Below are 72,089 nucleotides of genomic sequence, written 5' to 3' on the forward strand. Positions count from 1 at the left end.
ATCGAGGTTAAAAAGCACAAAGAAATCAGATTTAGATCATCAGCTTTAACTGAACAAAGGGCAATATTCCTACCTATATCCTTGTTGTTTTGAAGGGTGGGAATCAAACATTACCTGTCATCATGGAAATCGTGAAAAAGGCTGTTTTCTCCATTTCCCTGACATTATAAGCAGTACAGTGTCGTAGTAGTTTCACTGCCTGAGGTATTATCTGGAATATCTATTTTGCATTCAAATTAGTGCCATATTTAGAAGCTATTTTTATTCTGCCTAAAGTAAACAGTACACTAGACCTTAATGTACCCTCTAACTCCAGACATGGGCACAGAAGATGTAGGCTAAAAATAGTTATTACTCTAGAAGCAGTAATTTGTTTGAAAGCTGTCACCTGAATTCCCAAGCAGCAGTGAATGATTAGGACTTGTCTTCTCTGCTGGAGAGAAACCTCCTCAGCAGATCCTCTTTTGCGGTCGGCAAATTTTAAATTTGTACAAAAATAGTAGTAGAGAAATTTATAAGAATTTCAGCATGCCATTAACTCCTGCAGGAGGACAAAGTGATCTTTGCGAATTCCTCCCAGCAATAGTCACTTATCAATGCTTTATATTCTCCATCAGAAATAAGGTAATTATCAGTAGGAGTAGGAGTGAGGAAGAAAAATAAAATTGTTTATTATTGGACCAATTGGGCCCAGAGAAATGAAGGCCAAATTGTTTTTTGCTTGTCTGAGTTTGATTTTTAGTCAGTCTGGATGTGTTTTTTGTTTAGCAGAGAACTTCAGAGAAGAGTATGTTGTTTTAAGACTGAGGCCAATAGAAAGTCATTGGCATAATAAAACTGCAGATTTTACAATTTCAACGCAGCTGCTCTGTGACTTTTAAGCAACTGTGAAATCACATTGTTTAAACTGTGTAGGGACTGGTGCCTGGATCCATCTTTTTTCCTCCTTTTTTTTCTGGAGAAGTCAACAGAATCAACAACTGGTGTTGCAGTCTAACCATTTTAGTGAGTGTTCACAAACTTCCATTCAGAAACAACCACCTGGTCACCCCCTGCTCCACTCATGTATGAAAACGAGCCTGATGTTACCAGTGCCATCAATTAATACACTAATACTATTTCACTGGTGAAAATATATTAATTTAATGACAAACACTCTTGTGTGGATTCACATCAATTACATGCAGACCAGCATTTCAATTTTTTTTACAAGTGTTTTCTGACTTCTTAGGCTCCAGCAGTTGGTAACATTAGGACATCCTTTTACACTGCATTGTATCAAGAGTGTATATACCCCATTTATAAGAAGCAATTTTTGCTTCTCAGGGGCCAAGTTCTTTGCAGTGAGAGGTGAACTCTGGACCTATGCCTTCTCACCCTGAGCCTGTGATCCCATAAGCATCCACAGATGTGAGTGTTTATGCAAGTGGTATCAAAGTGGTACTGTGTGCTTGCCAGAAGGGTGACAAGGAATAGCTTATCTACAGTCAGGGTCACTCTTGAGTTACAGGCTAGGAGCTAATTATTGTGGTGATTGACCCTTAAGATTGAGGTGGCCAATAGGTCAAGAGTCCTGAAGAAAAAGTGATAATCTAGTTCAGAGATTTCTGTGTGTTTTGTTTGGCTTGTGAGCTTTGCTGAGAGCCTCAAAAAAGGAGTCCAGTAGCTGCTGCCCTGAAAGAAAAAAGGGACATAGAGGAGGCACTGGAGAGACAGGGAAAATGAGACAGAGTATTTGAATTGGACAGGCAGTTTTTGATATATTAGAAAGATATATTGTGATATATTTTACTTCAGATGAATGCAGTAAAAAAGACCACATATACCTTTACTGGCATTTTCTGGGATAAAAACCTCATAGGAATAACTGTGCATCAAAGGACTAGTAATCCAGATTACACCCACCCTAAAGTTAACACAGGCAGAAGGTGTTGCACAACTCATCAGCCTCTTGTGCAGAGATTGTACCTGGTAGTCTGATTTCTAATCCACAGAAAGGAGGTGTACTCCCAAGGCATTATTCCTTTGCCACACAGGGTGTTCCAGAGTGGGCATGGGGAAATTGATAAAGTAATGCACAGTTTTGGTTTGAGTCTTGTATACACACACATTCCTGTGGATGTAGGATAGCTTTCGGAGCTGTGGAACCATCCTTGGATTTTATTAATAGCGCCATCTCTCATTGGCATTAATATGGCCATCAGTAGTGGGCCGTTATTCCTGTATTTGGATTTGAATGACGACTCCTGCACAGGGAAGAGGGAAGTTGGGGGGTTGGAACTAACAATCAAATTCCCTTCTAACCCAAGTAATTCTCTGATTCCGTGAAGTTGTAATCATTTTCCCTGCATACAGTGCTCCTGCATGACTGAAGAGAGACATCATTTACCCTGCACTGCATAAAAGGAGTGGGCTAATGCATGAAATGTACTGGTTAGATAAAACCTTCACTCAAGTCTGGTATCTTTTCTTCATATGCATACAAAAATAACAACTCAGGGATTCGGTTTCTATATTGTTTATCTGCTGCACAAAGAAAACAAAAGTACATCTGTTTCTTGTCTTTCTCACTCATTTCTTTGCCATCTTGATCAAATTGAGACGAATGGGTTATGCTTGTCCCTTGAAGAATAACTCTGCTCAGATACATAAACTAGGATCTCCTTCTGACAAGTTTTAATTATGGGATGAGTCAAGCTGGCATTTACCTAGAGAGCTCACACATACAAAGACTCTAGTGTCAGACTCTGTCTATGCTGTGTTCTAAAACCAGTAAGCTGAATTTCACAGATGTACTGAGGAAAAGGTGTGGCATTTGCTGTGAGCCTGGAAATTCAAGCACCATAAAAACTTCCCAGCAAGGCATGTAACAAGAGCTTATCAGGTTCCCTTGAAAGGAAGGGAAGAGAAGGCTTCATCCAACTGGCATGTCAGGAGTGATCCCTTGGGTTCGTGCATGACAGTTAGAGAGGAGAGAGGAGGTGGATGGGAATGAAGAACACAGTAAATTCACAGACTGGAAGGAGAAGAGAGGCCTGCTGCTTCCCAAAAAGAGAGTCTTATTGAAGCTGGTGTTTCCCCAGAGATTTCAGCAGAATTCAGGTACCAGGTTATGAGTATGGTTCTAAAACCAGGATGACGGCTACAGTTTAGCACGTTTTAATATGTGGGTGTTCATTCTTTTATAGCCATAGGATGAACGAAGGAGTGAATGAATGAATGAATGTGCGATTGAATGTCTACTCCTGAGAGCAGAATTCGTCTCTCTTATTGGAAGCTTTCGCATGCTACAAAAATAGGAAAACACAATTATTCATAAAGTCCTGCATGTCCATTTGTGTCTTTTGAGGCTGACAACATAGACATTAAACAGCAAAACCTGTGGGCAGCCCCAGAGCTGGGGCCAAGATGAACCTACAGAAGGGGATGCCTATAGTACACCTGAAACTTGAAGAGGAGACGGAGTAACATGTTGGCTTTGTGGTCTTGATGAAAAGAACCATATCTCTGCAGCCTCAAATGTCTTACATCCACAATGAGGTGTTTGATCTATAAATTATTTGTAAGCCTAAAATTTTTGTTGTAGTGGCATAAATAACTATTGGCAGAGAGAATTCCTCCACTGTAGAATTCACCCACTTACTGCTGATCTAGGGCACAAGCAATTGAGTTTATGCCTTCTGCTCACATCTAACCTACTGGCTGCAAATGTACCCCAAATTAACCACACTTAAATTGTACTGGGTTTCTACAAAGGCAACAAGTTTTATTCTGGGCTTGACTTGATGGCAGGAAATATAATAGATTTTTGCAGTGCCTTGGTTTTATGTAACTGACACACAGTAAAGCACACACAAGAAAGCAAATATCAAGCTCACAGTGCTCTACAATATGATGTTCAAGACACCCAGCGAGACATCAGCATGGTGTGTTAGGATGGGGCTGCAGAACAGGAATTACTCCTGAGTGGGTAAGAAGCACCTTTAAAACTGCTCACTAAAACAAGAATGGATTTGTATTTTTTTCCTCTTGTTCAGCAGAAACAGAAAGAAATCAGTAAGTAAGTACTGAGACTTCAAGGTTATAAAAAAGGAAGACCCTCAACTTTCCAGTAGAAGTGAGGATCTGGTAGCATTTATATACTTTGAGTTTGCAGAACATGGCATGATACACGTGTTGCTTACCTCAAAACAGAGAAGGTTGTGCTTTATTATTGGGAATTGGGCTGCTTTTGTTTCCTCCTGCCTTCTCCATTTGCTTTATTCTTTTTTCAGAAACTTGGTGCAAGAATTTGGAGATCAGGAGAACAGTGCTGATGTAATCATAAAATATACATTTCAGAAAACAATAAAAGAAAATATATTTTAAAAATCAGGGGAATACTTGATAGCCTACATATTTATAATTGAAAGCTGTTCAGGAAGAAATTACATTTTGTTCACTCAAAATTGGTCTAATCCAAAGACAAAAATCTTCCTGGATTTCAGGAACTAATAAATCCATCAATAAGAAACCAAGGGATAAAAACACCTGGGACTGCCAATAGGATATAAAAGATAATAACAAGAAACCTCTGCTGAAAAAAAATGTTTGTCAAATGGAGAAAGTTAAAACGGGTATTGCAGTCCAAAATCTCTGGGTTTTTTTGTTTGTTTCTTATTTTTAACTAAAACCTCTTTAAGAGGCCCAGTGGCCTCTTTAACCATGGATATCTGAGCTTTAATTGTTTTGTGTAATGTCTTAACAATCCTTTAATGAAATTTTGATGGATCCATTTAAAAAAAATATCCCCACAGTCTGGCTGAACTTTAATCCATGAACTAAAACCAATGTGATTTTGCAGCAGGAGTATCTGAAAGTGGATACAGCACAGTTCTTTCATTGACATCACATTTGCTGCTGGAGCTACTCCAGACTCGCTGGAGGTTTACATGCAAACCTGACTCACTGTGGGTCTCCCATTCACATCTGATCTGCTTCCAGATCTGATGTCAATGGAAGCACTGTATACTCTATGCTGATGCTATTCAGCTTGGCCTCCCTCCAGAAACTTAATGTCTTTCTTCAGTTGCATCAGTGCCTCTGAGCAAAAAGAGAATGACATCCGTATGTTTTAAGATTAAAGCCGAGTCAACATTTCCAGGGAAAAAAATGTAGGCGCTTGTAGACCTACAGTGATACAGCAAAGGGGTAAATTTCTTGAAATAAGTTTCATTCTCAAAGCTGCTGAGGCCATTGTGTGTGTTACATTTTCTTGAAAGAGATCAGCAGAAAGATACATGAAGATTGACATGGTTTTCTTTTGGCAGCTAAATTTTGAACCATATAATTTACTGTATATTTTTAAATCAAAGAAGAAGATTTGGCAACAAATATGCCGATAAATTCTCATTTAAAGAAAGTGAAAGAGGAGCTAACTCAGAAAGCTGAGGAAGAGAACTCGTAGCCTATTCCTGCATGCTAGCAGGGCTCAAAGACGCTTTCTGAGGAGAAATTTGTACTATTGCATTGCATTATGTGAGAATGAAAACAGATCCTGAACAATTCGAGTCACTTGCATGCACAGTGAGACCAGCCTGGCATTTCAAAGTAATTTATTGAAGGATTCTTCAAACTAGCATTATTCTTCCAAAAGCATAATGTCCTCCAAATACATTTTGTAATATGTCATGAAGGAGATGAAAGGCTAAAAAGGACTCAGTAGCATCACTCCAAGGATGGGGTTTTTTTTTAATTTAGTATCTTTTAAGTAACAGTGAGCTAGGAAATAATTGGTCCTGGTCAGACACCTTTATTTGTTGAAAAGCAATTTCTGAATCTGTTTTCACTGTATTGGCATGTAAAGGGAGCTAAATTCTTAGATCTCTATGAGGTTAAGATGACACCAGCTCTTGTTTGTGATGGAAACTCAGCAGGCAGGTCTAAGCACCACCAAGTTAGATAAGCATGACCCTGACTTTAGCTCATCCATGGCTTCTGACCAAAAACCTGATCACAGTTGTTTGAACTGCTTATTAGTTTCCTTGAGTCTTTATTCACAAAACCACCACCAAACACCATATTCAGGGCACTTGTAATATACCAAACTGCTTTGGAATGCATAAAATGGAGCAAAATGTGCAGCAGCATTCTGTGAGGGTGATCACTTTAGACATAGCTGGAACAATTCAGGGTAGGTGCCCATATGTTTCTTCACCTCAGTTCCTGGTGGAAAATGGGGTTGAAGGACTGAAGGAAATGAACAGTGTGCTGGTATTTTCCTCTTCTTCTTCATGGAGGACAGGGGAAGAGTCACGGTGTGCTGAGCTGGGAAAACAGCAATGCCATGATGTGCCCCTGCCTTCTGGTCTGTCTGCAGGCATGTTCAAGAGCACTTAGCAGATACTCTTCATAGCTTTCTAAAGCATTTTCTTTCACTGCTGTGCAGAAAAGCCACACATGAGAGATCTTTTTTTTATTAAATCTAAACATAAAAAGAAAATTTCACAAATCTGTTGGTCTGGCTGTTTCCCAGTCATGTGTCATCTGAATTACATTACCACAATATTCCAGACGTTAAATTAAAGACAGTAGGAACAAGTATAGTTGACATCTTTGCAAAATTTAAAACTAAGGAACTTCCAGTGGTTTCTTTAATCCCAGCCAAATTATGGCTTTTACCACACTCTTCCCTCTATAATGCCAATTTTTTTTCTTCTCTCTCTCTCAAATAGGCTCACAAGATCACAGCCATGCAGCTGCAAGGCGTCCTATGCTGTTTCTGTGTGGGCTGGCCCTGCCAGCAGTCGCACCAGGGAGAGGATGCTGGCTCATCCCTCAGGGGTTGCTATCCCTGGCTCCCTTGCTTTTTGGTACCACCAGGAACATGCAGTGCCTGGAAGAGCTAATCTCTGTTGTGCCAGGAATAGCTTTCATACCTTGTTTTGCCTAATACAGGAAAGAAATTAGTAAGAGTTAAATTTCCTTTCTGGGAGGAGTGTCTAGCACTGGAGCATGGCATCCAGGGAGACTGTGAAGTCCTTGGGGATTTTCAAGTCTTGCCTTGGCACAGGTGTGGCTGACCTGAGCTAGTGCCACAGGGGCTTCAGGTCACAGGTCACAGGTCACCTTCAAGATTCCCCTGCAGTAAATGTTTTTAATAATCACTGCTCCATCCCTAGGGAAATGGGCAAAGACCACTGATAGCAACACAGAACTGATTGCTTAATTGTAGCTACGACTTCTGATAAACCCTCCATGGTGAGGTGAAGGTGGGTTATGTTTCCTCCCTTTCTTAGGCTTGAGGGTGGTAATGGCTTATAGTAAACATGCCTAGGAGCAGTCAAAGATATGGTTAAAGTGAAAGAGCACTTCAGGTGAATGAGTTCAGGGAAACTAAACTCCCCGATGAGTGGTGGTAGTGGAGAAAGCCACAACTCAAGGCACCGCCTGCTGTGGTCAGATCAGCTAGAAGCTAAATCACATGCACCAACATGGGGGAGAGAGAGAGACAGGGAAAACACAACATGTTTTTTTTGTCTGAGACTGGCAACTCCTGCCCTAAATCAGTGGTACAGGCAGAGGCTGCCTGCTCTAGTGCTGCAGGTTCCCCTCTACTCCTGCCCTTCAGTGCACCGCTGTCCCTGGGGCTCCTCTCCGCAATGTGTCCATGACATAGGCTGGCACATGTGGGAGCCAACCAGGATGTCTGGCTATTCCCTGCATCCCCTTGTTTTCCTGCGTGTTTGTTCAGCTGTGAGTATATTTGGAAACTCATTGGTGGCAAATGGGCTGCTTTGACTTTGCAGAAGGAAGAGTGTGGTGAAGACACTGTGTTTTCCACATTATCTGATTGATACCAGTCTTTTTTCCTCTTAATTGAAACAATCCACTATGGCTTTGAGATTGCCCTAACCACACAGGCCAGGAAAAAAAAAGAATAATTTTCCATTTTGGCTTTGTATGTCTAAACGTGAACAGTATTTTCTATGGAGCTGATCAGGCAAAAGTAAATAAAATGTTGTATGTTACCTCAGAAGAAGCAATTCCTCTACCTTTGATATTTCCATCAAGAATTATTTTTGGTGTGGAAAAGCTGTAATTTTTCATGGTCTTTTCCCAAGAGGGAGAGGAATAAAATAACTCGAGCAAACATTGATGTTTTCTACCACAACAAAATTAATACTTTGCATAGAAATACAGGATCTTCTCATGCTTCTGGGGAGTTCTGTTTCCATTGCGTTTGCTATCCCTCAGAGGTGAAAATTGCAATTGGAACTCTGCTTCTCAGGTTGCAAGGTAGGGTGGTTGGACATGGTTCCTGGACAGGGAGGGGACAGTCAGCCATGGAGACCAAGCATACCACGAGGACACTGGCACATGGCTGAAGTGCCAGCCTTGACTGCGCCAGTCAACCACCTTCCCAGCCCACACAATTGTAAGTGAAACTGGGATGAAATACTGGTGCTCTGGCAAGTATTGCATGTGTGTTGCACCTTGTTTGTCAGCCAGAATGTACCCACTGACCTTGCTCTTAGCTTGGGAAGGAAGGCATGAGAGCTCCCTTCTCCTGGACTGCCAGCAAAAGGTGGAAATTAAAGATAAAATAAAGGCTCCACCATGTCTATTATTTGCTTGTTAGGTGCTGGCAATCTGCCCTTGGGGCCGCAAGGCAGAAATGTGAATTACGACCATCCCCTGCAACACCTTCATGTTGTGATCCAAACCTTGACTTGTGTATCCACACAGGCCAAGTGAGTTTTAAAAGTGTGTGGGAAATGTCCTGTGAGTAAATCAGTGCATATAGTTCTGTCCAAGGGAACAGAGAGGATGGAATGATATATGATGGTTTATTTCTATTTCCTTGTTCTTTTTCATTTACTTGCTATTCAGTTATGATTTTTAAACAGCTACAAGAAATGAGATTCAAATAAATAGTCCAACTGTTTTTTAACATCAACCAGAAATCTGATATCTTCTTGGCAATCTGGGATCCAGAAATCAATGAATAAATTGCCGTCATCCCGTGACTAAAATAGTCCTCTGAATAAGTACGGCACAGATGTGCCCTTTCACTTCAGTAACATGTACTGTAGGCAGAATACCTTAAACATGATGCAATTTTTACATCTCAAAATACATGCTTTTTTGTGAAACAACATGTGTTTCCAGTTGTGATTGTTTGAAGGTACTGCTATAAATGATGGCTATTATTGCATCTGTTGATGTTGGCTAGTCATCCTAGAAACCTTTTTTCTCCCTGCTAGTAGAAGAGATCACTTTAACACAGATTAGCTCAATAAAAATATTTATTAAAACAACAGTCAACAATCTGCTCCTCCTAGCATGCATCCTGTACGGTATTAGAGTGAAAGCACATATTATCATGTTCCTAAAAAGAAAACTACTGAAATAAAAAGATTTATAAAAGAATAACAGTAAACAATCTGCTCAATCAGGCAGCCTAACCACTTAGGTGTGTAATTATAGAAATGACACAATGTTTATGCAAGTGTCTTCAGAATAACAATAAAGTGCAATGTGTTTTCTACCAAGGAAGGTTTACTTGAATAAATATGTGATTAGCCCAGCAGGGCTACTCACATGACAACAGAAGGGTAAACAGGGAGAGGCATTCCCTCATGCACAGTCAAAAGGGCTTAAAGGCAAGGCTCTGGAATATGAAGTTTTATCCATGTCTGAAAGGTTAGGGCTCAGTCTCATTAGTCTTTAGCTGCGTTCCAGGCGTTTGTGCAAAAGGGGTGGGTAGCGTAAACAGAGCTTAAAGCTGTGACACTCAAGGCTCTCCACTGTGTCAGATGAATGAGAAGTTGAAAAGGTGGAAGGATGCCTGTTTGCATCTAGTGATCATGTGTGTCTTGCTTTGTCACTGTCTCTGTTTCACTTTTTATATCTCGTTTGCTCCTGGTCCAAGAAAGAAACCTAACCTCTATGTCTTACTTCTGGATATCCATCCTCATCACAGTTACAGAGCAAACTCATCCTCTTTGCATCAAATTCTTACTCTTTACAGCCCTCTTTCATCTCTAATCTTCCCACTGTGACAGGAAAATGTGCCTTACAGCAGTGCCTTATGATGACAGAATGAGAGGCTTCTGTCTGGATGAGCAAAAGAGTATTTAAAAGGAAATTTTAAATGTACAACTTCTGATCACATAGTCATCATTGACCTCAAAAATGAAGGGAAGGGCCTCTCTGTAGCTTGACCTGCAGTTTGCCTTCTGCAGCCTACTACAGAGTAGAAAATACTGTTGATTTGAGGGGCAGCCTTCTGCATCCCTTCTCTGCAAGGGTTTGTGGTGGCAGGGTGTCAGTCCCTGGAGGGTTGGGTCCTCACCGTTTGAGACCAGTCTGTTTTCGAAGCTGGCAAACTGCTTTAATCTGATAGTCAGAATAGCTTGTCACGGTATTTGGGTCACACTAGCCATGACTCTACTCACTGGTAGACATTACCTCACACCCTTATCTAAGGGTGGCCCAAGGTGCTGGCACTGCTGGTAAAAATGAATCGGGTCACCTCAAGGATGCTAAAAGATACTGGCCACTTTTCCCACAGGTGGAATTGGAGGATGGGATCTAGTGTCAGCAATCTGGGGCCAAGTCTCTGAAGACTTGGCTTCAATGTTTCTTCTGTAATGTCATGGTAAGACAAAAAAGCAGCAACAACTGCTGCTGTGGGGAAGTGTTTCTCTTCTTATGTGGCCTGTGAGTCTCTTCCAGGTACTCTTCAGGGCTGACCCACACTGTTCTACACATTGCAACTCTTTAGAGGTTTTCCAGACAGGATTTTGGTTTTCCTTTTTCAATACATTATTTGTATTATGTTATGGTAGCAGATATGTGGGAAAACTTGTAGCTCTGGCTTAAAGAATTTCCTGGCTGTGGTAAAGACTCTAACTCTTAAGTAGCCTGGAAAGCCACTGCTTTAAAGGAAAACTGTGGGAAGCCTAGTGGTGTTATAACATTGATTTTCAAAAATTATGGTTATCATCATTTTTACCTGGGATAGTCACCCTAAAATTGTTGCCTTTTCTCCTTAAATAAGCCTGAATTACTCCCACTTTTTGCAACATTCCTTGTGTTCCCTTAAACTTTCCAAAGGGGATCCTGGAAACATCAGCACTGTATTTCCTTTAAGCTATGCAAGGAATTTAACACACTTACAAGTAATTCGAACTTGAATACAGATACCAAGAATGACTAGAAATATTTTGGAAATCCATGTGGATTTGGGTCACTAGGGCCCTTGGTGTGAACAGCCAAATGCTCTGTGCCCTCTGCTCACTAATCCCAGGAGGGAAAGCCAACCAGAAACAGCTACAGACCAAAGAAGACCTAAATTGCAACACCTGTAAGAGCAAATCCATGTTCTGAAGGACACCCTCAGAGCTAAGGCTGAGCACTGTTTCAATAGCTAGTAATGAGTCAAGGCACTCCTGTGCAAAGACAGGGCTGGATGTGCATCAAAAATTAGCAAGATCCAGCAGATGAGCAGATCATTTGGCACTCAAAGACACTCCCTCTACCAGCAAAGGCACCCCAGAACACCACAGAGTATATACCACACTTTTGAATCCTTGGCATCAGGGTGGTGCATGTCACATCTTGATTGTACAGTCACTGGGACACTTGCAGTGGAGCTGTGATTTTTTGCAAAGCAGGTTTGACATAGGGTATCAATCCCCAAGCTTTGACCAAGGTCTGAAGTTTTTCAAATCTAGCTGTGCTTGCATTCAGGAGAAGAGCATTACAGCAGTCTGCATGAGAGAGTTAATCGAACTGGGGTGAGCCTCGCAGTGTTGGTACATCCAGCCACTGCCAGTGCTGTGTCATCTGTGAGCCTCTGAGTTCTTGACCTGGATCAAACCACACCATGAGTCCTCCCACAGTGGGCAAAGTTAAATCGCTTTTGGGGCACTTAAGGAGACTGTGTAAAAATATTAGAGGTCTGTCAGCATTTGCATGACTTAGCCTAAATCCTCTCAGCAGAGCGAATGTTTACAGTCTGAGGGGAAATCTTGCCTGTAGCTGTGTGCAGACCAACTAACTTAGTCTGAAAGGACCAAATTAACCTTGGATAAGAGCTTTTTGTGCATGGATGGTTAGTGGATTAAAGGAGATGTCTAAGTGAAAGCCAGAGATAAGTGAGGGGAAGGAGCAGCCCTGGCCATGCACTTGTTCAGCCCAGCCCTGCTTCTCTCACAGGGAATTTCTTGTTGGCAAGAAAGACATCAAGGTGCTGGAGCGTGTCCAGAAAAGGGCAATGGAGCTGTGGAAGGGTCTGGAGCACAAGTCTGATGAGGGGTGGCTGAGGGAGCTGGGGGTGTTCAGTTTGGAGAAAAGGAGGGTCAGGGGAGACCTTATCACTCTCTACAACTGCCTGAAAGGAAGCTGTAGCCAGGTGAAAGTTGGTGTCTTCTCCCAGATACCAAATGATAGAATGATAGGAAATGACCTCAAGTTGCACTGAGGGAGGTTTAGATTGGGTATCAGGACAGATGTCTTCACAGAAAGGGTTGTCAAGCATTGGAACAGACTGCTCAGGAACATGCTGGAGTCACCAGCCCCGGATGTATTTAAAAGACATGTAGATGTGGCACTTGGAAACATGGTTTAGTTGTGGACTTGGCAGTGCTGGGTTAATGTTTGACTTGATGATCTTTGGATCTCCAAACCAAATGATTCTATGATTCTCCCATCCCACACCTTCAACCTCAGTGCTGTGGGGCTGCAACTGGCCTGTGCTTCTCAGCCTGCACTTCCTGGACTCCTTCCAGGGTTACTGGCAAGGCTCAACAGGAAAATTGGGCCCACAGTTTAAAATTTATTTACTGAGAGCTGGTAACTCCTTCTAGGGTTTTTTTCAGACCCACTCACTCATACTTGACAGGAAAAGGAGGGACCTCCTGCTGCTCGCCAGCATGTGGCCACCTTGGCTGCAGCCCACCAGGCAATCACCTGTGTTTGGAGCACAGGGATCAATTTAAGAACCCATTTTGGACATCATCATCTTCTTTCAGTGAGCAGTGATATGTTCCAGCTATAGCCCATTCACTACGGAGAGAATAAAGATGACTTATGGCAGCTGATGGCATTTGCAGGACATAGAGGGACTGCTGCATATTGGCTCCATGCTGACATAGGATCAGTGATTGTCTGACAGATTGAGATAAGACCATTCCTTGTCAAGATGCTTCCAGGCTACTGAGAATATAAAATCAAAGGATGTCTGGAAATACTGCTCAGCACTGCTGGTGTCTTGGAAAAAGCCAGGCACAGAAAAAAGGACAACAGCCAGCATGAATATTCAGAGCAGGAGTTACAGTCAGGACAACTAAATCAGTAGGTCTTCAAGGCTCAAAATAAGCTTGAAGCTGCCTTAAACCATTTCTTTCAGGACTCCTTTTGTGTACCTATAGAAAAGAGGGAGTAGCCGACTTGCTGTTGTACTGTGCACTCTCCTGTGGTGCCAGAATGGTCTTCTGGCAGTCAAAGTCATACAGGAACAGTCTCAGATGTCTTTCACGTTGAAATTTGGGTCCAGCCTGCTGTGTAATGAGCAAAGATCAGGGAATCACAAAGATGCTTATGACCATTTTTTGATTCTCTGAATTTGACTGGAGACTAAATGGATTAGACCAAACTCTCCAGTCTGCCCTCATTATTACACTAAAAATATTTCACTGTAACTTTGCAGATGGCAAGATTGACATAATATCCACTCCTTTATATTTAAGTTTTTAGTTAGCCTTATAAGCAAATATGTTATTTGCCCTACTATGGAAGTAAAGCAATGCAAAGACATTTACAGAAATTACATTTTTTTATATATATCAAGCAGCAAAATGAAATTAATATAAAATTACATGTATTTATGTTCTTTAACCAGCAGCTGGAGTTAAAAATAACTGAAGTTTGGAATTAATTATAACTGAAGCTTGGGCTATTAATTTTTATGTTTAGGACAAACCCCCTGAGGTTTCTGTGATCAGGATTTTATAGCCAGAGACAAGAAATTTCACCACCACTGGAAACATACATATTCCTGTCAAGTCAGTTAGAGACACAAAATAGTCATCTTGTAGGAACATGCCCAGATAAACCTAAAAGGCAGGATTAGTTTAGTTATGGAAGATCTCTTTCCTAACTCCTGTATATTGCAGACAGTAACAATCACTGGGAAAACTTAAAATATTCAGGGAGAGACACAAAATATAAAATAAATGGTTACAATGCTTCCATTTTCAAACCTGTCTAGATGCACAACTACCACCAAGCAGAACCAGCAAGTGGGAGAACTAATTCCTGAGAGATGGAATTTCATTAGCCTGTGCTTGAGCTGATTAGGAAAGAGTTTTCTCACACAGCAGAATTTAAGATTTGTCTTCTCCTTCCCATTCCTTTCACCAGAACGGAATCAAAAATTTACAAAGACTTTTTGTGGAGCATGAAGGTCATTCCTGGCAAGTAGGTCTGCGGAAGATCTCAGTCTTTAGGGAGTCTGGGGCGAAGTGGCTGGTCTGCTTCTCAGGTGGGAGAGCCTTCTGTGTTTACACTCCTCCACTCTCCCTTTGGCAAAAAGTAAACACTGGACAAGAGGGATTATCCAGGTTAAAGTTCAGTGGAAAATAACTCTTGCAAAGCATTTTGATTCTGATGGAAAAGCATTTTCTTTTGCTACATAAAAGGAAAACACGACCCCCACACTGTAATGGCTCTGTTTTGTATGCAAGCAAACACAATTCCCCCCAACAATAGCTCTATTTTGCATGCAAGCGTAGACACATTTCCCTTTGTTATTTTTTTTGTGGAGTGCTTTCAATAGAAAATGGTATTTGGTGCTAAGTATTAGTGCAGATCCCTCACAAATGTTTGTCATTGGAAAGAGTACCCAGGAAGGAGGGACATAGGTGGTTAGGCAAGTAGGTGGATAGACAAAACAGCTGCCTAGAGGCAAGGACAGAAGAGGCAAATGTGGAAAACTTCTGTTTGGACTGCACTGACCATTATTTCCTGGGCATTTTCTCGATGGAGTCAGAAGACCTGGTGTCCAGGTAGCTGTAGTCTGACAAGGTTTGATGACAGAGAAGCAAACAAAACATCATTCATAAAACATGTCCACCGTACCTGCACTATGACCAAATGGGTCAGCTGGCAGTGTAGGAAGAGCCAGCTGACAAGACCTGGTGAGTCAGAGCAGCTGCGCTCTAAGCCCCGTTGCTATTTATTATTTATTCAATTTGTTCTTCTTAAGATGGGACATGAAGAGCAACACAAATTTGCCTTTTAGAGTCTGCTTGGGCAGACCAAATGGATGCCTGTCAGTGGGTTTACCTCGCTGAAGAGCACTTACCACCATCAACAAGGGGGGTGTCAATGCAGCATTTTCTAAACTGAGAGCTGTCTGAAGCGTGGGCTCACATGAGAGGACACATAGCTCTGGGTTCTACAAAGCAGGCAGCCTGTTGGAACAGTGCTGATCCTGCTCGCCTACAGCCATCCCTAAGGGTACATACCCTGAAGCCAACCTTGCTAACTGGAAGGCTGCCAGGAGGCAAACTTAAACACCCACCAGGATAACCTACATCTGCAGCAAGGCTTTCTTTGCTTATCAATTGGCTTTGGTAAGATTGCTCACTGAATAAAGACAGTTTCTTTTCGTGCTGGAGAGAAATAACTAGAAAAGAAAAGAAAGCCAACACTGCTTTTTGTAGGAAATCATGATTTTATTAATTTTGTTTCTCTCTTTGTCCTGCAAGTGACATGATGTGAGCCTTCTCTGAAGAAGAAAGGACATAGCTGCAGTTAGCTTGGGAATAAATATCCTCCAGAGATACAAAAGCCTGGGCTCTGCTCTAATCACAGCAACATGACTTCTGTTTTGGAGCTGTTTCACATCTGTCCAAAGAGAAGCACAGGCAGCTGGAGTTCACATCTGAGTGGAAAATAGCATGTGCACATACCCATATGTATGCTGGAGAGCCTTTGAAGCACAGACAAAGCCAATGAGAAATAAAAGGGAACATATCTCACGTTAACATCAGCTAGAGGAGTTTGATGCAATCTTTACCTAGCAATGAGGCTGAGGATCTAGGTCTGTCATCTTTCTCAGGAATGGGAGATTGATGCTGAAAGATGGATATAAGTGGTGCATGCAGAGTAATTTTTTCTTTTTTTTTTTAGTGTGTTGGTCAAACTGTTTGTGTAAAGGAGGGAATAAGTGCTCTTTTGCTGAACTGGCCATCATTGTGCATGGCTATTTCTCAAGAGAGTCTTGGGCTGGATTCACAGGTCTTAGATGGAGCCAATTTTAATCTGTTCAACACTTTTTCCCAAATTAGCTTAGAGATCAATGCCAGACTAGTCCCTGCATGGCTGAGGGTGAGCTGGTGTGTGGCCCCTGAGAAAGCTTCCTGAGGGTCTGTATCTTAACCAGCCATGCACTTTATGTCTTCACAACTGCAACTTGTGACAAAACCCAGCGCTTCTGGGGATCAATGACATAGTGACAGCTTCATTACAAGCTGAGTGACCCAACAATCTGACTTTAGCCTCAGCCAGAAGTTCTCTGAAGTTCCTTGCCTGAGCCTTAGTTTTAGCCTTGCCTCAGCCTTTATTGTGCTTAAGTCTCCATGTCTCTGTTTTTGTAGGTGAACTATGAAGCAGAAGCCATAGACTTTGAAGGAGATCCTGCAAGTATTTCAGCCATGGATTACTGCTACTTTATTGCTGGGCTTCATTTTTTTGTGTAGCTTCAACTCTGTTGTTGCCCCTGATGAAGTAAGTAGTGTTACAGAGCAATGTCTTTTCAATTTTGCCTGCTCCTAAATGAATTCTGGTTTTATTTCTCAGCATAATGCAGACCCTACATCTAGTTTACTTATGATTTATATTCTGTTGAAAGTTATGAGCCTTCATGAAGCCTACTGGCTAATAATTAATTAAGCTCATTTTAAGTCATTAATCTATTGTTCTGCATGATCTTTCCAGAAGACATTTAAGATGTCTGATGCAATGTTTATTCTCAGCCCTTTTAATGCAAGTCTTCTCTATAAATGCCTGCCTTTATTTTCCATTTGCATCGCTTGCAAATGATTATCTATACAAGCCTAATGGTTTACAGTAACCCTTCAAAAAATAGGTACTTGAAGTGAACCAATTTAAGATGATTTTTTACAAAAGTCTAGTATTTCAACCAAGCACCTTATGAGCAGAAAGCCAAGTGCACTAAATGCATCAGCATTATGATAGCCTAAACCCATTTGCTGTGGTATTGAGGACTGACACACAGATGACCCTGGGCCTCAGCACATGGAAATTACTTATAATTACTCTATATTTTCCAACCCTCAACATGTTCATCTCATAACTCTTTGGTAGATGCTCCTTTGAGCTGGCTCTAACATTATCAGGGGAAATTCTGAGATCTCTGCTGGAGCTCTCCAATTTGCAGCTGCGTAGCTGACCCATTTTTGTTTAGGGCAATGTGTCTTTGGTTATAAAACCATCATTCTTTATAAGCCTCTTGCAGGGGAATAAATGGAGGTATTTTTTACTCTGTGTGACATTTTTAAACTGATAGACAGATACTCTTTGCCCAGTGTTTTTCTTAATCTCCATTTCAAGAAAAATGAAGGTATTTGGCCTGGAATTTCAATTTGATTTATATTCAGAATTTCTCTCAACATGTTTAGGTCTAGCTGATTTAAAAACATGAACAGTTTTAATTGTTACCAAGGGTTTCCATGTGATTTAATAGTGAGAGGGGATGTTGGCTTTCTTCATTATTTCATAATTTTTCATAAACTGCATACCAAATTCGCTAACTTTCATCCAAAGTCAATTCCATTGAAAACCTGTAGGAAAGAAGACCTTGAAACAATATCCTACCACAATTTCTTTCACTCCATCCAGTCTTGGTGCTGTGTCTCATTGCTATACCTTAAAAGTCACAATGTTGTGAAGTAAAAACAGCATCAAACTGCTCAGTCTATCTGTTAGGCAGGAGTCCTCTGAATTTATGCTGCCTATTCCACTCAAGTTCATTTTTTTGGTGTGTATTTATTAACACTAGTGAGTCAATAGAGCTGTGAAAATGGGAATATTTCTCTATTTCAAGTCATCAGGCAAAAACCACTTTTTCTCTTTGGAGGCCAAGATCTTAAAGAATAGAGAGAATGTAAATCAGAAGTAAAAAGGATTTGATTCTTACTTGCCAAGGGGAGGTTCCCATCTTTTCTCACTGAAGGGCATTGGGATTTTTGCTATTGACTTGCCTGAGAAAAGGGCCAGACCTTAATTTGAGGGAGGGGAGAACATTCAGCTCTTTTGTATTGTTAGCTAAAATAAAAATGCTTCAGCTAACTAAGCTTGTGACCATTTGAAGAAGCAGTTTAGCAAGAAATATTCTCAGTTTTGCAAATGTGTAAGCCCCTAGAATTAGAGGGTCTTGCCCACCACAGCAGCAAATCTACATAGGTTAAGGAGGTGCCTCAATACCTCTTATATCCCATGGAAGCCAAATCTAAACTCATCAAGGCAACTCGACAATATACATCTTGCTAAGAAAAGAATATTCAAATCTTAGAGGTTATCAAGGTTGTGCCTGTCCCCACCTGGGGAATCTCCTGGTGAAGAACCAACCAAACAACCCCACCTTCATCTTTTGCCACCAATCTATGTGAACAACCTGCTCTTGGGTACAGAGATTACATTCTGATCTGGCCACTTGGACAATGTCTTTTCCAGTAGTTTCTCTAATCAATCAGTCTGCCCAGTCACACATTTATGCTGAAGCATTTCTTTTGTACCCTTAAAACAGAACTGGGAACTATAATGCCAGCCCAGGATGACATAGGCTACATGATAGAACAATATCCCAGATTTTTACAGCTGCTGGGTTTAAATTTGATAATGGCTACCTTCCACCTTGGGCAAGGTAATTGCAATACTTATTTTCAATGTGCAGTTTGTCACTTTCCCCTTTAAGTCAATCTAGCCCCTCGTAGTCACTTTTCTTTTTGCCTTTTCAGTGGGTAGCACATGAAATGTGAAGGCTGTGTTTAACACCAGAATTTCACTGTACAGGAGCACTGGGCTCAGTGTATAAAAACCCCCATAAAATAGTTATAATGAATTAGGTTGTAAACAATGGAAATTAAGACATATTTCAAGAGGAGATAAAAAAAAGAAGAAACCTTTTAAGGCAAATATGAAGGATAGACCATATTTATACCATCCAAGTCAGTATAATATAAGGGCTCACAAAGGAAGTTGCTAGACAAAATGCATGCACAGAGTTCCCTATTCTGACTAGCCCCAACAAACATTCTCAGAGGTATCTGTAGCTGTCTTACTGAAGTTAAGAGTCCTGCCTAGTAATGTTCTGGTGTGGGAATCCATGAACTGGTGTTAGAGCAGTTATGGTCTTCACTGATAACCAGACCTCCAGTAGACATCTCTTGTGATTCTCATACCTACACTTCAGAGCATCTGCTGATCAGGAGGCACTGAAATGTTCACTTGCATACAAGTATAGCCCAAGTGTACATTTATATCAGCCTGTCTGTTTTAAAAGACTGTGTCCCTTCAAATTGCTCAGCAGTTTTTAAAGAACTTGAAGCCCTAGTTGTCAGTAAACACACCAGGTGGGTCATGAAATGTAACCTGCAACTCAGCTGCTGGCAGGGGATAAAAAGCTGCATGAAATCTGTCTTTATCACTGCAGGAAGATGTGTAGAGTCACTGCCTTCATATCATGTTAGTTATTGCATTGACTTTTTAAAGAGCGGATAGTTTTCTCTGGCTTTGGTCACTAGTTCCTGAGAAAAACTATTAAAATTCAATGTAGTTTTGCTAATTAGACCAGCTAAGGATGCTTCCTTCTATTTGCTCCTACAGCTCCTGAAGGATGTGTGAATCAAATTCCATTGGGATTTCTCTTTTATCTTTGCAGCCAAAAATATCCCAGTATTTTCTTTCACTTTTCCCAGAGCAACATAAGAGCTGTGTGCTAACGCGTGCTGCAAAAATGTGTTTCAAAAAAGTAGATTGCAGCTATCCATTTGAATAATTTGGATTTATTTCAGCTACAGCTCCAACATCTTTAATTGTATTTTCCAGTAAAGTTCTTAGGGTCTTGTTTGCAAAGAAGTAAGCTGGTATGGCAAACTGCCCTATAAAATCTGAAGTTTCTTGAGTATTCTTGCCAAAACAAGCCCAAGAGCTAATAAGGTTTGAAGTGACAGCTGTGGGGGAAGAGCTATATTATGTTAAATCGCACAGCAAGAGCAGAGAACTGTCACAGTGATCTACTAAACATGGAAGGAATCATATCTGTAAAGGCCTCGTGCTATAAACCATGGGCAGCTGGAACAGAGACACTGAGTGGAATAGAGGTGTGTGAAACACCTTGTCTCCAAGTGGTTGCTGAGCACCACATGGGACCAAGAACAAAAATAGCCTAAGTAGAATGGAGATCTTCAGGATCTCTCTCAGAGCCAGAACTCCCCAGAAACATGGAAGGTAACAGAAGGAAATTTGGGAGGCACTTTTCCCTCTGTTTGTAAGCAGGCAGTGCCAGTAGGAATGAAGACATTCTGAAGGTAGCCTTGTTCCTGACAGGAGCTGGTTCTCCAAAGATTGTTGCAGTCGATAATTTCCTGTTAAGCAGAACAGAGGCTGACTGGGAAGCTGTAGTGCAGAAATGTGAGGAACCCTGGATTCCATGTAAAAATGAAAACATATGTGTAGGATTGGCTCAGAGCAAGCAGATTCTCACAATTTTGAGGACTGTATTACAGCAGAATGGGCCCTAATGCAAGCTGGGAAGAAAATTCAGAGAAGCTGCCGAAAAACTCAGAGTGAATCTGAACAAAACTCTTATGAAGTGCCAGTTAATGCATGTTAATGAGGAAGGAGGTCACTTTGCACAGTCTCCAGAGTGAACTCCACAGTTCTTTGACAAAGGATTGGTTTGGTATGAAAAAAGTCACCAAAACCCCTATTCCTTCAGGTGAAAAGGTATGCAGAGCTCTGTCTTGGATCAAAATGAGAACACAGCACCTGGCATACATTGTATAACCAGTACTTAAAAAGATGTTGTCCAAAAAAAATTAAAAATTAAAAAAAGGCAATGGGTTGCACCATGTCTTTAGGTTATTACAGACATTCCCAGAGTGTGGCCAGCTCAGGAAAAGGATGACAATCATGTCTGTAGCTAAGATGAACTCCACAGAGCAGCAATGAATATGAAGACTGTCAACCTGAAAGTAAATATGACAGCTATTATTTCAATTTCAATACTGACACACAAACCACTGTCCCCAGAAACTATATTAAAAGAGCTTCAAGAAAAGCCACAAAAGAGAAGACAAATTGATGAAGAGTGCTGTTTACACATCAGGCAGAGAAGTATTTTTCTGTAGCAGTGCTGTGTGCACTATCCTGCTGCACTTGGAGACCGCCACACCAAAGGGATGCCTGTGGTACGATATGGCGCTGTCACAACAAATGACTGCTGCTTCTTGATGTTAGTTTTCTTATACCAGAGGAGACAAACAAGTTCAGGTGTCAGCAGCATCACAGACGAACTGGACATTGTTGTTAAGGTAGGGTAGCAGATGGGTTTGGACACTCCTGGAATCCCATGCTATGTGAACACTGCTCACTTGTCATTCACAGGGAGCTCTGGGGAATACCTCCGTGGCATCAGGCTGTTCAGAGACCTGTGCTCTGCACTGCCTGGGCAGTGTCTAGTGCACAGGGAAGAGTGGAAATGAAGCAAGGTCCTTGCTGCAGAGTGAACAGCACAAGGAGCTTGAGCTCATAAGATTAACAGTTTCTATTCTTCTACAGTTCTCCAATCAGTATTTTCCTGTAGTCAGAGTTAGGGTTTTAGAAACCAGGTCTCTCATGCAACTGAAGCAGAGCAGTGATGAAGGTTCCTCTCCCTGAGTAGGGCAGTATAGTTAACTGGAAGAAGTCTGCTTTCTGTATGTTTTTTTTTTCCAAAATTAAATACTCCAGTGAAAATACACTGGAAATTTGTCTTTATCAACAGCTGAAAAGCAGAAGACCAGTTTTCTTTTTTCGGTTATAAGTTTTGGTTTTCTGCACTTTCGAGAAAGATAAAAGTTCTTTTTGGCTATGAAAGAAATTGCAAGAGAAATCATTAGCAGAGGTTTTCACCCAGCTCAAATGCCATTCTTCAAGAAGCTCTACATTTTTTCAGTTTTCTTCCGATGACAGTGTTAAACTAAGCAATTTGTAAAATTTGGTAGCTGTTGTCATTTGTGATACGAATTGTCCAGAGACATTGTAGCTCTTCAACAAATCCATTTCTTCTTTTAATTAGGATTGACATACAAGCTGCATCCAGGTGTTGAATTAGTCTCTGGCAGGCTCTAAACTTTTTGAAGCTGTTTATAATGTTTGCAAATCTTTGGCTTGTTCCTCCAACATTACTTCCTTGCTGGCAGTGGTGGGTTTGAATGAAGTAGGCAGCTGAGTGAATGTTTAGTAAAAATTATGTCAAATGTAACAGACCTGATAAATTCCATTTCCTTTTAAAGAAGTGTTATATGGAAGGTGCTCTTCAGCAAAGCACAGCTGATATAATGCTCTGGATGGCATAAAGGGTTTTAAGAAGTGGCTGGAAAGAACATGCATGTGCACAGCATAAGCTTTCAGTTGCATCCAGAATAGCCTTGCTATTCTTAGCCACAAAATAAATAAATAAATAAATAAATAAATAAATAAGAAATACCATCCATAACTTCCAGGCCTTAATTTAACATCACTACCACATGCATAAGGCATGTTGAGGTCATTGGGCTATATGTTACCTGGAAGATTATTGAATGCGTATTCTGTCAGCCACTGGCTCCTGCTCAGTTTGCAGATCAGTGTGAAGATATTTTGATGAGCAAACGACAAATGACCTGTGGTGCACCTGTCTGACACAGCCACTCTCAGGTAACAATAAATTGATTGCAACTACACCATGAAGGAGCTGAAGTTCCATCATTATAACAGAAAAGAGGTAGCTGTGAAGTTGCTCACACTTAAGAAATCAGATTTTTTTTCAAGTCTTTTCTTCCCTTGCTTGGTAATAGCCTCATTGCTTTAGTTTTCCCCGTGAAGTCCCACCTAGTTTTTCTACTGAGACAAAAAAAGTAGAAGAAGTGTGAATAAAATCAATTATTGTATATTGCTACTAATTTTCTTGGCATAAAACATAGGTCATACGTGACTCTAAAAGGCAAAGATTTGGGCATAATAATTAAGTAACATGACTGAATGCTAGGATCAGGTATTTAATCACATAGGAGTAGTTGCATACCTCATTGACTACGAAAATGCTCCCTGTGTGCTTTTTGGGGTGTACCACATGTTGCAAAGCATATATTATCCTGTAAATATTAATGGTAAGTAATTTAAGATCAGTAGTTGCCTGCTTTTCAGAATACCACGGACATGATGGTTACATTTCTGCCTTGTTGGACTTGCACTTTTGGGGCCATTTACTCAATCTTTGCCTGCTAGATCGGGAACTTCTGGAACAAATATAGTTCACTTTGTTCATCTTTGATATACCCTCACAGAAGCCATTAATTGCCCAATGAGCCCAATGGACGATTAATGGTTTCTGTGGGTATTACATCAAACTGGTTACATATGAAGCTTCTAAATGGAGCATAGCACCAAGTTTAAAGAATACACAGAGGAGTGGTGTTCTGACTTATACATCCAGCTTCTTCATTGATTGGAGTCAAGGCCTGGGCCTGAAGTGTGATACCCCAACAGAGTGTGATCCCTCAACACTGACAGCCTGAGGACCTGTCTACAGTGCACCAATAAGATGGATGAGAGAGGGAAACCTTTGGTCTTTGCTGGGGCTTGGACTGGAGTGAAGTACTTTGGCAAGAGCAGGATGCTCAGAGGAGCTGCCTGAAGTACCTCAAGCATATTTCAGTGAAAACTCCAGTGTGGGGATTCACAGCGTTGGGGAACAGCTGAATAAGAGTGTTTATGACTCTGCTTTTCAATCATTCTTGAAATGAATGAAATCAGATCTTTCTGGAATCTGTTGGAGTGGAATAATAACTCCTTTATATACAGAATAAAATACGAATACATATATATATATATGAATTGACCTATGGAGCTTAATGTATAATCTTTCAACTTGTTTTAATTAATTCAGAAGGAAAAATATATACAATATATATGTTATTTCTCATGTAAAATTAATAGTGGTTGCTTCATTACAAATGATCTAGTTACAAATATGCTGCCCTTCTTTTTATCAGCCAACATTTCAATTGACATTTGTCTAATTCTTCTTTCTCCTTTATCAACAACCTCTTGGTTGTCAAAAATGAAAGGTTTAACTATTCTTTTCCTCTGTCAGGTTCCACTAAACATATACCATTATGTTTCTACATAAATTTGTGTATATAAGTTGTGTATGTAAAGGTACATCATGCTAAGAGCAAGGAAGAAGTGAAGAACAAAGCACAGTGTTAAAGAAAAAAAAAGAAAACAACCAAAACCCAAACTCCATTCATTCAAAGATGAATAAGTAATTTATTGCTTTTGAGTACTGAGTATCACAAAATTCTGGAATTATAGAACATCTCCATTGCTTATGGTTGAGTAACTGACACTGAACCGTGCCATAAATCAAATCTCTCCTGATGGGAGAGCGTTTTAAATTCCTTGCCAGGAGTTAGTTTTAGAGACAAACGGAGACTTTCCTGGAGTTTCACTGTTGCCAGATAGTTGTTTATTAAGTCTTATCAGAGAAACAGAGTGACTAGCGTGACCCAGGCATAACACAGAGCAGAGAATGCAGAAAAAAAGCCTAATGATCAAGATTTACAAAGCCTTTTAAAGATAATTTAACCAATGGTTACTAAAAATGTACATTATTTTCACTTTCCTACCAATTATTCAGTAACAGTCAGGAACTGTGGAATTTTTTGTCCAATCATCCCAAATTACTTTTACTGCAGAACATGAAGTAGTAGAAGAAGAAGAAGAAGGTTTGGAGAACAACAACAATCCTCCATTTTGATGTTTTTTGCTCTTCTCTATTTACTACAAAGAGAAGCCTAAAACCTCTAAATTTTTCACCCTGTGACAATCTTACATAGTAGTCTATCACCTAATTCACACCACTGTATTTTCTAGTTGTTGTCTGATCGTTGGTAATTTTTTCCAAGGTTGGAGGTTAAAACAGTGTTGTTCAGGGGTGTAAGAACCCTTCAAAACAGGCAGAGAAATATTCTCGGCACTCTGGGTTGCTACAAGTAACTTTTCTTTTTTAGTTTATTAGCTGGAATAACAGAGTGATGTTACAGAAATTTACATATGGAAATAACTTTACACAAAAGTTAGCATTTAGTTCAAACAGCACTAGTGAATTCATAACATTACCCTGGTGCATATTTAGATGGAGTATATTTTCAGTTGTACATGGAACTTGTTAAAAGTAGAAAATATGTGCACATACATATATGAAAAGAGATAAGAAAAGGAATAAATATTCAAGCTGAAAGCAAAATCCCTGGTTGGCCTTTAGTCTACTAAAATAATATTGTTTTAATACATGTCAAACAAAAAAAGCCAAACCACATTATCTTATACTTTCCTATTTCCTTAATGAGGCTCGTCTTGTCCTCATCTGCTTTTAGTTCTGAGTTTGAAAACCTGAAAAACTTATCTTCAAAATCAGAATTATTTATCTCTATGAGATTAATACGTTCTTTTTGTCTTGATGGAAAAATGGGCCACCAATACACAAGGTGCGATATGTGGGACTACTGCTAAATTCTTTTCTTGGCTGCCATCCCATCAAGGGAGTCACATTTAGTCAAGATTTTGCCTTTATTACACACTTGGGGTCAGTATCCTGGAGATTCAATGGTTACTAATGGTTACTCAGACAGAGAAGTGAAGGAAAGGGTAAGGCAGAAAAAAGCATTCACATAAGGTATATTTTTACAAGTCCTGCTGCAAGACTGCAAGCATGAAAGCATGTCCCCCAATATCTGTCTTTTGGGGGCTGAAAAATGCACTTTTAATGGTCTCAAAAAAGAAGAGTGATGGTAACCCCCTTTTTGAGTAATCCTAAAAAGTCCTGTGACAGCAATCCAGGAAAAAAAGCAAAGATCTAATTTAGGTCCAGCGTCTCTGAAATAACAGGTTGAGGACAATATACTCTTGGTGCTCCCCAGCTCAGTCCCCCAACAGCCAGCTGTATAAGCCATGCTGCAAACAAAAGCAATGAAGGATGCAGCCAAGAAAAGATAGATTCTAGATATAGCAAAATTCAATAATTAGTCTGATCATATAATATTAATTTTTCTGTATATCATGTAATTGTCTCTTCCAAATGTCTGCTCATGTATCTGTCTGGCATTCAGATCATATTGTCGTTTCAAATCACTACTATTTGATCTAATAGCCCAAAAGTTTTATTAATGGTTAAAGGACTAAGTGAATTGGCCACTTAACCACATGCCTGCATTTCAGCAGCTTCACCAGATGACCATTTTGCCCGAATGACTGTGACAGGAATTAGAGCTACTGCAGCTCCCTCATTCATCATTGCTCATTGACCTTTAACTGCAGCCAAACTGTATTGGACTGTGGTTAAGGTGTCCAGGGGGATTGTGAGTTGCAAGAGGAGAGGATGCAGTAGAGAGCAAGAAGGGAGAAGACAATGTTATTCTCTTTTGGGGTGATATTTACCCCCTTTGAAATCAATAACAAAAATACCATGACACCAAAGGTGTGGACCAGAATGTTGTCGTGCAATTAAATGCTGGGTTTTCTCATTCAAAGAGAATACATATTTCTCTGTTTAGAACACTGAAATGAATGATCTCTGTTACTGAAAGAAAGTTATGTGGGAGTAAAATAGTCCTTGAGACTAGAATCCTCTTGCCAGCTTAGCTCTCTGCTACACAGTTTTGCGGCTAATCTGGGCACACAGAAAGGGTTTCCAGCTGCTCTGTGCTTTCCCTGTGGAGGGATTTTATTGAGTGCTTGTGTATATATGTGTGGCAGCACCTCTTTCAAGCACTGTATGCAACAGCCAGGGAGGCTTATTGGTGGGTCTGGTTTGTTGATGGGTTTTTGTTTGGTTTATTTGAGGGTTTTGTTTGTGTATTTGGTTTTTTCTTTGTATCCCAGAGGAAACAGCTGGGGAAAAGATTTTGGTGTAGACCTGCAGGCTTCTTATGCCAGTTTTTTTGAGCTGTTTGTTATGTTTGAGTTAACTTGTCCCACATTTAGAAAATATGGACTCCTAAAGAATGTAGATGTGCCTGAGAAACATTAAAAATAAACAAATATTTCAGTAATACCACCCAAATTGTCTTCATGTTGTTGGACAAAATAAATCAATGTGGGTATTTGCAGTGTGATGAACCAACACTTGAGAACATATTCCCAAAAGGAATCCCTTCAGCCTAGGCTAAAACCCATTTTGCTACGTGAAGTCAATGAAAATACATTTGCAAGTAAGAATTGCTCACACACACAGGGTCTTTAGTGAGGGAATTTGTACCAGCAGCCCACAGATCAGATACAATTTCAGATAATTTTATTAAAGGTTGGGTTTGTATCTACTAGGAAAAAGATGGAAACTTATTTCTGTCTAACAGTGTTAGCCTAAAAGTTCAGTGTTTTAATAAGTAAAAGTTCCTGAAAGCAATCATGTAAAATCTCCATCTTTAGTATGGTTTTCATTTACTAAATAGCTTCTTCCCCAGTTGCTCTGAGCTCAAGGCTTCAAAATTTAGCAAGAAGCAGTCATTTTTCACATGATTAACACACAAAAGGAGCAGACAGGCAAAATGGCATCCTCTGTTCCTTCAGTATTTTTAAATAATTAGTCCATTTGATTTTAATGTAAAATACATTTTTCAGTTTCATTGCAAGAACATGATACATTTATGGAAAAAGCCCTTTAAGTACAGCTTTTTCTCAAAATCAAGACACCTATTTCTTCCCTTTTTCCCCTTTCCTTATTAGAGTGTTTCTGTACCTTACACCAAAGGACAAGAATCAATCACCTGTTTCATGCTGAAAGCTACCTTTCACTCTATTAACCCTTCTTTTTTGCATCACTTACAGGGGCAAACCCTCAGCTGGTGTGGGATGATCTCCGGTGAGGTTAATAAGCTGGTCTCTATGTAGAGAGCTGCAGATCCAGTCTTGCTTTTTCAAGACCATATAACTGAAGTTGTTTATGATATAAATATAATTCACAGATTGCCTTTCAATTTGCTGATAATTCTGACACTGTAACTGTTGCTGTCTTAGTTACTGCTTTGTATATACTGATTTTCTAAATTGCTGTTTTACTTTTTGTTTTCCCTTTTTTTATTCCCCCCGATTAGATTGCACTTCTTGCTATATGCCAAAGGCTTCGGTTAATCAGGGATAAATTTTAAACTTACTTCTCAAATAGTTCCTGCGAATTTTGTGGCCAAAAATATGTATTTCTTAGCGGCAGTCTTTGTTTTCTTTCTATGCACAGGGGTTTTTTTGCACACACATTGGTTCATTTGCAAACATTGGTACCATCTAACTAAAGACATTCCTAAGAGGCCAAAGCTGGGTATTTTAGTAAATCGTTATCATGGTTTCACTTACAGGGAGGAGTAGGATTTCATCACCCCAGATCCAGTGTCACTGTAAAATCCGTTCCTACAGTTTCAGTGAAGAAACAGAAATACGCTGCCTGCTATGATTTTGCTTGTGTGTTTATACTGAGCATAACTGTGATTTTTCATGTTGACATGAGATTCAGTGTTCAGTCTGTGGAAGAGGCTGGGAGACCAAGGCAGGAACCCAAAATCCAAGCCAGCACAGGGTGCCAAGAGAGAATGAACTGCAAGGCTGCAGTGCAAGACGTAGCTATGCAAGAGGATGTATTTCCTTAGCAAATGGGTTAGGTAAACATCTGTAGCTTGTCAGCTGGAAAGGAGGGAGTAAAGAGCAGTCTTTTAAGTTTATTCTTAGTGCAAACAGATTAAGTGTATCTTGCTTTTATTTCTGTCATCTACATCTATGTAATCCGTGACATTGCAATTGGCTTTCTGCTTTGGATTTTGTAGTCTAAGTAATCTGCTTTTAACTTTCACCTAACTTCAATTAAGAATTATTTCAAGGTCCCTATCTAGCACCAAAGCATTCTGTGGCTGTCCTTACACCCAGAGGTCTGAACCACCCCTACACACACCTGGCAGTTGCCTCCTTTTCTCTACAATACTCGAAGGCAAGAGGATACACGTCTGTGTAGGACGCATTAGTCTGTGTTGAGAGTTAACAATGTGAATCTAAGTACAAAAAAAGTCTTTCTGCAACCAGAAAAACTCTGGCATGTGACAGGTAATGTGGCAGTTAATCTGCCTGATTCCGCAGAGTCCTGGCAGAGTCGGGAAGCACCATTCAGGGAACATCAATAACACCTCAGCACTTACTATTGATCAGAGAGCAAATCACCAGCTGAAGAAGGAAAGTTTGCATACCTGCTGTTATCAGCTCAGACTGGAAATGAGTAAATGTGGAGAAAAAGTGAAATTAATTTTCCTTGTCTTGATTGCATTTTATAAACAAAAAGTGTTTGAAACAAAAACCAGCCTATAAAATCCTTTGTCATTATTTCCTTCCTGTTTCCCTTCCAGCCCAGCTAGTGCATTTGCAGGCAGGTGAGCTCTTTGGAATTATTCTCCCATGCAGGAAATTATGGGTGCTATGGAATACTACTGCAGTCCAGTTATCTCTGAAATGCTGATCTGCCTGGCTTACATGGAGCTGAAATTCAGTTATTCCCTTTGACATGGAGTCCGTTGTGAATTTACCAGATGAATGTCCTTGACAAATAGCTACCAGCCACTCAATCCATCACTTCAGAGAAGCTGGGCTGCCTCACACTTTTTCTTTCCTATGCTTTTATCTTTTTTTCTGCCTCTCAAAAAGACCAAGGGGTAAAACCCAAACCAGTATTCAAAGTTATGTGATTTAGAGCACCAAACATGTAACAGAGATCTTTTAATATTGCATATTATACAGTAATAATGTACTCCAGAATTTCCTCCTTTTTAATATAGAAAAATCAGATAGAACTCTTCATTAATATTTGAATTGGCATAAATGTTGAGTTCCCAACTATCCACATGGTAATTTACACTTCTACTGTAGCTGGTGGGAGGTGGTTTGTTTTTCTTTGTGCTAATACAAGGATCTCACTTCCTGTGACTGGAAAGCTGCAGACAACAGTTGCACTGCATGGGTGAAAGGCACAAAAGGAAAGAGAAAATATATACAGAATAGTTTTTCTAAAATCTAGAAGAAAAATATATGTTAGTCTGTTATATCTCATGTCATGCAGATTAAAGTATCTAACAAGCATTTTTACTGAACCACAGAATGGCTGACTTTGGAAGGCATCTTTGGGGAACAACTGGTCTCAACCCCCTGCACAAGTGGATGCACAACTCTCAGCCTTGTCCTAGCTAAGCAGCCATTGGTGGAAATTTTTGAAGAATTAATATGTAAAAAGAAATATTTCTGTTCAGAACCTAGCCTGAGAAGAGGGAGGTGATACTCAGCAGATATGCAACATCTTGGAAAATTAGGTAACTTACAGATTTCCTAAACTATACATGTGGTACTTTCCCACAAGCTCTGGGGATATCCATGAGACCCACCATCCCAGTGTCTTCTCCTGCAGGGCACTGGAACTGCTGTGGATGAAGCATGACTGGAAGAGGGTTGATGAGGGAAAGCCTGGTCCAGCACAAGACTTTTCCCTTTGGCCCTTGGCAAATGGGGAGAGCAGGTTGCCCTCAGTAAAGTTCAATAAGCGGCAGGGCCCAGGTCTTGGAGATAGGGAAAGCCCAGACCTACAGCTGGTGTCAGCCTGGAAAGGGGCAGCCAGAGGAGACAGAAGGCTGCCGAAATTGCTCACTTTCCAAAGTCCAGGGCAGACCAGGTGTCCTCCCCTGCACTTCCCAGACCAGGTGCCCTGGTCCCTTGTGCCTGGGGTTTCAGCACCAGCAGTCTTTCCCTGTGCTTTCCTTGAGAATCATGAGGATTGCTTTTCAAAGCGTGTGAGCTTTGTCACTGCATGGTTTTGCTGTTGTTGGTGGCATTGCTGTTGTTTTTCAGTTGTTGGTTTTTTTTTTTTTTTTTAAGGGAATAAAGGTTATAGGAACATGGGGTTTGCCTGGATGTCTGTCTCTTGTCTCTTTTTTTGGTTTTTTTAATGAGCCCAGTGGCAGATTTCAACCAAATGTGTCAGAGGGTTAAAGCTCTCCCAGATAATTAATAAATGCCATGAAAATAGTCAAATGGATAGAGGATACAGATGCTGTGAATGCCCTTACTGTGGGAAAAGTTGCCGAGTGGTATCCCACACCATCAGGCACTAGAACAGCTACATGGGAAAAGGGCCCCTGTAAATGCCCCAAACACAGGGTTTGCTTCAGCTGGGTTTGTGTTTCATGCATGCCAGAGCCAACCACTTGTAAGACAAAGTTCCAAAGAAAGCAGGATTAATTCCTTCTGTGCACAGCTAGCTATTGGTTTTCGGATTGGAACCCCCTCAAAATGTTGCTTGGACTCAAATGTTAGCATTTTTAAGAATACTATTATCTACCTGTAAGCAGGTATGATGAGGTGATCTAAACAGGAAAAATGCCAGTCCCCTTATTCTCCTCACAACCACTTTACCTGCAGCAAGATCTGCACTTCAAACACTTAGAAAAATGGGCACAGCTACAACACTACCAACCAAACTGTACCTTTAAGAATAATTGGATGCAAAGCTGCATATGTTTAGTGGGCAGGATTCAAGAACAGAGAGTGGAGTCCAGCTGAGGAATTAGGAGAATCGGCTCATACCACGGCACAGTGATTCCCTTTCCATTATAGAGATGCAACAGTTCCCCCAGCAGAAGGCAGAAAAAATGGCTGAAGGCAGCAAGATCAACAGCTCTGAATATTTTACACTAACCACTTTGGTAAATATTCAGCTATCATGGCATCCTGGAATAACACTGAATGAAAAGTACACAGGGAAAAGTAAGGCAGGAGAGTCTTTCTGTGACCAAACATTCCAGCTGTGCACAGATGCATCTGAGGCACAGCTGGGGCTCAGTGCCAGATGTTCCTGGTCAGTTTTAGGAATACAGTAAATTCCAACATTGGACAGATCATCTGAAAATTTAGAAGATGCCAGGAGGGTCATTTGCAAACCCCTTCCTGGGGTTCAGAAGCTTATCAGCCTTGCTCCTAGGTTTCTGCTATGCTGAAAAATTAGGATGGGTTTTGTGGGATTTTAGCTGCAGGCCAGAGGAGTGGAGGTTAGAAAATAGACACCTCTTGGCTCTGTAGCCCATAATTTGGGGAGTGGTTTAGATCTGTGGCTCAGCCCAAAGTTCAAGGGAGGGAGTAGAGTCAAACATCCTTCTCTAGTCCTACTCTCTTTGAAGAAATATTTTGAAATAAAAGCCTTTTCTGGATGGCCTGGGCAGAATTCATTACAAAGCAGAGTCTCAATTGTTTTCATAGTATCAACCATGTCTTCAATATTCTGGGCTATTTCCAATATTTCTGCTAACAGAAGAAAGACAAAGCCTTCTCCTTTAAATCTCTGTTTTAGGTCAGCTGGTTGTGCACTCTGGGTGGGTGATTTCAGGTTACCTGCTCTCTGTGCCATGACACGACTACATGTAAAGCACTGTAGTATTTTAGCACATGTTCAGTACCAACAAGCCAGCATAAGCAAGTGGAGAAAACAGAAGCTTAATCATTACTCCATGTTCCTGGTGTATAAAGAGAAATACTGTCCACCCACACAGTCTGTGATCAATGCCAAATCTTCTGCAACTTAGGGCTTTCGTTCAGTTTCTCTGATTTACACTTGTGCATCCTTCCTGGCTCCCGCTGTTTCGGTGATGTAATGAACTCACTGACCAGGAGCTATTCTGACACAACGCACAAAAAAGAAGGGTTGGAGATGTAAGGCTGAGTTACAACTGATGAGGAGGAAGGTCCTCTCACCGGGAGAGCCTGAGAACAAAACTCTTTGTACCTTTCTGGGCTTCCTGAGGAACTGTGGTGGCTTAGGCTTGGCAGGATGTTGCACAGAGGTGTCCACCTAGGACCTATTTACCCCTCTTCCCCTGATGTGCCCATTATTGCCAATGTTTTAAGAGCTCCTGCATCTCATTCCTCTCCATGTGGGTGCTTCATAATGCCCTGAGCAGAAAATGGGTCTTTTTTGAATGACACCTGAAATACGGCCATGATGACATCACTTCGCTAAAACAGTGCCAAGATGAGATGCTCAGCAGATTCAAGAACACTTCTCTACTGTCCTTGTTAAAAATAGATCACTTAAAATATTGTGTTGGGTTCTAATCACGAATGTCTCAGCCACGTGCAGACAGTGGAGAAGTTTCAAGTGAAAATAATTCACCAACTGTAGACACATTGATTACGAAAATGCTTTTCACTTTACAAAAAAAATAGAAAAAAAAGAAACACAAAACACTGGGACAGGGTGGTGGACATCTTAACACCCAAATCAGGAATCTTACGTCAAAATTACCTCATGACATACCACATGGGTAGGCACTATTCAAGGGATAAATCCTCTAGTAATATGAATAAAGAAGTATTGGAAAGGAATTCTGTGGGAATGGATGAGTGCATCCAAAGTAACTGGAATGCTATGCTTTCCCTCCTTCTTAGGCAATTCTTATAGTCCTGGTTACATTGTACGTTGGAGCATCATCCATTCCCCCAAAAAACTCAAAACAAGTTGAGAACTTGTGTTTCCACAAGAATTTTTATAGGAGACCTAGGCTCATTCACTCATTTTTAGGTGCTACAGCCATAGAATCTGTACTATTTACAATGCAGATAGTCTTGGGAAAAAGCAGTTCTTAGTAAGACTTTGACTGTCTCATTTTGGCTATGGAAAAAAGTGAAGACAGGCTTTTTGCACTGGGAGTTATGATCATGAGAGAAAATGATGAATTAAACCAGCCTTACCGAAGGTTGATATCTGATGTGTTAGAGGTCTAAGGAACCTAATCTACTTGCTTGTGAGTATACAGTGGATATAAAGATTATCAGCAAGGGCAAAGGAGGGGGATTCTTAATCTGAAATAGATATTATTTGCAGCTTGTCTGCCTTCTGTAGGGTTGAGTGTGCATGCAGACATCTACATGTTTGCTTGAACTTAGAAATCTCACTGAGCCTTTATATGTGAGAGTAAATAGCTGACTCATAAGTAAATGGGGTCAGCCATGCAGGACTTTTTATTTCATTTTATTTCTCTTTTCTTGCTCCCTATTTTCTTATCAGTGAGAATATTTTGCTCCTCTGTGGCTCCTGCTAATCAGGGTCATTTTTCTCCTTGCACACTGTGGTACCTTATCAATATCAGAGTAAATTCTGCCACTGATGTCACTGAAGACAGGTTTAGACCTTTATATGTAAGTATATTACTGATCTAGAAAGATAAAAAAAGCAAAGAAACATAAAATCTCACAATACTAATATATATAGATACAGTAATAATGAACACAGTTTTTAAAAAATCCTAAATTGAGGAAAAAATCTGCTAAAACCCTGGTTAGGCAATACGCATCATTAATTCATATATGCTGAGAAAGATTATGAGGTCACATACAAATCAAGAGGCTTTGAGATTATGAGTCTGGGCTGATGATAGAGCAACAATCCGATTTACTATTAATTGGTTTTAATGAGTACCCCGAGAGCCTGCTTTTCTGCAGGACCCAATCCTCCTCTGCAGTGTAACATCTTTTATATGGAAACTTAGGGAGATGTACATTGCAACAGGATCAGGAAAATTATAACTCTAGCTATTTCTTAGCATCTTATGGAAGAAGGTACTAAGCACTGTACAATACACATTATTGTAAAGAATTGTTTTGATGATATAAATATTAAAATGTAAATTTCTTGTAAATATTGTACAAAGCATCCTTTTAAATGTTTCTACATTGTTATAGTAAATCGACTCCAGTTTGCAAGATCCTTGACACAGATTTTCTTTAATATATATTAATATTATGTACCTTGCCTTTTAAGGTCTGATATGAATAGACTACTTTTGACTCTCCCCCCAGCTAGATACACAAGTCCCATCCTTGAGTATTTTAAGACAACACTAAACAATGCCAGAGCCTCTTCTGGCCCATGGTCAGGCAAGAGCTGGAGTAATAAAAGTAGGAAAATGCCTCAGAGTGGCATTTCCCTCAGCTGCATTGAGCAAGACCATGCAGAGAGAGGGCTGGGGAGGTGGTGGCCACTGCAAAAAAAAAGCTGGGCTACTTTGGGACTGTGGCTTCAGGATTAAAAAAAAAAAAGGATAGCAAATATTTCCACTCAGGAATGTTCAGCTGGGATTGGTCATGAAGGTCTGGTTGTTCCTTTTACCCACTGGTTTACTTCCATGAGTGGAAAATTGTTTTTAACCTTGTGTGGTTGTTTTTGTGCTGATGATTGGGTGCAAAACATAAGCACTTCCAGCAGCCTGATCTGAGAGGGCTTTGTGCCAGCTGTGCTCAGGGTGGGCAGCCCTGCAGGGGGCAAAAAGAAGAAAATCAAGCCCTGATTACTCTCTTTTTTTAAAAAATGAAAAAACTCAACAGATTCTATCAATTGAGCAGTGCCCCAACCAGAGGAAGTGCTTTTCCCTGACAGCAGAAGTCAACAGGGCAATCCAAAGGTTATTTAGATCCTGTGCTCTGGAGCCTGAGACGCAATTGCCTTTTATAACTAAAAAAGTATTGCCATTTATGACTAGAAAACACTTTTCTACTGTACTGTCAGGTCTTCCAGACTGGGTTTGGTTGAGTGTTGGGGTTTTTGTTTAAAAGAAAGATTGATGATGTCTGGGCAACAATTTGGATGGTGGGTGCCTCACACAGGGCATAGCATCACTGGCCACGATGTTTAGGATAGACTTTGAGGCCAGAAACAGGCCAAGTTTTAGCCCCATTATGTAATATAGAAGAGCTACTAAGGGAAGTTTGTCTTGCACTGCCCAGGCTACTAAACCTTGGGGATTTAGCAGGCAAGTGCTCTCCAGGGGTGACTTAGAAGCACTAGAGAAAAGAGAGTACTTCAACATTACTGCCTGCTTCACTTTTTGTTGTCTGTGAAGGCGTCCATCAGTGCTCATAAGACAGACTATAAATAGGGGGAGGAAAAACCAGGAAAAGCTCAAAACAGGCTACAAGGAAAAAGAGGAAGAAAGTATTATGAAAATAACATTTACTTCAGCTTTCCTGCATCAAGGAAAGGGATCTAACAGAGGCTGCAAATGTGTGCTGCAGGCTGAACCCAAGCAATCATTATGGGCTGATATATGAATTGGTTGCTCACGAAAGATGAACTTGTTAAGTATCTAACATGCTCCCAGAAATAGACTCTGAAATACATCTTTTGCTGATATTTTTTTCCCCCAGCTTGAAAAGACAGAGCAGACTTAAATGTAGAAGACTGGTTAATAAAATATACTTGAAATATTGAAATGAAACACAAGGATCTTGGGCTGAACTGCTTAACTTTTGATGTACAAGAAATAAGTTCATTCGTTATGATGATTTATTTCTCTTCCTTTCCAAGGAGAGGGAGTCCAGTTGTTCTTGGTCTTGTTTTTTTACCAGCATGAGACCAATGGTGAATTTATGCTAATCTTTAAGTACCATTAAGGTGAAATTTGCAATATTTAAGAGCAGAGAGGTCAGTTCAGAGCCTACTTGAACCTCTAAGTTGTGTGACAAACAAGCCAATGAAGCAACTGTTGGTGACAGTCCTGATGCATGAAATTTTTGGAAAGGGAGGCAGGCAAACAGGACACTGATCTGTTGAGTGGATGTGAAAAATGAAAGCCCTAGCAGGAGAAATGCCTTTCTGCTTTTTTGGTTGATCTTCTAACAGTGAGCCACGAAGTTGTCATTCAGGCCCTGTCAGCTGTAATATGTAAGCCACATGCAAGGCAGCTCCACACAGCTGAAAGGAGCGCTGCTCGATTGAGGAGTCAGACTTGTAGCCTGCCATCAGGGTGGCCAAACATGCATTGCTGAGGTGTGAATTATGAAAGATAGTTTCCAAATGTCCAACGGGCAATAAACATTAATAAAAACTAGACATGGGCCTGCGCCAAATAGCCCCAACTCGCAGGGTGTTTAGAGTGCAAACATTTGATCAGGATCCAAACTTTGCAGCTGGCCTTATCTCTGCAGTGGCCAAGCCAAACCCTCAGGGTTTGTGGCCACCTGGCAAATTCTGTGATCCAAGGATGCAGTATCTGATTACCTGTTCCTTTGCCACCTCCAGATAACAGTCCTTTTTATCAACCCTCCCCTGTGCTTCCTGCCTTGCTCTGGTATTCTTTCTCTGCCTTCATGATTTGTCTCTTACTCATACTGGAAATTCTCCAAATTAGGGGCACACTTTAAATCTGTTGTGAGCAACTCTGGGTGGAATTATGCAATATTGTGGAAAATCATCAAGGAAAGCATGGAATCTGAGCATGATCTTGGCACCTTCCATGCAAGTCTGACAAAAGGGACTGGACTGCTGTACATGTGAAAGAGAGGTGGGCAAGAAATACATTCAATAAATACACCCAGTTCAACTCAGAGGACCCTCTGATGTTCTAAAAGACATAGTATGGCTGGTTAGCAGTCTGTGCCTGTGGAACACAAGCCAGAACCTCCAACCATCCCTGGGCTCAAACACCTGACTTCGTAATTTTTGTGTTTTTCCTTTCACCTCAAATCCCACTGACGAAGTTTCATATAGGGATTGCCAGTCTTAGTGCATGTGTTTTTATTCCCTGGGATGTAATCTGTAGTGAATCACCTTAACTGGCTGAAACACACACTCGACCCCCTTGTTTCACCTCCAAGAGCAGTAACCATGAAAGCAGCTGTGTGATCACCTTTCTCTCTGTGAACTGTCCTTTTCTCCCCGGGCCTTGGTAAGGGGCAAAATAAAATGCCAGACCTTGTCCTAAACCTTAAAGCCAGACCAGCATTGTGATACTACAATTTCAGGGTTTTTTCTGCCTTCTGTAAAAGAATACTCGGGAATGATGCAAATTTCAAAGGATGCTGACTATCACTGAATTCTAAGAGGTTAATTGGCATATTAATTGCCTGTAATTAATAGATGCATACACAGACAAGAGAAGTGGAGATTTTATAGCTATGAAATTTGTCCATTAGCTACACTTCACACTCATCAAAACCAATGTTACTGAAGCAGTAAGCCTATTGATCTACATATGGATTTTGCTTGGATACTTGTGATATCTATTTAATACCCTCCTCTTAAAACGGAACAAGGAGATGCTGAGCTTGCACCTGGAGTTTTCTCAATTTTCTCTTTGAACTTAGTGGCTGAAAAAACCACAAAATGTTATTACTATTTCATTCCCTGTTATAACTGTCTCAGATTTTAGCTGAAGAGATTTCCCTAGTCTTAATTTCTGGCTATAGTAATTATATTGTTGACCCATGGTTATGTGAATAAAAACTTTGTGCATTCCACACTGATAAAATATCTCCAGGGATATTATCTGAATTTCAAGAAAATAAAAGGTTAATAATGTTGGCTGAAAGAGTCAAGTGTGATCTTCAGTTTCCAACGTTTTGAGAAATACCTCTGTTCACTGATATTTAAACCTAGTGCTGCAGCAAGTCTTCAAGGCTTTCTGTCTGATCAGTGGAGATATTTTCCCTCTGTTTTTTTCTGTTCTCATCGATATGGGAACATACCAGACCAGGTTTTCTATACAGACCTGCTGGATCAGAAGCATGCCTTTCTTTAGAATTCATTTCTTTTTAAAAACAATCTGGATCTAAGACATCCCTGGGTGTCTAGACGCCCAGGGATAGTCTCGAAAGTAGACCCAGCTCCGCTCTGTCAAAGCCCTGCAAGCATCAAGGGCCTGCCAAAATCATCAAAACACAGTTCCTTAAAGTGTGGGTGTAGGTATGAAAATTGCTCCATTAATACCACCCAGTTTTATGTCTCCACTCACGTGGGAGTGCAGAATATGTCTGACAATGTCTTCAGCTGTTCAGGAATGAGCACTAACCCGCTTGTGTTTTCTGCTTGGTTATGGGATTGGAGTGGGTGGGAAGGGTTCTGTTTCTTTTTCAGCTCACATCTCACAAATCTGCCAATATGTTGTTATCATCTTCTCCACTCAGACTGCTGCAGGAACCCCGGTTTCATTGCCTGTTCTCATTGCTGTTTTTTGGGGGTTTGGGGACTTTTTTTTGTGTGTGGTGGGTTTTTTGTTTGGTTGGGGGTTTTTTTGTTTGTTTTGTTTTGATTTTTAAATTAAATCCTTTTTGTTTTGTGCAAGATCTAGAGGTGATGGGCTTCACAAGGGCTGTCCTGGCACAAATGATCCTTGGTGGACTCAATGAGACTATGGGCAACCCAGCATTTGTATTGGGGGCATCAAGAAGGCAAATTACACTGCAAATCTATCACAATGCAGCTTCAGCCAGAGACAGCTCCAGGCTTTGCAGAATCACCTACTGAGACCCCAGGAAAGGTTGGAAGGTCAAACTGTAAGCTGTTTCACTTTCATCTACTTGTGAAGGCCGTAAAATTCTTTGTAGACATTTTAACAAATAATGCTTCAGAAATATATTTTCCCCTAACATCCTACTCTTTCTTTTCTTCGCAAGTATAAAAGCCAACAACAACTCAGCACGCATGTTTTAAGTTAACTAAAAGGAGATACTAAGAACGCATGTTTCACCCTTCCAGAGGGGTCATTATGAAAAAGTGAGGTTAAAAATAGTCTTAACGTGATCAGCAAAAAAAAATGAACTCTTCGTTTTTCTGCATCTTTTAAGACACTCTGAAATGTCCCTGTGTGAGCCCTTCTGTCATCCTCCTTCCTTTCCATTTTACCCCACACCCAGCCTCTTCATCGCAGAAGAGGAAAGTTTTTGCTACCTCTGGCTGTAACTGAAGGAGGGCTCCCTCAATGCTCTATCACGTCCATTTTAGGATGAAGTCAAGATGCATATTTTTCCCTCCTCCTTTTTCCCTTTTGCCTCTATATCACTGTGAAAATCAGGCACCCAGATGTAATGGTTGCAGGGATCTCGCAGGATCCACCTCTCTGCTGCTCTAGTTTCCATCTTTAGTGAATCCCAGAGAATTTGCAGGAAATTTTAATTTCTTTGCTGGTGCTCTATCTTTAAAAAGCAAACGTTACAGAATATGTAAGACTTTTTTTTTCTAATGAATTGTTAACAGTTTCAGGACTATCTTTGTTAAAAAAAAATGGAGGAGAATACATCCTGAAATACATCCTTGCAATTGTATCCATCTTTACCTGCTACCCCTGGCATCCTGCATGGACTGTGGAGTTCATGACATGGTGCTGCCACAGGGAGCTTCCGGCAGAACAGCCTTCCTCTAGGAGAATGCTCAGCATCACTTCAGATGGATGTTTCCCTCAGGTGTCTCTGATGGGCAGCAAGCCCTACAATTCTGCCCATTTAGGCACTTCTACTAGCATTTTGCAAGCCTAAATATCTCTCAGCATCTTATTTTCAAAAGCTGGATCCTAAATATCTGGAGAGCTTGAAATGAAGAATTCCCCACCCTGAAATTTCAACGTATTATACAAATCAGTTTAACAGCAGAGTTGTGTCTTCTGGGCTCACCACACAGGGTTATCCTCTATAATGAATCGATACTTGCTGGCCCTGAAGGCAAGCAGAGACACACCTGTAGTTTAGTGGTGTTTTCCTGGACTTGGAATATCCTGATTTGGAAGGGACCCACAAGGATGAACAGTATGAAAATATCCCAGCTCAGGACAATAGAGCATCTGCATTATTAATGGACTTATTAGCATAGTTATTAGCACCATGTCAATAATAACCTTACCATCAAAATGATTATGATAATTATTATTAATATAGCAACAAACATAAGTAGCAATGATAATTCTTAATGTTAACACAGTTATAAACTCTTTGTATATTTTGTGAGGAGATGTGCTCTGGTTTACATAGGGTATTCTTGTTCTATTCTTAGACTTTCTCAGTCCTCTTCTGCCTTTCCTGTGGCTCCCACCACCTGCAGCTGCTGTCTTTCCCTTTCCATGTTTAATCCTTTCTCTCTGTTGTCCCAAACATCAATCTTTTCCTTGACTATTCTCCTATTCAAGGGAACGTGAGTCTCCAATTCTGTAAGACTTTTTCCCAGCATGCCATCTCTGATCATCTTCGTGGACCCCCTCTTGATCTCTTTCTCTACAAATCTCACATGCAGAATAAGATAAAATAGAACAGAATAAAGCAGAATAGTACTACTGGACAAAATTAAAAGATGAATACACAAACCAGAACCTTATAACAATTAGTATCAAGAATATAATTCTTCTTATGAAATAATTTTTATTATGAAATCTAGTCATCCTCATTAAGTTAAAAGTAAAGTTCAATGTGGTTACTGCCTTGGCTGCCTATGGTTATTTTTATGCTGCACTGTGTGCTAGATGGACTTTGAAACTACTAACAGGATTTGCATTGGCTTCAAAGTATAACACAGCAGCTCATGTGAGAGGGGCAAGGTTCCCTCTATTTTAGTATTTACTTTATCTGTTCTGGGATAGACCATGTGTCAGCTGTGAGAGAGGAGCATGGCACCTACAGACTGAGGCACATCCCTTCTTTTTTAACTCTCAGATCAGTAGTGAGAAGTCTGTACCTGCAGAAGGACCAGCCATTGAGCCTGGAGCTTCTGAGACAGATAAGGGGAAAATTGATGCTTTTTCTCATTTGTTCAAATGCAGTTCAAAACCACAAGCACAAATTGCATTTGCAAAATAAAATAAGCTCTCCCTTGAAAATTTGACATCATGCTTTCTGAGGGTTACACTACTGTAACTATGTAACTACTGTGGCTATTTTGTTTTTGACCACTTCCTCATCACATCCAGGCCAGATCTAACAGAGAAGCAAGGTCAGAGGAGAAAAAGAATAATGAATTCTAAAACTGATTTATAACTGTGCCATCCATTAGCAACATCTTTGCATTTCCTAGGTGTTTAGTGGTCAGGGAGCCTGTCAAGCCTGGCTATTGTGTGGTAATCCCCAAAAGGGAAAAGTGGAAAACTTTACCTTTCCCAGTGAAAATTCTGCAGACGATGCTGCCACAACCGTGACTGAGTCCTACCATCGATGAAGAGGACAGGGAGGAAATGAGATATGTAACAGCAGTGCTGGCTCCAGCAACTGTGGAAACTTGCCATGTGTTCTGTGCGTCGTTTTTATAGGTCTGATCATGACATATGATAGACGCCAGAAAATAGGCTCTTATCATCCTTCCACAGACAGTCTCTCTTTTAGTATGTGCCCTGGGCGTGATCCTGACAGTTTCGCTGGCACAGATACAGAAGAAAGTATTTGCTCTTCTCTGTAACCTATTTACAGGGATTTCTTCTGAACTCCCAGATTTTCCCCTGGAGTAGGACAACCCCATGCTGTTCCCAGTTAGCATTATGAATAACATTTTCCAATAAAAAACGTGTCTGTGTTCAGCCTGAATGATTTCTGTCAAAAAACATTTGCCAACTGCAGACCAGAATTTAGACTGGAATTTCGAATTTTGGGGCAGCCTGCTCCTAAACTGGTGACCTTAGGAGCCCAAGGTCATCAGCTCAGCATGAGCTAGCTCTTTCCTGCTTGGCACAGGGAGCAGAGAAGCCCAGAAAGCCTTGGCTATAAAGTAGGCCACAACCCTTGGAGTTTCAGGCAGCTGTTCAACAAAACTGACTTTCTCTGCATCAACGAAAATGAGAGAAATGGCTTTTTATTTTTGAGTTAATGTAGGCTCTGTGGAAGATATTTAATCTGGAAAGTATCATATGTTTTAGGCTTGGAAAAAAAGAATTCTCAGAATTTCTACCTCATAGGAAATTGTGAAATCTTTTAAGTTCTCTTTCAATTTTGATTAAAGTGAAATTTGGAAAAGACCATTTTTCACACACACCTAAAAAGCTACTTTACCACCAGTTCTATTTCTGCTCCAAGCTAGGGATAATTAGGCAAAAAGGTGGCCAAATAAAAAGAATAGCCCTGCTACTAATCTCAAAACGGTGAAACTTGAGGAAAGTTCACAGCACCATTGATGTTATTGTAACTAGGATTTGAAAGCAGGAGAGGAAATAAAGTCATTGCCTTGTCAAAGAGATGTAAGACTTATATGAGCTATATATTTGCCCTCTGGACAGTAGGAAAGCAGTGGAAAGAAGAATGGAAAAAATAGGAGCACTTGAAAAAATATAATGGAAAAGTAAGGCGAATAGGTAGAACTACAAAATAGTTTTGGTTAAGAATTTAAATTTCTGTTTTCCCTACCCAGTTTTGAAATAGCAGGCTAAATTTTGCATAAGTGTTTAGGAACCTATTGCAGGAATCTCCACTGAAGATCAGAAGCTGAAGGGATTTTTGCACATTAGAAATTGCAAACCAAACCTGGTCCAGGGCTTCCTCTCTGGGCAGTCTCAGATAGTCAAAATCTCTATCTTCTCCCTGTGAAGGGAAACAGGCTTATCTGGCCAAGAAAAAGGAAACTTCCAGGGGACTGGCAGACCCTAAATACATGTACCCCTCTGGGCTCACATACAGCAGTTAGGCAAAATCAATTTGGCTGCACAAAGTGGCCAATAACATCCTTGCAAGCCAAAGGAAAACAAACAATTTGTCTTGAGTTAAAGTTTTTGTTCTAAATAAAATGTACCTGAACATCAGGGGCTTTTAAAGATATGGAAATGGAACCCAGTGGGAGGGATGAAGACACAAGACTCCATGCAGAGCTAATTAAAAAAAAAAAATTCATGGGAATATGGGACCTTGACTCTTTCTTTGCGTGCTCTATTTTAATGAAACAGTGTTTTTCTTTTTTCCTTTTTGTGGAATATGGACCAGCAGATCAGTTGCACAAGATGTTTGCTGCTTTCATTTTTCCATTTCCTTTGGCTTGCAAATAATTCCTCTGAAAACCAGATTTGCAGAGCACTGAGTCAGGCTCAGTGTGGCCTGGCTGGTCAATGGGCTGCAGCAGCTGGCCCATGGTCATGAACAGCCTCCCCTTGAAACTGGTGTCTTGAATTACTGAATAAATTCATCACTTTCTAAAGATAGAGGTGACAGAGCAACAGCCCTTGGGCTGGGCAGATGAATTGCTCTGTTATATAAGAAACTTGGCCTTCTGAGCAATGTCAAAATTTGCCTGCAAAGTGTTTGGCCAAAGATCAACACTAAGCTGGAGCTGTGATAGCTTCACTTTGTCTGACTTCCGAGCCACATTTTAATTGTATTTTAGCTTTTATAATTATTTTATATTTTATCTTTAGTGTCCCTCTGAGTAGGCTGAGATTGTTTTTAAAAGAGGACTGAGCAAAGAGGAAGGAGAATGGTACCAAAATACGTAGCCCAAAATGATTGTATTAAATCAGAATCCTTTTGTGAATGTTGGTCTTTCCTGGTGTAGAAGACAGAGAAACATATTTTGCCTGCCTCGCTCAGACCTGCATCTAGTGGAATGAGCATTGGCTGTGGCTGCACTTTCCATGGGGGAACCAGGCCCACCAGGCCTTGGAGTTGCAAGTACAAAGAGCTGAACTTCAACCAAAGGCGGAGATTTTTATAAAGAGATCAACATGGACCACGCTGCTGAGAGCTCTCTACTGCTTCACATTTGTACCTGAGACCCTCAGAACAATAACCTATTTAGCACTTAGCCTAAAGTCTTCATCAGTTTGAAAAATCATGATTTTCTCTGAACACTTTGTGCATCACATTACTATGGAAGACAAATTACAGTGGAAAACAGAAGAGAAGAACTAAAGAAGTGGCTAAGAAAATTATTCTTTTTTATTTCCCTTTGTAAATCGGGTGGCATTTTGCAAGTAGACCCATCTTTGCCTGTAGATATTTTTAGCTCTAATCTCAGATATACCTCTTTTGACACGTGACCAGAGAAAAACATTTTGTAAACCAAAATCTTTTTTTTTTTTTTTTGTCCTCCAAGATTGCCTGGGGGACTCATGACATAATCTATTGTTATTTGAAGCTTACTTTTTGGAAGCGTGTTAGAGTAGTGATCCTGTATTTTATAACATAGAGCAGAAAAATATTTATTAACAACAACCCTCTTATGCTTCATTCCAGGATCATGAAAATTATCTTCCTCCATTATGCTCTTAACAATGAGCAACGGGCACATTTATTTTCAAACTGCAACATATAACTACAGAGAAATCCAACTGCCTCAAGCGTAGAAGGCACAAAGCTCTTCAAAATCATAAAGTGAAATCCACCTTCAAACAAAATCCCAGCGCAACGACCTTGGTCTGACTCCAGCTTTCATTTTGAATATATTGGGAACCAAATCCTGGTCTAACAAAGAATGAACTTGTTACCTTGCAAATGGTCAGCAGAAGGCTTTTCCCTCACTGCTGTCTTACTGAAGCTTCGAGCATATGAGCAGGGCAGCCTTTGTGAATCAGCCCTATGCCTGACTTACAGAAGTGAATGCTGTCGTGAAAGAAGGGAGAGAAAAAAAGAAGTGGTTCAGGCTGGGCCTTAGACCTAAATAGTGCTTTTAAATTTGCAGAAGTCAGAGTGCAGCTGATTAAATCTGCAGCTGGCTAGGTGAAAGCAAGTGATTGGTGGATCTCAGAAGGTTTGGGACCAGATTCACCCATATGGTTTGAGTCACTCTGACAATAGAAAACAGCTGTAAAACTTGTTCCCTGGCCAGAAAAAGTTGGGTTTATGGTTACATTGCATCTCCAAGCATCTGATGAATACAGTTCTTTGTCTCATAAAGCATCTGAAAATCCAGATGCTTATCTGCATTTCTAGCTAAATAAATTGTGATAGTAATTTTGTGGTGATAGCCCTTTGTGAGCTTTTTCAATAATTTTTGATATTGAGTAATTGGTCAGAGAATATTTGAATACAAATTCTGTCTGTGCCAAGAGGAGGTATTATCTCTTATGGACTCCATCTATTAAAAGGAAGGCTCTGCTCTAGGAAACTCACAACACAGGTATAAAAATGCAGAAGGACAATTAACAATCGGTCTAGACAGGCAGAACAAGTCAAACAGGGAGGGAATGAAGCTTAAAAAGGAAGAGTGACTGAGCACTCACACTCAGCTCATTTTCATGCCTTAGTAGGTCTGCAGAGGGTTGTTTGTTTTTTATCTGTTTCTTTGATGGACTCAGTGGAAGGACTGGGGCTTATAGATTTTATGAGACAAGTATTTTGAGAAGAGACTTTGAGGAATAAGGGATAGAGGCAGACTAGATTAGGTTGGGAAGGAGGTTTCAGACAGGGGGGCTCTGTTGAAGAAGGCACCAGAGAGGGAGCTGGTGAAACAGATGTGTGCAACTGGAGCCAAGTAAATGAGGCAAAGGTGAAAGGATGGGACCAGAGCTTGTCCAGGAGACTTTCCTTACTTCTAATTCCACTCCCACTTCAAGCCTGAAATGCATGGAAATAGAGTGTGAAGGTGCTGATGCAGGAAAGATTGCAGTGGCAAAACCTAACTCAAAATCCTCAACCTTCAAAAAAGACATATTTACTGTTCTGAATTGAGAGCTTAGATTAGAAATTTCCACTTCCTTGCACTGGGGGTTAACAGCATTTTCAAATTATTTTTATAGACTCCTTTGTAAGAAGTCTGCTGTGTTTTCATGTTTGCTTGAGACCACTTGCACACTTGTATTCTTTGAATGCAGGCTCTGGAGACTGAGACTGAAAGAGGTGCTTTATTGTTTGCTCTCAGTCCCTCTTTTTCTTCTCCTCACACACATATTTTTTTCTTTTTTCCCCCCCGTTCCCTATCTCTGAAGGAAATATTTCCAAATGTGCGCTTTCTCAGTCTTGTCTGAATACTCTTTAGATTAAAGGTCAAAAATACAATTCTTGTCATTGTGTAGATACCAAAGAGAATGATAAAAATGAAACAGTATCTGTTCTGTGGACTACATTAAAAATAACCGAAAGCAACAGCTTTAGGACTTATTTAAGAAGTCATGCAAATGTGTAAAATCTAACAGCCTTAGGACACAGTTTAACACTTTGAGACATGCTGCATGCTTTTAGAAAGTTCCTTTAAAAGCTGGCAGGAGATAAATCACCTTTTCCAATTATTTTGAAATTATGCAAGCTCGGCACACTACAACTTTTGATCAGAAGTACTTATTGAATTTCATATTCTCCAAATATCACCCCTCAAGGTCACACTCACAGCTAGATCATAACAGGCTTTCAGTCCACTGTGGTCTGAGGGCTCTCTGCACTTCCACTGGCAGCCGTGGGAATTAGACAAGCACAGTGAGACAGGAAACTGATTGCTTTGGGGCTAGTAAGATTTTGCACCCCAATGCAATGACAAAAGAGGCAGAATCAGTGTTTGAAGGGTTTTACATTCAGGTATGGCTATTTCTCTATTCCTCATGACCACAGGAACGTGATAAAATTTCATCAAGTTAAAGCACTCCTATTAAGTGGATTTCAAAAGGTAAAAGTAAAATAAAATCACACAGTCACAAGAAAAGCTCCTGCGATAAATATCAATTGCAGAATATGCTTCAGCTGTTCCTATTACACTAAAAGCAGTGCTATGCTCTCTGCCAGTATGGGATACACATCTATTGACCATGGGAGCAAGAAAACCCCACCCAGTCATTAAGTTTAAACAATTCAATAGAAAATGTCATGCTAACAGTGAAGGAAAAACTTTTGCGTTCTCTGAGATATAAGCATACACCTACATATAAAGTAATTTATTCTCTACTGCTGCATGAAAATCAACATTCGCTGACTGATAGGGGCACTTTGAAAGGGTTATTCAGTGCTTAAGAGAATACTTGTCACTTGTATAATTTTAATAGAATTAGCAGACAGATAGGATTACTTCTTCTCATGATAATCCATCTCTGTAATACTGGGAATTTTTTGGTGAAAAATGCAGCTACTGGCTTAAAAATATTTTTCTTAAGCCTCATTTTTAAAAGTCATTGTGTCATTGAGCATTATTGTTATTAGATATGGATGCTTGCCACAACCCCAGAGCCACACAGTCCCAAACTGGGAGAAATTTGAGACCACAGAGCTTTCCATTTTGAAACTACCTCTCATTAATTATAATTTATTTTTATTATTTATTTTTTATTGTTAAATCTGGATACAAGCAAGAAGAAGTATAGAGAATAAAAGTGCCCTGAAAAGTTTATAAATGAGAGAAGACATTGGAAGCACATATTAGAGGACAGGCAAGGAGAAAGCAAGTTAACTTCACAATAACGGAAAGCTAGGATAGAAGGGTAGGGGATATTGGGAACATGTTGTACCTGGCAGTGCAGGTAGAACAAGCTTGACCAAGCTGAGAACCCTGGAAGACTCCCACCTTCCCAGGAGTCTGAGAAGCAAGGACTAAAGAAGGCAGTTGGCAGGGAACAGGGAGAATCAGCCTTGATAGTTTTCTAGGATCTGTCTGAAGCTTAACTTCTAAGACGCTGTACAACCAGATGGTGGGGAAATGCCTTCTCAACTAACCACAGAAAAAGACCACCATGGCACAAAATTAGAACCAGTGCCACTTCTTCTACAGCACATCTTCTGCTACTGATTTACAGTCTGTACCTAAAGTAGAAAGGGGAAAACAAGGACCCTTCTCTGCCTGCTCTTTTTCATCTGCTCTTCTGGCTCACAGGAGTTTTTGTGAGCAGGAGCAGAGTAGCCCTCAGTGCTATGTGATGCACAGCTGAGGCAGGGCAGGGAAGGACAAAAGTGACCCTCGTGCTGCCCGGCAATAGCTGAAACCCTGCTCAATACTTTGGAGGACTGGAATGTAAAAACTGGTACAGAAGAAGGCATCTTAGAGGACCATGGATATGTAAGATAAGAAATTAAATGGACCCCTGTGGTATTAAAGATAACAGAGTTTTCTGGTACCCAGAAGTAAAGTTTCCATGGTTACCTCCCCATGGAACAGGGAATACAGAATACTCTTCCTGCAGGTCTAACACCACTGCCAGGTTGGAGGGTATAAAGCAGTAAAGTTCCTTTTAGGATTTCTCCATTGCTGGCTTATTGGGCAGTCCTTCTCCAGATACCCTTTGAGGTTTTGATCCAGCCTTTCCTCCCAACTCAGATCATTAAGACCTTTAAAAGAATTCATTTAATTTGGACTGAAGAATTAATATCAACCTGGAGTCTCAGAGCTCATCTGAGTCAGAGACAGTACCTACCACCAAAGAAAGGGATCTTTTGAAACCATTTCAATATGTGAATATTTCTGAAGTATATTCTTGGATTTACTAGAAATAGTTTCACACATATATCTGAAATTTTTGATTTAAAAATTCTGGTCTTGTTAGACATCGTATTTATTACAAAAAGCTACACTAATTTGTACCTGATTTCTACATGAGCTTGCATCTGTACTCACAAAAATGAGACTTTTTCCTAGCCCTGGGGAATAATATTTGTGGAAGAAAGGCTAAGAAAAGTGGTTTGAAAATGTATAAGGAATATACTCACTCCAGGGAATAGAAACAATCTCAATTTTTGTAGCACTATTTTTTAAATATGTAGCCACAAAAAAGGTAGAAAATGTCCTCATTATACAGACAGGATATGTCTTACACTTATTAGGTATTCCTTAGTATGATCTTTTCTGAAAAGACAGTCAAAATGTGCAAAGAGAAAACAAATATAAACTGGAAGCTGAAGACAGAGACAGGTGAGATTCTCTTGAAAGTGTAGTGAAAAATGAAGAGAGCAAGGACACTGAAGGATTGCAGTTTTTATTATCTTGCTTGGACTAATGCAGAATTCAGTTGTATGTGGTGCATAGCATATAAATGAGATTTATTTGCAACACCAAGCAAAATGTAAGCAAAGCAAGATGACTCTCCCAACAGAGGAAATGTGGGGCAGGATTATCTGTGCAGCATCCTCACTGCAGGGTACCTAAAGGAAGGAATCTCTGCAATTAGCAATCAGCTTTGGTAAACTGAAACACCAAATCTCTGGGAGACCTGCTGGAAATCTGGATAGTGTTAAGATCTATATAGCACTTGGGCATTTTTACACAGGGCTTTTCTCTGGATGTTGTGGGGTGTAACACTCTGGATCCCCAGGAGAAATTGCACTGGCAGACCAAGGGAGCTAAAGCATACTCAGCAGAGAGTGCATCCCTGGTGCCATCAAAATCAGGGAAAGCTCCCTTCAGTCTTTCTCTCAGTGTGGCTTTACTCATAAGCCCCTGGACAAGGTGCTGTGAGGCTCTGGGCATAGAAGTAGGAAAAATTTTGAAAAGAACCAAAACAGGAATGAAAAAAAAATAAAGAAAAAAGAAAACTGAAAAAATAGGAATAAAGTGGCGAGTGATCCCATGTAAACACAATGCAGTGCAGAGAAGGAGAAAATGATTCAATGAGTGGGAATGGGACATGGCTGGTTTGGCAAGTTCATGCAAATATCACAGAAAATACAAACAATGCTCATGGTTTGTGTCTCTTTGTAGCTCTCTTGTGTCTGAATGCAGACAGACCTCCAGCAGGCGCTTCTGTGGACTGTGCAAAGGGAAATGGCAGCCTGCAATGGGAGTGAAGCGGTTGCAGAAACTCACACCAGCACTCTCCCTAAGAGCATCAGCTATTTGGCACCATGGCCCTGTAGAGAGGGGACACTTCTGAGTGACACATCTGCAAAAGGAAGGGCACTTGCTCATGAAAAGTTGGTGTTTCAAATTGGGAAGAAGTTACACGGTTTAAATGCAACAATACGGATTTTCCGTTTATCCATATGTGTCTCAGTTGAAGAAAGGGCCTATGGGTGAGAGTCACCATGTTCTCCCCTCTGTTTACCAGTTAACAGAACTTCATTTATTTGCAATTCTGTTTTCAATTAATTTGGGAAAGAATGCCAAACATATGGGGTTTTTGGTAGGTTCGAGTTCTTGATGAGTTTGGTTCACAATGCAGTATTTGTGTCACCTTGTTAGAGCACAACCTTCTCCAGGGCTTGACCCTTCTTTCTGTATCCCATGGTGTGAAAGAAGAGTCTGCAAGGTTAACTCACAGATTCTAAAACATGCTATTTTTTTCCTTCAGCTACTTTTGAAACTTCATTTTACATCTGAGTGACTTGGTTTTTAAATGCAAACTCTCTCCAATAGTTGCGTCTTATTGTAAATGTAACAACAAACATCAGTAAACAAAATCAACAGGTTATTAAGCCTTTGAAGAAAAACATTGTTTATCTTTGATACCATACATTTTAAAATGCTACCTTACTTGAATTTGATTTTAACTTAATCTGGTATTGAAAAGATCCAGATATTAACTATAATTAAATGATTATTCAAGATACCTAGTTGTTGCTTATTTTACTAGCTATTAGGTTGTAGATAACTGCAACTGAACATTTCTTTTCTAGTTTACAATATTTAGAACATGAGTAATTATTCCAAAATACATGCATAAGATAGTAAATTAATATATGAACAGTCTTTCCTGTGGCTATATTTTTGTCTGGTAAATATATCCTCATGCTAAGGACTTGATAGAATACATAAGGCACAAACATGGTATGTGTTACTTGCTCTTGGGTGGTCTGCAGCTCAAAGACCCTTGCCATTTAGTGAAGATACAATACAGTATTCTTCCATGACTATTTACATTCCCTATTTTTCGCAGCAACTTCAAATGCATACATTGGGCATTTCTTCCCTCTTGTCTTTTTTGATCTCCTTGGAGACAAATTTTACTAGGGTGTCAAAATATAATACAATCCACTCATTCATTAGGCACAGATCTTATTGACAGAAGTCTTATTTATTGTAAAGAGAAAGAGACCATATTCCTGAAGAATGGCTATGGAAGAAAAGAAAGAAGAACATGAAAAGAAAGCTTTAAAATAATAAATCATTGTCTCTTTTATCTCACCAATGCTTTGCTACAGCTTGGGAAATTATTAAGAAGATACTGTAGAAGAGAAAATCTGAGAAATCCTGCAAAATTCAAAGTCATTGTTTTAGGGCTTTCTGAGGAGGAAAGTTCTGCAGCCCTTTTGAAGCTCAATAATTTAGCAGGAAGAGGCATGGAAAAAGATTTTCAATCCTCATTGGAAATGAAAGTTACAGGAGGACTGGATGTAGAGTGAAGATAATGAGGCCTTTTTGTCACTGATCAAGCCAGGGAAGATGCTGCAATTTTAAATGAGTACTTACTTCAACCATTTTTAAGATAAAGTCCTTCCCACATTTTCATTTGTAAAACCAGTCTGGAATTTCATGGAGGAAAAAAACGCCAGATGTTCAAAACCGAAATAAAATAATCAAAGGAAATGTAACACTCCTTGCAGTGGTATTTACGTGCTTTACCTTAAAAAGGAGGCTTTCCTTCAAAGATCTCAGAGCACTGCAGCCATAAATCAAACTTCATGTTGACTATGCAAGGATTTGTCTTGATAAGGTCGACTGTGTTGGGTTGGTAAGGTTGAAGTGCACGTTTTGACTTTTGCAGCTGTCAGGTGATATTCTATCTTCATACAGGAATGATGGAAGTCCAACTGAGGTCATACAACTGTTTTGACCCTAACACAAGCAGACACTCCACTTTTAAAAAAAGTTTATTTTGAGGTTTTAATAGTGAAAATCCTAAAAAATTTGGTTTTGCAGGAACTTTGCTGGGCTATTTATGTTTTCTTTACATTTCAAAATGAAAAGAAAGCTTTTTTTTTTTTTTTAAACTTTCAGGTACTGGAAGATTTGAGATTTTAGCAAAAGTACTTACAGTATCAGGTTTTCTGAACTTCAACCCTGGTTCCATAAATGCCATTGCATATGTTAAAATTTGAATATGCAAGTACCCAATATGTGATGGGCAAACTCATTATCTTGATTATATATTTGTTTGCAGATATTTAAAAAATTGTTACAGAAATTTATAAAACCTGTTCATCTGAAATGAAAACAATATTTTCTGGCACAATTTTGCAGCTGCATTTAAACCATAAATCCACCACGTCAACCATTACCCACAATCTTAGGCACACAGAAACATGAACAGAAACGCTGTGGATAAAACAGATAAAGCAGCTTTCTGGTCATTATTCCTCAGGGAAACCATCTATTTTGGACAGGTTGAACAGATTTAATCATTCGGGGAATTAATTATTATTTATTTATATATTTAAGATGTGATTACTGAAAACTGGCCAATATGGATAATAGCGTATTTAATACCAACCAGCGCTTAAATGCAAATTGTCATATTAAAAATCAAAAAGAAACCAGGTGAAAATACTTATAAAGAGTATACACAATTTCCAAACTATCCTGAGGAACTGCAATACTAACAATACACTTTTTTTTGTACATGTATCCAAAATCAGTTGTGTACCATGTTTTACTTCAAAGAGAGCCCCTGCATATCTAAAACTGGACAAAAGTTTGTTTCAGAGCTGGGTCAAGGTTTAGGGAGAGAGTAGGAGGTAACAAATGGGTACTCATAACAGCAAAGATGTTTCCATATCAAGCAGAAAATTAATTGCGCATTGAGAATGTATTAAAAAGGTGTGTAGTGGAGCAGGTAAGGGCAGAGGAGGAAAAAAAGGCAGCTAAAGACAAAAAGAGAGAGGAAACTGTCATCACAATTTACATGGACTTGAAGGCAGCTTCTGTACAACACAAAGTGGACAAGAAGCTAATCTCCAAGGTCAGAAAGTACTGTGGAAAGGATGAGGTATTTGCACAGACACAAAAATAGGCTTAAACATCAAAGACAGGGTAATTTTGAACTTCAGAAAGAGGAATGCAACTAATGGACCTCTACAAAGGTAATCATTAAGGATGAGTCTGTTCAGTTTTTATATCAGTGACCTAGAAGAGGTAATGCAACTCGGAGACAGAGTAGAAGCCAGAGTGAAAGACCAGTTATCAAGTGAAAATTAACTTAGGCTGGAAACTGTGTGGTTTAGAGCAGAGCTGAGACTATTAGTGACAGAAATGAAATACACGCATCCAGCAGCTGTGCAATAGAAAACACTAATAAAGAGCAGGATCTCAATGAAGTAATCTAGAATAGAAATTTTGTTTATTAGATTCTAAAGTGAAATAACTGAGAAAATTACCATAAATATAAGTTAGAATAATATTTGCCAGAAGACAAATATTACTGAATATTCAAGCAAATCTTTGAATGCATGTTAGAAATTTATTTATGTAAATATATCTCCACGAGTAAAGCACTCCAACTATAAAGGTAACTATCAGCCAGCCCAAAATTTAAGAGAGTTAAGCAGCTTTCATTTCCTTGTTAGCAAGATAGAGTTTGTATGTGGTACTGAATACATTCAAGACAGATGTAAGGAAAAAAAAAGGTCATAACTTTGTCTTGTAGAAACTCATTAGGTTATCATTAGAATATATGAACTAATCAATTAGATAACGTCACAGGATTTTTTCTGCTTTTTTAACTATTCTTCATCAATATTGTCTTGTTCTATATTTTATGAAACAGTTATAAACCCAAAATCTTTCACAAATTTTCAAAAACTGAAAACAAAATTATACTATCCATGTTTTTACCTTTTAGATAATTTGTAAAACCAGCATATTTTGATGCCGGAAGTAAAACATCATAAACAATTAATACAATGCGTTTTATTAATTTGAATTTATACACACAAATGTAACATATGTAATTCACATTATGTAATTTGTGCATAAGATAATATAAATTTTCTTATCCTGGAAGCTTCTAAACCATGATGAAACTTTCTGTGCTGGAAACTGCTCTTGGCTAAAATTTTTTCTTTTCAAATTCATAAGCTGAAAATTGTTTCACTCTTTGACCTGTGAGCCAAGTTCCCCAAAGCTTGATGAAAATTCAAATGGCTGAGTTATAAATATTTCTGAAACTAGGTTTATAATGGAAACACAACCAGATCCTTCACATGGGGGCTGTTAGGGCAGTTTACAGAGCAATGAGTGCCAAGCTATAAGTTAATGAGGAGAAGCAATTGACTAATAAAGCACCCCTAAACAAGAAGAGAACATTTAAAAATGCAGGAGCTGAAAATTCCTATTGGGCTTTCCGTTGGCTGTGTCTCTGTATGCAGCTTCTTTGCTTCTCATTCTGCTTCAGGAAACCATTGCCTTGGCTTCCTATATTTTCTTGTGCTGAATTCAGTAACCACACTTTCGAAAGGCTGAGGAAGGGGCGTGTGTGAAACCTAAAGTTAGAAGCCAGTTGTCAAAAAACAATTTACTATTCTCATCCATCTCAGCCTTCCCTCTTTTCTCCTTATTACATGACTGGGAATGCACCATAGGATGACAGGAAGATAAAATTAGAAATGGCTCCATTTGACTTTGGTGGCTTCTCACATCAATTTACTCCTGAGAGTTTTAATGTAACATTTAAACACAGCACAGAGTACCGGTGTCCGTGGCAGACCATCAGGGCTTGAGAAAAGAGTGCATAAAGACATGGTTTCATTAATATTTGGATATAGGGGCAATGTGGACAAGGGAGACAAGTGCCATTATTCCAGACATACAAATGTATCACTAAGTAAATTTAACGCATGCTATGGCTGTCATTATACAGTCAGCACTCACTGTAGGAGAGATAACAGAAATACTCTTCTCAGCTGGGAGATGATTGGTGACAGCTCAGAGTGACCAGGTTTTTCTTTTCCAGCCAGAAGTGATTGCACTCCATCTTGGAAAAGATATTTAAAAGATTGAGTGAAACTCACCAGTAAATAATGATGCTGAAGGTGGATGTGTGCACCTTTGAACTCACCTTGATTATTTTACCCTGGGACATATGTGCTGCAGGAAGTGCTAAATGCATCCCATGTCTTGAGACACACGCATGAAAAACAAAGCAAATGACAAAGTATCCCCCCGAATAATTTCTTTTTTCCATTCTTGTCGGCTATGTGCATGCTCTTCACTGAGCTGTATACATATACTTCTTTGCAAGAGTAATAAAGAGATAATTTGGACAAGATGCATGCTTCATAAAGAGATACATATAGTTTTAATGTGTCTGGCTTAAATTAGTGAGTGGCTTCAGAATGTGAAATAATTCATTGTGTACAACTTCAACCCCTCCCAAATACTATTATTCGAGATGTAGTAGCATAATGAACATTCTTAAAATTAGACCATAATGAACATTCTTAAAATTAGACCTCCTTTTGGGATCCTCTGTCCTGTGTTTTCTACCTGTACCTTTGCTTGCAGGATTGCTGCCACTTTGGTTCTCTGTCACCTTCTGTGACAGTGGACTGTGACAGAGGAGAAGTAAAGGTAAATTGAGGATGGCTGTGTTGTTCTACAGTTTTGCTCTGCAACAAAAACATGAGCCTTTAGAGCAAGGGAACTGAAATCAAAGTTGTTTGACAAAGTGGGGTTGTGCTGGAACTTGTTTTCTCCAGTTTAGGCCAAGTCATGGCTTGTTATGGCCTCCTTTCCTGTGAGCAGGGAATGAAAAGTGAAAACACAGAAATGAAGCAACATGTATTTCTCAGTTTTGATTGATGAGATCCCACGCTGCACTGGAGGACTTACTTTTGCAGATGGAGGTTGTCCCATGACTGCAACATCTCCTTGTCTCAGCACTGCTCTTACCAGGGATACTCATACAGCAGCAGACAGGGTACCTTGCACTCCTGCTGCCAGCTGGGAGCTGGGTTTGTCACACCTCCAATGGCAAAGACGCTGACATGCTACTGATACATAAAGTGCTGTATTGGATCCAGCAGGCAGAACTCTTTGAGCTAAGCAGTTTGACTGAATTCCAGCATCGCTTTTACACTGCTATGTCTATCTGAAGTCTGAAAGACCAAGATGCAAGAGCCTTAAATGTTATCACGGATTCTTTTGATTTTTAATCCTACAATTATTTGTATAATGGTGAGGAGAGAGAAGAATGATCCGATCCTTCAGCATGTGTGCTGAGCTCTTCAGATACAGCGTGTTCATAGGCTTGCTGCATATACTTCATATGCTGCATAATTGCAGTGGAGGAAAAACAAAAGAGAAAATTGCACATTTAAACTAAAATTCAGAACCTCTAATATGGCAGGTCGCATAAGGCATGTACACATTTAAATAGGACTGCTGCTTTGGAAGCCAAGTAGTTCTGAAGTACGTCTACATGTTGGCTCTTGACTCCATGCAGCTCCATTAGGTAATGTTTTAAAAATAAAGCCACTTAATGATGAATGTTCATAAATGAAAAATGCCTATTCCCCATAAAATGCTTGTCAAACAGCATTGCCCATCTATTTTTAGCACACACACAAAAAAAATCACATAAATCCATACTGTTGTGAAACTTCTGATCTACCCTTGAGAGTCCTTCCTAGGATTTTAAGTAATGAGTCTTATAAGGCAGCCTTCTTTTTTTTACAGGTTTCTAATTTTTTAATAGGTAGCTAAAAGGTAGAGGAGCAACAAATGCAGAATGTCTTAGGTTTGGGGTGCCTTTATAACAGCAAAGAATTTCTTCACCTGGAGCTGTGTGACTAACCATTAGGAGCTCTTAATTCCCGTAAGGAAATTTAAGTGTTGGATTGACAAAGATGTGCCTATTACAGAGCCAAAATTTCTGCAGTGACAGACCAGGCAGAAGGATTCTCAGTAAGGGACCACTGTTATTAAATACACTGTCACAGAAAATTAGGCCAAAAGCAGATCACACTTAAAGAGACCGCACAGCAAGGCACACCCTTTTAAATTAGACTGTCCTCCTGCACTCCACAGAGTTTGTTCTGTGCTGGAGTTTAATTTAATTCAACACCACTCTTGCTGCAGTCAACCTTTTGGCTTCCACCATCTTTTCTCCCATGTTTTGCATCTTATGGAGACTATTTTTAAAGTTAATTAGCTTATCCAAAATAAAGCAGAAAAAGATGCAAATGAAAAACTATCATTTGAAAGCACTATCATGTGAAATAAACTGCACAATGTTATTTAATTTTCTTGTTTAGTTACTGTTTTTTCTAAGAAAAATTAGAGAATTCACTTGAAAATTATTTTGAAGTCTTTATGTATGTAAGTCCCTTAAAATGTTTTTTTCCCCCTCTTAAAATGAAGCAGAAAATATGGAAATAAAACATAAAGTAATGAGAAAGTAGGCAAGTGGAGGGTAGTGGAAACACGAATCCTAAGTGAAATGATTTTACAAATACCAAATCTTGACTAACAAACAAGTACCTACTGTCAGAGTTTCACCTGGCCACAACCTTGTAAGCTGCTTGCTCAATGTGCTCATTAAATATAAAGGAAATCTTCCAGACAAGAAAGTCTGATTACTTAAGGAACATCTTAAGAAAAGCTGTGAATACCATAATACATGATTCACTTAACAGGACTTAGCAAAACATTAGGAAATATACAGTATGGTGGATCATTATCCATTCAGCACTCCAGCAGCACTTAAACACTTCAGCCAATGCTGCTGACCTCCGTGCCAGGAACTGCAGAGACAACCCAAACCACCTGGTTTTTGTACCCAGAGATATATAATACCAAATAACAAAATAGGACTTAACCAGGAGAGAAAAATTTAGATGAAGTCCTAACTAACTGCAGCTCAAAAGGAAATCAGTGCATCCCAAACATCAGCAAAAGGACAATTTGCTGACTATGCCATCATGGGAATTCTGGTTTTATATATCTACCTTTCCTATGAGTATAATGCAAAGAAAACCTTGCCAAAATGCAGACTTTCTGCCATTTACATGGCAAACATGAAAGCAGCAGACTTAGGGCAGGCCTCCTATACATAAGCAGAAGAAAAATCTTCTAAGAAAATTTTCAGGGTCAAGAGGAACAACAAAGAAAACTCTTCCAGAATACCATAATGAACATTTATTTTCAGTTTCAGAATCATCAAGTTACCGCCTATAGCTGGTATAACTTGACAACATTTGACAACATTTTTCTTAAGAAATCTGGAAAAGAATGATCTGGATTGGAACTACTGTGAAATAAAAGCAACATTTTGAAAACTTTAGACAACAAGGAGTTGTCTGTGGTTTGTCGCGAAACATGTATCAAGTCAGGCTCTATGCAGAGCTGTCCAGCATTTGATACTGAAAAATGTTTTCATTTATAGCTTGTGTAGCAAAATACATTACTAAACTTTCAGACAGCACAAAAGGGAGTAAATACTCCAGTGCATAGGATTAGGAATCAAATGGTTCTTGCCAAATTACATGAATGGTCTGAAATAGGTGAGAAATATTTCAGTGGACTTGAAAGGTAAGTATTCCACTTAAATAAGCATAATCAACTGCATTCAAATACAGGGGTTGAAGCATTGGGACATCTCTCCACTCTGTGCAACTTTTGTGCCCAAGACTTGCTAACTGCTATTTTTCTGTACTTTGAATACATCAGGTGCTGCTGGGCTGCTTTAGATCAACTTTTTTTTTTAACTTGGGACTATTTTTTGAAGGCTGAAAAATGTCCAGGGACTACGGTTCACTTGCATTCCCAGGCAGGCTGTTCTTATATGTTTATTGATCAGCTTAAAAACCACAAAGACAACAAGAACAAAACACTTCTGTATCTTGTCAACTCCACCTGGCATTTACAGAAAAAAGGCCAGATGTGCTAGGAAATATCTGGCCAAGTGGCATGCTTGTGTGTCTTATTAAGCAGTGAAAATACAAGTTTCTATGCCCCTTATGCAAGGCAAAGCAACAGAGGCCACTCAGGACAAGCAGTTTCAGAATTTTAAAGCTCACTGGGTAAATATTCTGCTTATTCAGTGCCTGCTAACACAGAGATAATTGCCAGTAGCTGGAATGAGCTGAGGAGTTACCGTAGATAATTCAATGTGCTATACAAATATATGTGTTCTTCTATTATTCATACCATGACATTTGTTGGTTGTCTCAGGAGCACCAAGTGAGGCTCCTATGGTTCATGAATTACTTGAATTATGCATGGTTATGGGTAGGCATTCACCATGTACAAACTGGTTTTGAATCATGCATTTCCTGGGGGCAATATTTCTCATGGTAACTAGCAAACTTTTTAGGTCTTTCAGAGCCTGCTGTGTTTTAATAATTCCTACTTGTGGCAGTGATCTTGGCACACGTGATCTGGTAAAGGTGGGAGACAATGAATGTCTACACGTTGGTAGATGGGAATCAGCATTTGTATTTATTCACACTCAAAAGACTATCTCCCTCACTTGGAATTTAAATTATGACATCACACTGCTAAACAGCGATCTGCTGTCCAATTGTCACTATAAATAGCAGTCCACAAGAGGGAGGTGGCAGTGGATCATATTTTTTACACTTGGAACTGTACAGTCATTTCCCAGCTAACAATCCTGCCTTGGGAAGCTAACTTATATTCTCAGCTTTAGGATTTTGTTCCTAGGTAGTTCTTTACCATGTTTTCAGTTGTACATTTTTCTGAACAATGCTGCCCATCTATCAGGAAAATGTACATGAAAACCCATCAATACACCATTTGCTGCATAAATACATGAGAATGGCTCTACCAAAGGACATGCTTTTTCTAAAAACACTAATAAAGACCTTTTCTTTCCTTTAGTAAAAACCCCATTTTTGTCCCAGAATCCATCTTTATAAAAGTAAGAGCTGAAAGGAAACTCAATTGTTTCACAGTCTGTTGCTGTGCATGGAACATTTCACATCATTGAACTATCTAATTTTAAGGTTTTAATAAGAGTGTTCATAAAATCATGACGCAGACAGATTGTTCAAGCTTTGGTGCATTAAATAGAGATCCCTTTTCTTCCTGGTTTGGGCAGCAGAGTAGCCCCACCAGGAGCCTCAACAAGTCTGAGAATGAAACAGGCTGGTCCTGGGCCTGCCAGGCTTCCATAAAGGAGCCAGCCCACTGGCAGGGATCCCCACTGCCCCCTCTGCTAAGGCTTTGTAAGCCCTGTGTTAAGAGTAAATATTTATGTTCGGTAGAAGAAAATACGGCCAGCACTCTTCACTGTCCTGGAGAAGCATGGGTCTGTACAATTTTATACATAAAAATATACCTACAGGATAGTTGCTCTGTTTTTTCTGTGCTGGATAATGTGAGCACCCTAAGAATGTGAACTGATTAACCACCCACGTCCTCAATATTCAAAAGCTTTACCTAAAGCTCGCTGAGTTGAAGACATTCTGTGGACTAAGTACATGGCATTCTCTGTCCTCCTCTCAAAACTTACTGCAGGTAAACATGCTTTCAGACAAGCTGGGGATCAGTAAAATATATTAAATCTCTCTCCCTTTTTCCCTGCGAAGAGAGAGTTGCTTATTGCATCTTGTTTCGGATTTTTTTTGTCCAAGTGCAGCCTAGAATTTTGAAACACTTTTGCCTTCAGCTTTGGAAAATTTGCTCAATAAACCAGGTTATGTTTCTTGAAGTTCCACTTTAATTTGTCCTGTTCTCAGTTTCTCTTGTTATCACCACACCAAACAGCATCTCCTGTGCTCATGTGCCCACCTAGCCCTTGCTTACCCAACTCTTAATGTGTGCCGTGAGATGAGATAAAGCCTGTTAGGAAGAAGGTGCTGTTAGGATTTTTTATCATGTTGGCTCTTAGGACACAGCCGTGCTTCAAAAATACTTCATTAGTTCTTCTCTGGGAAGATATATAAAGCACATAATGATAAAGGAACATACCACAACTTGTTGGCAATGGGTACATAAAATTCCTCTATTTGATAGTCATTGTGAGCAGAGGAAAACTGCTCTCTCTTACAAGACAGTTCTCTAATCTGTGTAAAAGCACATAACTATTGAGGCCACCTCAGAAGAAAAAGTTGTGGAAGCTCAGCTTGTAAACTTTCTGCATGTTAGATTTGCAGGCTCTGAATTTTATGACTATTATTAGCTTCGGAAGAATTTTGAACAGTCTGCATTTGTATTTGAAATTCGTAGTTTCAATAATTGCACAACCTTCATTCTACCCTTTGCATTTTTTTCATTGGTTATATGTATCTGGAAGGAAAACCAAGTACTTCAGAGCCAGTATCTTTGTGCACTGAAGATGTATCCTAATTTTCTTTAAATTCTTAAAATTTCACTAGTTTAATGACATTAAGGGAAGCTGTTTGTCCATTACAAGGCATTTTAAGCGACAAGTTTATTAAAAATTTATTTTCATTTGTATTCCTTCCTCCTAAATTTTTATGGGTCTCATGTATTTAGTTTGAAAAAGTATCCCTGGAACAGAAATGTTCAGCAATAAATAATACAAGTAATTGTGTATATTACTGGAGTGTGCTTCTGCTGGTTGATTACTAGGAAATTTTTTTTATGTTTATTTTTTATTTATGACTTCAGGACTATATCTCATTTTATCTTTTTTTTTTTTAAGTTTTATAACTTTTTAATAACAGAGAAAGAAGCCAGTATCACTACTTGCAAGTGTATCCAAGAAGGTTTTTTTTCAAATGCACGGTAAGCAGATGCAAACTTAATTGTAAAATGTATTTCAAATTACAGAAAAAATTGTAGATTTAAGACATGGATGTATTCATAGAAAGAATTCCAAAACCAGCAAGGCCTAAGAACAAGTGAAAACCCAACATCTCTACTTCTTAAAGGCCTTACTCAGCTGGCTTTCACTTCTACCTGCAAGCTGGAAAGATTTTGTATAGGAAAATAAGGAAGATGCCTTCCAAAAGTAAAATTTAAATTCTCCTCTGTTATAGTTAGCAGCAAATTGCATTAATTCTTCTACTATTCATTGTGATAATGATATTAATCAAGCTGCTCCTTGGATACCCATGTAGTTGTAATCCATAATTCTGTGGAAACTCCATTCCAATTTAGCAAGAATTAATGTCTACTTATTGCAAAGTGTTACGGGGAAAATATATTTGTGGACTTTACATAGGATCATATTCTCACACTGTGTAAGAGGCAGAGCAGATAAAGTAGGAGCTGGAATAGAATTCAGGTGTAATGAGTAAATGCTGCTGTCTGTAGAGTGCACTTAATAATCTCACAGTGTAAAAACTCAAGGCACTCAGAGCTGTTATATTTTCAATGGCTTAATCAAGAAAATGTTGAGAGACACTGGCATTGTGGTTGGGATTGATGGAATCCCTCAATGTCCTCATTAAATTTAATAAACCCGTGTAACAGAAGTAATAATAACACTTCACATATGTATTGCATTGCTCCTTTTATGAAGGATCTCCAAGCCTGTTGTGAGCATTCATGAATTGAGCATCACTGTCCGTCTCCATGGAGAGGCTCTCTGCCCCGGGGGAGAGGCTCCTACAGGTGCATACCTGGCTCCAGGAAGATGTGTGTGTGTCCCTGCTGCCTGCAGGTGCACTGGCCACACGGTGGGCTTTACTTTTTTGTTCAGATCCCTTGAGACATTTTATTCAGTCATTTTCTAAGGTCTTTGTGCCATGAATCAGGCCTCTTTTCTACCATTCCATTTATATTTTGAAAAATTAACATCAGCATTTGTCTACACCTTGTAAGCTTATGCTCCCCCAAGTTTTCAGTAGTACCTTTATTCTGATATTTATTTCATATTTTTAACTGTGTTACGGACAGATTTATGCTGCTTAAACCCTGCTTTGCTTCACTGGTACAGATTGCTGGAGAAACCATAAAACCAGGAGTCCTGGAACACCCATTTTAGAAAAAGGCTGCTTAGTTTTTTTTTAACTTTCAGTGACCTGAACACCTCCCTGACCTGTGGCCTGCCTTGTCAGAGCAGCCAATTAGAGAGTTTTTTACAGTTTCTTCAGCTTTTCTGTAGCAATAGCAATTGCTACTCCTGCATAAAACCTAAATCATCCACAGGTCTAGGATTTTACTTTATCTGGTGGAAACTGACCACTTATTTTTCAGATATACTTCAGTTTCTCAACTACTAACTACTGTGTTACTTTTAAATTCCCTCCTCATTTGTTAGGAGTCCAGCTCACTTCTGCTTTATTCATTTTTGTCTAAAATCTGGAAGGTGTTGAGCTGTTCCCTTTTCCACTCACTTGGGCAAAGAGAATGACTGGGCACTTCTTTTCAACAGAAGGCTTTGCATGGCCAGGGAACTGCAGATCTGGTGGGAGCTAATTAATCGTTTTCTCTCTGCACACTGTGCATGGTCCTTTGCTTGTTGCTGAAAAAGTTACTGGAAATGAATAGTAGGAAGAGGACTTAAAGAGTTTCCTTTTTCTCCCCGAAGCTGTAGATTTTTGCTTTGCATTGGGTGGTGAGAACTAGAGTTATGCCCAAGAGCTTATTTAGAAGGAAGAAAGTCCAGTTAAGTTTAATAGTAAAGAGGATAGGTCTTCTTCTCAGCTGCCGTGGACAAAGAATGTTATGAAACCCACCTTAATGTGCAACACTCTTCCCAGCAATGTCACATTTCCCCTTACTTCCTTCACTAATATGACCCCATTCTGCTCCTTTTCTACCCTAGCTTATCTTTTGTGCTGACTTGATTCTTTATTCTTGCTTGATACTTTCTGTCTTTCAGACTACCAATCAAATGCACATGCTCCTGTCCTTCTAACCTCACACAAACATGTGTTTTACTATCAATTAGCTTTGCTTCCAAGCTCCACTCTTCACAATTCAGCAAACAGAGATGTACCTAACAAAGAAGACAGGAAAGGGTGGGAAGCTGGGAGGTGCATCTCCAAGTTTTGCTCCCAGGTGAAATACGTGCCCTCACTTAATCACTCTCTGCAGAGTTCTTTGAGATCATTGATTAAAGGAGCTGTGCAAGTATAGGGCACAGTTAATTATATTGCATGTGTAATCAGGCCATACAAGAGAAACCCTTGAAGCACAGCTATGTTGTTCCAGGCACTGCAGTCTGTGGATGTCTTCCTTTGAATTTTGCTGCATGCCAACCAACGTAACAGGTTCCCACCGTATCCAAAACTCCTGCAGTCTTTTTCAGCCTGCACTGGCCATCAGCCCATCAACCATTCCAAAAACAATCATGTATTTCTCTCTGGATTTATTTCTTCCTTCTTTTTCATCCCACTCTGCAAGCAATTAGGTATTGAATCCATAATAAGCTGATATAGACCAGCCCACATGAGTATTTTGCTCCTAATCAATTGATTCAGTTCACATTGAGGGTTTTATATTTACAATATCACAGCAATTTGTGTAGGAGTAATAAAAGGTAAGGAGCAATTTTAGGGAAAGAAAATCCAGTTGTAGGTTTTTGCTGGTTTTGTTGAGCTTCAGTGTGTGTGGGTTCATTTGGGAGGAGAAATTTTGAGTTTCAGTCAGCAGAGTTCAGTTCCAGCATGGGAGGAACAGAAATGCATAATTAAACAAGCTGCAAAAAAATTTGGGAAAATGTAATCAGACTCGTGCAAGCTGTCTCTTTCCAGAAGCCTTTTCTTCTGTTTTATCACTCTTCTCTAAGCCTTGGAGATGGACTTCACCCTGCACTGTTATCATCTCAAAGTTAATTTATTATAGCAAGGGAAAAAAAATCACAGAAGTCTCAGGGGGTCAGGTCAGAGAGGCACCTATGTATCCTGGATATTTATGCAAGGTGACTCTTAAATACCTTCAATACTACATCTTAAAGTCCCCACAGGGTGTGCACACAGTTGGGTCTCCACGTTTCCTGGGCCCTGTGTGTCTTGTTGTATGGGATGGTGAATACCTTTGGATCCAGGAAATCGTCCAGCTCTACTTGAGATTTGACGGCAAAGCAAACTAATAACTTCCTTCGCCTGCAGAGAAAAAGGATTACAATGTTTTCCCTAACTAACAACTAGTTAATTTTTGCTATTATTAGGATTTATTGATATAACTGTAGTTTTAAAAGGCCCAGCTAAAATTTCTGGATTGAATCTCTCTCCCAATTCCCCAAACCCCCACCTTTGTCCCTGATATTTCTATTTCTGCTCCATAAGTTATATGACTCAGAGTTGAGCATGTTGTGCATAATATTATCCCAATACATGACTGTCATATTCTAATCCTGCCATAAAAATAATTTCTGTACAGAGCAATTGTACATGCTTCTTGTGCAGAAACAACAGAGGGGTTGTAGAGTCAAATAGCACACATAATACACTTAAAACTATCTTTTGTGTATAAAGTGCAGGGTAGGAAAGAGTTAATTTGAGATTGGCTCAGGAGGACAGAATGAGTTCCTAAGACTTCTACATTAAGAAGCTTGATTTCTGCTATAGCTGCCACATGCGACCTGCAACACATGCTTTGTTTCATTCCCAAAGGGAAAATTCTCCTCTTACAGATTCAAGAGCAAAATGCTTTCCTTACAGGCACTTTCCCTCTAATTCAAGCCTTCTTTCTCTAGTAGTACACACATAATTCAGGTTCCAGAAAGACTGGCTGCACTAACGGCAGCGTTAATGCACACACACACACACACACACCGGGAAATTTTCAGTTCTTTTACCAATTTCAGATTTTTTAACTCTTCATCTGATTATTGAATTTTTTTGAAAGGTAGAATGGGTCAGTTCCAGCAAACAGCACAGAGCAAAGTTTTCCAGTGTTTGCAAGGGTTGAAATCAAATACAAATACAGTCATTCTAGACTAAGTCCAATCTCGCAAATGCAAAAATGACTGAATTTGCTTCTTTCAGGGTGAAACCTGTAAAACTGCATGGCCTGTCATTACAAAGTGTTTTGTTATAATTCACAGCAGTTGCATTGGACAATGACTAATGTTAGTTCCCCTTTTAGGAATAAAGCTCCCTCAAACCAGATTTTGTCCAGAATTCTCCTGAGGTGGATGGTGCCCTTGCTCTTTTTCTGGGGGACAAGGGCAGAAGTCCCAGAAGAGGAGCCATGCCATCTCATTTTCCATTTTACCAGCTATTTGAGTTGCATCAACATAGCTTGTCAATGCTGTCACTCATAAGACATGTTCTCCTGTTAATGAGTGCTGTAGCATCTTAGCAGATTTCTAAGCTCTATTTTTGATGATGTCAGGTTCAAAGGGAGGTCTAAGCTGCATGAAGACAGAGATGCCTATAAATGGCATCTATTTCTCTGTGGCTGCATATACCTTCCCATATAAACCTCGAATAAATCTTCTTATGATAAAGTTTTCTTGCAACTTTTTTTCCACACTCTTCTTCACACATCTTGAAGCCACACCTTTATCTAATACTGAGAGCTTTAGAAGGATAGAAAAAAAATCAAGAAAAAAAAGGGGGGAGCATGAAACTAAGGAGTAAAAGTTTGTGATCTGCTGGAAACAAATTGGTCAGGAGAGAAGCAAGCTCTCAATAGGGTTAAAGTGAGGCAGAAGGAAAGGAGGGTTGGGAAGGATGGCAATTCTGATAAGCCAAGTTTTTTGGCTGAGGTGGTGCTGTTCTTCACTTTAAACTAAGCCCAGCTTGTCTTTAATGACCTAATTATTCTTCTTAGCGTTTGCAGCACTCCAGCCCAGCCCCAAGTCTCGTGTTGACTGTAGTTTGCTGCTCACTCCCTGGGCTCGTTTGCTGCAGCCCCAGGCTTTATATTTTGTTGATATGCTGATGATCCCTTTGACCTTCTTGCTCCCATCACAGATGCTCAGACAGCAGCTGATCTGTACAAAAGAGAGCTGAGAGATGTAGGGAGCTGCAACAGAATGTGCTGGGGACCCTCCATAAAGTGCTGGGTGAATGGAGCCCTGTAGGGTGCAGATATTTACCAGAGTGGGGCTGAATCCCCAACAGAGGCTTCTGAAATCCATAGTTTTAACCTGAAGAGCAGAGTATACAGAAAGGAAATTATAAGTCTCAGTGAATGGCTGCTTTGAGTATGGATTATACACTGGTAGCAATATGCCACTGTTTATAGCACATCATTAGCCTGCAAGAGCTGTAGCGTTTGAACTTCCGTGTTTGTTTCAAAAGTGCCACAGTACAACATTTTAGTCTTTCTGCTGCAGTAACCACTGGTTGTTACAAATCCCTTCATGAATGCATTATGGAAAACTGGGGCAGAGTTCTTCACTAGCTAGCCAAGTGCATGCCTGCTGGGGCTTTGTACTAGAAAACAGTGAATAATGTTTTTAAAGCCAAAGTACAGTAGAAAACATTTTACACACACAAGCATGTTGCACAAGACTAATATTCATTGAAATTCCCTGCTGCTATGTGAAATTTATGTCAGTTTGCAATGCAGCACTTGTTTTTCAGGTGTTCCTTTAAGTGGGTTCATTCTTATATCATTTCACCTGTTAGTGTCCTCAAAATAACTTACCTCTGTAAGCCTATTATTTTATTGAGTATTCATGTAAAAAGGTCTCATTGTACTTTTCCCTATGATCTGGTGCACAGAAAGTGCCTCAAAAGAGAGGCAGCACATGTTTAATTCTGCTCTGCTTTACTTATTGGGATTATTGCAGGCAGAAAATCTCCATGTTTGACATCCTCGGACACCCTACATGGCTACTAATTGCAGCATTTTTAGCAACACACCACTCACATTGGGACCACTCTAAAGGGATTCAGACCTTTGCATTTTCAGCACTGCAAAACTAGTGAGACCTGATGGCTTTGAGGGGGCATCCCTGGAGCTGGGAGCCAATCCGTCTACCAAGTCCTGACACTGCTATGGAGACACGATGGATAAGCTTGTGCCTCTACCTCTTGCTTCATTAAGGAGACAGGAGGTATTAATGACAGCAATTATGTATTCTCAGTTAATTTAATGCATGACAATATAAGAGACCATAAGTAATTATATTATCTGAAGAGTTTGTTAATTTTATTCGGTACTTAAGGATGTAAGGTACCATGTAGAAAACTGATCAAATGATTAAGCAGTGAAACGCCCTATTGTTAAATAGCAGCTCGGTGAAAACCCTTCAAAAAAGTAGTTGACATAATTATTTATTTGGGTATTGAAGAATAAGGAGGAAAAAAACCCATAGGCAGCTGAAAGATAGAAAAGGCAAGAAATTTGGTGCTTTGTGGTTTTTACATTCTTGGCCCAATCAAAAATGGATTTGAGTATGGATGCCTTGCTAGCAACATTCACAGAAGATGTTGTTACTCTTCCTTTTCACCACTCAATGTGGTTATTCTCCTGCTTTCCAGCTAAGAAAAAGAAGTAAATGGCAAAATATACATATTCCTACAATTTTTTAAGAGAAAGGAACAAGTAAATGAAAGCTCTGGTATTGTGTTGTACAAAAGTAAAGGCAGCAAAGAAAAGGGAATTGAAAAGTAAGAGGAAGAGAGAAGAGTAGGAAAAAGGATTCATATTTAACAAAGGAAAGGGGACAAAAACAATGAAATTTGAAAACAAGTAACCCCAGAACAGCCTAGCTATCAATATTTAAACAACTAACCAAATTATTTTATCTCATGTGTGAATCTTAGAAATAGTTATGCATTTGATTTACACATAACTATCCTCTCCCTTTCATAGGAAACAATGACTGGAAACCCTGAGGAGTGATGCAGGTTTCATATTTTAATCCTACTCTTGACACTAAATAAACAAACGGAATGATTAAGAGGATGAGTGTAGACAAGAAACTGCAGTTGGGGCTACAGGCAAAGGAGGAGTTAAGCATCACTCCATTATCCTTGAAGTTGTAACACAGGATTTAGCTCTTCCCCCCACCTCCCTCCTCCCTTTTTTTTAACCACTTCTCCATACCCACAATGATAAGCAAAATAAATAAACAGCAAGAAACTTAAAAAGAAATTTATGCTGCCCAGCTAGAATGCACGGTTAGGATCAGAAATGTATAGTAGAAATTATTTTCTTTGTTAAAGTGTAAGTTGGAGAAACACTATTTAAGGCAAAAGACTCCAAATGAAATGTAATCAAGGCCACTATAAGTTTTCCAACCCCTGGAGCAGCATTCCTGTGTCAGGTTCTAGAGCATCAACCCCCTAGCTGCAGAAAGGACAGGAAGCCACTCCAGTTTTGAGATGGAACAGGTAGTTTAGAGAGCATGGCAGCCAAAGACAGTCAGCTGAACTTGCTTATCCAGGAGATCCCTCTGAAACCTGATCCATCCATTTGGGTATCCTAAACATTCATCTGTGTTTTAAATCAAACTGAAACCATCCCACCTCACTGAAGTCACCATCACATCAATACAGTACAGCAAAGAATGCTCTATGCTTTATTTCTTTAGAGAAAATTAGCTGAATATAAAAAGTTACGTTGTCATCGGTAATTAGGTCTGGAGCTGCAAATTGCATTTCAACAACATATACCAAGCCAGTGAATAATATCCAGTAAGCAATTTAGCATAATCAAACCTCCAGACATACCAACACCACCACATCTTCCTAAGAATCACATGGAAAATGGTTGTCTATCATCTAGACAACACTTTGCTACTTTGAATTTTCTGTCTCATCTGCTGGAGATTGCTCCTGGTCACCAGCATTTGCTATATGTTTCTTGGCTGGGGGCTATTTTTTTACAGAAGGCAGTTATAAATGAGAGAATGAAATGCATGTACACTATTCTGAAATAATCTTTCAAATTTTCTGTGAACAGGTTAAGATGTTCTTGTTAATTTTGGTTCTATAAAAGGATATCTGGTTTTTCTTTTTTCTTTTTTCAGGACATCGCCACTTTTCACATTTCCCTAGTAAGTTCTGGGTTAGTTTGAATCACTTTTTAAGCCAAACCACTGAGTCTGCAAAATTCTCATTACTTTCTCAATGCAGGTCTCATGGATATATGAATATCATATTTTACAATTAAAGATGTGGAACTTTGCTTCTGCCATTACAATAACTGATATACAATTTTGATGATTTCAGGAAATTAGGAGGAACTGCAGGAAAAAGAACAACCAACAAACAATTTGGGGAAGGGGGAAGAGGAGAGATTTAGAAATAGAGACATAGTTTTGCTGACAGGCTAGGGGTACTTGAAAAATCTGGGGTGTAGATGAAAAATCTGGACCCCAAAAGAAGGTGCAACACAGCACCTGAGACATTTCAGTTCTGAATTAATTGGAAAGCTGCACAAGTTCATTCAGGGGCACACAGTATAGTTCTCCACTGTTTAAAATCAATGTTATCCAGGTGCAGTAAGACACTTCAGTAGAAAAGCAGAGGCAAATTCCAGTAACTTTTGCATACCTCCACATTTTTGCTACTGACCATAAATAGATATGCAGGACTCTCCTTCTATCACTCTTGCTACAGGCAGACTTGAGTCAGGATTGCAGAGAAAACTGGTTACTGATTAACCCATTTGACCCATCACCTAAGAGACTTGTGATATAAAATATTACTTGAGCTTTTCAAACAAATAACTGTAATTTCCATTTAATTGATTTTTGACCTTGCACTGCAATTATTCAATGTTAATTTATCTCAGGATAGAAGAACAGCAATTGCATGTAAACTGAAGGATGCTGTAAAAAGTTATGTGCACAGGAGAAAGACTGCAGTTATTAAGTTAGCTTGCATTTGCACAGTAGACAGATGAATAATGTTGCCTTTTTCTGCAATGTAATTATCAGAATCAACTAAATTCACAAGGAATACTTCAAGAACTACATGGAAGTTGGTGCTACACAAAGCATAAAAATCCTCATTTGAAAGCAATTCTATTTCTCTGGGTTTAGGACTGTTTTTTATTATTTATTACAAGACCTAGGAGCATGCTTGGAATTGTACAGAGCAACGAGCAGTAACAGGTCTTGGCCCTGAGCAGAACAGAACTCAGGAGAATGAAGAAAACAATAATGCACAGGAGGCCAAATTTTGTTCCTTGCCCAAAACCAGCAAGAACAAGATAGTTAAAATTCTGTCCTTGATATCCAACCCCAGATTTTGGGAACAAAACTGTCTGTTGACCATTCATCATCATCATCATCATCATCATCATAATTGTCTTACTGATCTGAATATGTCTCTATCATGCTGATTATGAGGTAAATTAATTTCAACTTCTACCACTGTTTTTGCTATACAGTGCATAACAATGTTAC

The sequence above is a fragment of the Corvus brachyrhynchos genome, unplaced genomic scaffold, assembly GCF_000691975.1.
Source record: "Corvus brachyrhynchos isolate BGI_N302 unplaced genomic scaffold, ASM69197v1 scaffold229, whole genome shotgun sequence".
NCBI classification, from domain to species: domain Eukaryota; kingdom Metazoa; phylum Chordata; class Aves; order Passeriformes; family Corvidae; genus Corvus; species Corvus brachyrhynchos.